The 72,089-nt window shown below is 41.2% G+C and overlaps 1 pseudogene; it reads right to left on the bottom strand.

The window, feature by feature from the left end:
- Nucleotides 1-52,518: 52,518 nt before the first annotated feature.
- LOC118675073 lies at nt 52,519-53,785 on the bottom strand (annotated as a pseudogene).
- Between the last annotated feature and the right edge of the window lie 18,304 nt (nt 53,786-72,089).

Genomic DNA, 72,089 nt, shown 5'->3' with positions numbered 1-72,089 from the left:
TTTGGTACCTGTTGCTGCTATCAAAGGAGGGGCTGATACCCCCTTCTAGCGCACTCCCTTGAAAGAGGCCTGGTTGCTGCTATGCCACAAAGGGAACTGGTAGAAAGGCAAGAAAGCAGAGCACTGTAGCTAATAAACAGGGTTACATAGAAGCCATCAGGACATTGAAGTTCTCCAAAAGAGGAGGAATCTGACTCGGAGACTGGCGGGGACTGGGTGGCTCTCCTATCATGTTTGGCAGGCCACCCCCTATAAAACCCTTTTCTTTAACTATCTCTTTCCTTGAGAGGGCTCACGAGGACATTTGGCCGTGCCTCCACGCTATCTATGAGACCAGCCCAACCCCAACTCCTCATCAGCACAAACCAGGAGATTGGGTCTACGTCAGAAGGCACCACCGAGAAACCCTTGAGCCATATTGGAAGGGTCCCTACACTGTGGTGCTGACGACCTCAACCACTCTCAAGGTAGACGGTGTCGCGACCTGGATCCATCACACTCACGTCTGGTCAGCGGACCCATCCATGACCCGGAAAGACTTAATCACCAAATGGAGCATTGATCGAGATCAATGCAACCTGCTCAAGCTCAAGCTACGGCGTGCTCGACCTGCCTGATGCTGGTAACATTACTTGCGATCACTCCTGTCACCAGGAGCCCCCACAATACTGTGTAATACACTTAGATAATGCCTGCATCTTCATGGACATGGCTCCAAAGAGACAAGGACAATTTATAGGATCACATGTTTAGTAGCAGAAGATTTGGCTGCCTGAAGCGGCCATGATGCCAATATTATGTTTCATTGTATTGATATGTTATATTAACCTTTGATTCTTTTGCAGGTTTGAATGTATGTTGGCTGTCCTGGAAGGGAGCTGTGTGGGGTGACCCCCAAAAGTAAAGGATGTCTAGCTGCCAAGAGGGCAGGTGCCCAACTGGGCAGGGAAGGGTGCCCATCAGGTTTTGGTCTCTGTTGAGAGACAGCTAACAGTTGGCAGCCTGTAATACTGTCTTGCAGGCCTGAGTCACCAGGCCATGTCAGGGGTAGTAAAGCTGGAAAAAGCCTGTTTGTAATAGAAGGTCTGAGGCATGGTTATGCATAGAAAGAAGGTTTTATGCCAACAGTTACTGTTTGGTTTTAAATCCATGAAAAGGAATTAGCAAGGAAAGTCAGAAAATCTTAGAGTATATCAGTATGTTTTTTTCCTTATGTAATTCCTCCAAAATCTGGCAATGCTAAATAAGTCATGGCAATACATTTCTTTGCATATATTCAATAAGACTGGTTCCTAATAGTGGTTTTATTAATGGAAAACTTTGACTGGAGTATCATGTTTTAAAGAGCCCTGTCTGAGCTCTAAAGACTTGAAGCCAGTAAGAATGCCACGAAGAAAGCCTGGTATCCTGCTTGGGAGCCCTGAAGATGGCTGGCGCTGGAGTGTCAGGCCCATGCCCTACCATCACTGGTGGTTGGTAAGAGTAGAAGGGGAGCAATAAAGATGCCTCTGCATCCCTGCGGAACCCCTACACACTCTGGGCCGCAACGAGTAGGAGGGCTACTGAGATGGGCCTTAAAGCCTGGAGCGTGGGCTCAGGTGGAGTTGCTACAAGTGAGGGATTCACCTAACTCAGCAGATACTGCAGGCAGGCCTGATGGCAGCTGGATGGCTTGGCTTCCTGGCCCTACAGGGCACATTAAGATTCAACCATGAAATTCCAGCAAAAGTAGTCAGTTACCATTCTTGTTGTGTTTATGCAAACATCAGGACAGTAGATAAATCAATCTTGATTTGGCTTTTTGATAGCCATGGAGGAATTTTAAGAAGAAAAATCCTATTTCAATAGAAGTTGTTAAATCTAAAATGGTTTCTTTCCCTTCCACCGGACCATTTGTTAAGCTTATAGGGATAGTTCAGTTGATAGTTCTGTGTGCCCAGTATGGGCCTCTAGCAACAGTGGAATAGAAAGTCCATTTCATGATTGAGCCAGAAGTTCCAAGACAAAGGGGGGAATGAAAGGGTGAGGACTACGCCCTCCATCTTACCCTGAGTCCTCCATTTTTAGGCAGAGCCATGTGCTCAGAAAGGCTTCTTCCCAGAAGCCCAAGCCTCTGCTAGCCACACCCAGGATTTCTCTGGACTAACCAATGATAATCAAGGGAAGTGCACGCCATCAATATGACCACATCCTGTGTAACGAGACAACGACTTGCGCCTGGTCAATCAGCGGGGCCCACAGTCCCCTCTCCTGCCCTTACTCCACTCCCCCTATAAAACTCCTCTTCCCATCGGGCTAGGTCTCTCTCTGCCACTGGGCTCACTGTTGCATAGTTGCATCTGTGAGTGTGGTTGGGGATCTAAACTAGTTCGAATAAAGGACTCTCTGCTATTGCATTGGACACGGCTGGCTCCCTGGCGTGGTCTGTTGGGGATCTTGAAATCTGGGCATAACAATTTCTCCTTATACCTCCACTTTCTCTCCACAGGAGACATCTCTGAGATGCACCAGATCTTACTTGCCATTCATTTCTTTTTATTTTTGCCACAAGTAGATTGTCAAAAATAATTGCAAGTTGTTGCCAACTTTTATAGACATCTAAACGTATTATTTGTGGTTTTCTATTTTTTTTTTAATTTTTATTGCTTAAAGTATTACAAAGGGTATTACATATGTGTCCATTTTATCCCCCCGCCCTAGACAGTCCCCTAGCCTCCCCTATCCCCCAATGTCTTATGTCCACTGGTTATGCTTATATGCATGCATACAAGTCCTTTAGTTGATCTCTTACCCCCCTACCTCCTGCCCCGCAACCCTCCCCGGCCCTCCTGCTGCAGTTTGACAATCTGTTTGAGGCAGCTCTGCCTCTGTATCTATTATTGTTCAAAAGTTTATAATGGTCTCTATTATCCATGAATGAGTGAGATCATGTGGTATTTTTCCTTCATTGACTGGCTTATTTCACTTAGCATAATGCTCTCCAGTTCCATCCATGACGTTGCAAATGGTAAGAGTTCCTTCCTTTTTAGAGCAGCATAGTATTCCATCGTGTAGATGTACCACAGTTTTCTAATCCATTCATCTACTGATGGGCACTTAGGCTGTTTCCAGATCTTAGCTATGGTGAATTGTGCTGCTATGAACATAGGGGTGCATATATCCTTTCTGATTGGTGTTTCTGGTTTCTTGGGATATATTCCTAGAAGTGGGATCATAGGGTCAAATGGGAGTTCCATTTTCAGTTTTTTAAGGAAACTCCATACTGTCTTCCATAGTGGCTGCACCAGTCTGCATTCCCACCAGCAGTGCACAAGTGTTCCTTTTTCTCCACATCCTCTCCAGCACTTGTCGTTTGTTGATTTGTTAATGATAGCCAGTCTGACAGGTGTGAGATGGTACCTCATTGTTGTTTTGATTTGCATCTCTCGGATGATTAGTGACTTTGAGCATGTTTTCATATGTCTCTTGGCTTTCTGAATGTCCTCTTTTGAAAGGTGTCTATTTAGGTCCTTTGCCCATTTTTTGATTGGATTGTTTATCTTCCTTTTGTTAAGTTGTATGAGTTCCCTATAAATTTTGGAGATTAGGCCCTTATCAGATATGACATTGGCAAATATGTTTTCCCACACAGTGGGTTTTCTCGTTGTTTTGTTGATGGTTTCTTTTGCTGTGCAGAAGCTTTTTACTTTGATGTAGTCCCATTTGTTCATTTTCTCTTTCGTTTCAAGTGCCCTAGGAGCTGTATCAGTGAAGAAATTGCTTCGGCATATGTCTGAGATTTTGTTGCCTTTGGATTCTTCTAGAATTTTTATGGTTTCCTGTCGTACATTTAAGTCCTTTATCCATTTTGAGTTTATTTTTGTGTATGGTGTAAGTTGGTGGTCTAGTTTCATTTTCTTGCATATATCTGTCCAATTTTCCCAGCACCATTTATTGAAGAGACTATCTTGGCTCCATTGTATGTTCTTGCCTCCTTTGTCAAATATTAATTGAGCATATTGGTTCGGGCCGATTTCTGGGCTTTCTATTCTATTCCATTGATCTATATGCCTATTCTTGTGCCAGTACCAGGCAGTTTTGAGAACAGTGGCTTTGTAATACATCTTGATATCTGGTATTGAGATCCCACCTACTTTGGTCTTTTTCAGGATTGCTGCACCTATTCGGGGTCTTTTTTTATTCGAGATGAATTTTTGGAGAGTTCGTTCTAGATCTCTGAAGTATGCCATTGGTATTTTAATGGGAAGTGCATTGAATTTATAGATTGCTTTGGGTAGTATGGACATTTTAATGATGTTGATTCTACCAATCCATGAACACGGTATGTTCTTCCATCTGTTTATGTCTTCCTCTATAACATTTTTCAACGTCCTGTAGTTTTCTGAGTAGAGGTCTTTTACTTCTTTAGTTAAGTTTATTCCTAGGTAGCTTAATTTTTTTGGTGCGATGGTAAACGGGATTGTTTTTATAATCTCTCTTTCTGAAAGTTCACTATTGGTGTATAGAAATGCTTCGGATTTCTTGGGGTTAATTTTGTATCCTGCTACATTGCCAAATTCATGTATTAAGTCCAGTAGCTTTTTGATGGAGTCTCTAGGGTTTTGTATGTATAATATCATGTCGTCTGCAAATAAGGACAGTTTTACTTCCTCTTTTCCAATTTGGATGCCTTTTATTTCTTCTTCTTGCCTAATTGCAATGGCTAACACTTCCAGTACTATGTTGAAGAGGAGTGGTGAGAGGGGGCATCCCTGTCTTGTTCCTGTTCTTAGGGGGAATGGTGTTAGTTTTTGTCCATTGAGTATGATGTTGGCTGTGGGCCTGTCATATATGGCTTTTATTATGTTGAGGTATGATCCTTCTACTCCCACCTTGCTGAGAGCTTTTATCAAAAATGGGTGTTGAATTTTGTCAAATGCTTTTTCTGCATCAATTGATATGACCATGTGGTTTTTTTCTTTCAATTTGTTTATGTGATGTATCACGTTTATTGATTTGCGGATATTGTACCATCCTTGCATCCCTGGGATAAATCCTACTTGGTCATGGTGTATGATCTTTCTGATGTACTGCTGGATCCGATTTGCTAAGATTTTGTTGAGGATTTTGGCATCTATGTTCATGAGGGATATTGGCCTGTAATTCTCTTTCATTGTGTTGTCTTTACCTGGTTTTGGTATTAGGGTGATGCTGGCTTCATAGAATGAGCTTTGAAGTGTTCCTTCCTCTTGAATTTTTTGTAGTAGTCTGAGGAGGATAGGTTTCAGTTCTTCCTTGAATGTTTGGTAAAACTCCCCTGTGAAGCCGTCTGGTCCTGGGCTTTTGTTTGCTGGAAGCTTTTTGATGACTGCTTCAATTTCTTCCATAGTTATTGGCCTGTTGAGATTTTTAGATTCTTCCTGATTGAGTTTTGGAATGTTGTATTTTTCTAGGAATTTGTCCATTTCCTCCAGGTTGTCTAGTTTGTTGGAGTAGAGCTGTCCATAGTATTTTTTAACAATCATTTGTATTTCTGTGGGGTCTGTTGTTATTTCGCCTCTATCGTTTCTGATTTTGTTTATTTGGGTCCTCTCTCTTTGCTTCTTGGTGAGTCTGGATAGAGGTTTGTCAATCTTGTTTATCCTTTCAAAGAACCAGCTCTTGGTTTCATTGATTTTCTGTATTGTTTTTTTGGTCTCTATGTCATTTATTTCTGCTCTAATCTTTATTATCTCCTTCCTTCTGCTCACTCTGGGGTTTTCTTGTTGCTCTCTTTCTAATTCTTTGAGTTGTAGAGTTAGATGATTTACTACCATTTTTTCTTGTTTGTTGAGATAGGCCTGTAGAGCTATAAACTTCCCTCTCAGGACTGCTTTCATTGTGTCCCATAGGTTTTGGATTGTTGTGTTTTCATTGTCATTAGTTTCCAGGATGTTTCGAATTTCTTCTTTGATTTCATTGGTAACCCAATCAATATTTAATAGCATGCTATTCAGCTTCCAGGTGTTTGAGTATTTTGGGTTGTTTTTATTGTAGTTTATTTCTAATATTATGCCATCGTGGTCTGCGAAGACGCTTTTTATGATTTCAATCTTCTTGAATTTGGGGATACTTTGCTTGTGACCCAATATATGGTCTATTTTTGAATATGTCCTATGAGCATTTGAGTAGAATGTATATTCCCTGGCTTTCGGGTGAAGTGTTCTGAAGATGTCTATTAAGTCCATCTGATCTAGTGAGTCATTTAGGATTGCTGTATCTTTGCTGATTATTTGTCTAGAAGACTTATCCAGTGCTGTCAGTGGTGTATTAAAGTCCCCTACAATGATTGTATTTTTGTCGATCTCTCCTTTGATATCCTCCAGGAGTTTTTTTATGAATTTGGGTGCTCCTGCATTGGGTGCATATATGTTTACCAGGGTTATATCTTCTTGTTGTATTGATCCCTTTAGTATTATGAAGTGGCCTTCCTTATCTCTTGTTATGGCCTTCACTTTGAGGTCTATTTTGTCCGATATAAGTGTTGCTACCCCAGCTTTCTTTTCCTTTCCATTTGCCTGAAAGATATTTTTCCATCCTTTCACTTTCAGTCTGTGTGAGTCCCTTCTAATGAGGTGGGTTTCTTGTAGACAGCAGATGTATGGGTCATGTTTTTTTATCCATTCAGCCACTCGATGTCTTTTGTTTGGAGCATTTAGTCCGTTTACGTTTAAAGTTATTATTGAAAGGTACTTGTTTGTAGGCATTTCTGTTTTTGTGTGGCTGTTTTCTTTCTGAGCTTTTTATTTCTTATTTTTATACCAGTCCCTTTAGCATTCCTTGCATTGCTGGCTTGGTGGTGATAAACTCCCTTAGCCTTTTTTTGTCTGTGAAGCTTCTTATTTCCCCTTCAAGTTTGAATGATAGCCTTGCTGGATAGAGTATTCTTGGATTCAGTCCTTTGCTTTGCATCACTTTGTAAATTTCCGTCCATTCTTTTCTGGCCTGATGTGTTTCTGTTGAGAAATCATTTGACAATCTAATGGGAGATCCCTTGTATGTAACTTTCCGTCTCTCTCTTGCAGCCTGTAAGATTCTCTCTTTGTCCTGAACATTTGCCATGGTAATTATGATGTGTCTTGGTGCAGGTGTTTTTGGGTTCACCTTGTTTGGGACTCTCTGGGCTTGTGTGACTTTTTTCTTCCCCACCTCAGGGAAGTTTTCTGATATTATTTCTTCGAATAGGTTTTCTAATCCTTGTTCATCCTTCTGGTGTTCTGGTACCCCTATTATTCGTATGTTGTTTTGTTTCATGTTGTCCCAAAGCTCCCTTAGGCTCTCCTCCTGTCTTTTAATTTTTTTCTCCAATTGCATTACATTTTGGGTGTGTTTTGCTTCCTTGTCTTCTAATTCACTAATTCGGTCCTCCGCTTCTCCTAGTCTACTGTTGATACTTTCAATGGAGTTTTTCACTGCAGCTATATCACTCTTCATTTCTTCTTGGGTCTTACTTAAGTTGTTGATTTTTTCATCTGTTTCTTCTAGCTTCTTGGAGAGGTTGTCGATTTTTTCCTCCTTCCGGTTTATGCACTCTAGGACCCTTATTCTGAATTCTTTTTCTGTCATGTTGCATGCCTCTGTATTACTTAGCTGCTTTTCTGGAGAGTCCTCCTTCTCTTTCCTTTGGGGGTTTCTTTGTCTACCCATGTTTGATCTCGCTGACATATCTAGACGTTGAGTCGTTCAGTGGCTGCTCCCTTGGTGGCAGTGACTCCTTGGTCTGTGGTTGCTCTTCGGGCGGTTGCGGTAGCAGCTGCTCTTCAGTTGGCAGCAGCTCCTCTGGTGGGTGCTGTTCACAGCTGTGGTGGCTCTTCTGGCTGGTGGAGCAAGGTTTCACGTACAGCTGCTGTTCCTCAGCAGAGGGTGTGGTGCTCAGGAGGTTGCTGTTGCTTGGATCTGCTGCGTTGATTTAAAGGCACAAAATACAACACAACAAGGCACCACGTACCAGGCACTATACACAAATATATTCACGATATGAATAACCCCAAATAAAGGTGACCACCTGAATTAAGAGAATTAGGGGATAAGGAAGAAGGAAGAGAAAAAGAGAAAACAGAAAATAGAAAAGAAAATTAGGGACCAAAAAAAGGAGTGCAAAAATGAAATTGGGAAAAAGGAGGGGGGAAAATAAAAGCGAGAAAAGAAAAGAAAAGAAAAAAAAAGAGCGAAAAGAGAGAATGAAGTGGAAGAGGGGAAGAGACTTTTTTATATGAGGAGAATACTCCTATAGAACAGCCATTAATCCCAACAAATTCCAGCAACAGCTCCCTGGAGATGAATGCAAACTAGAAACAACCAATAATATAACGATGAAAATAGAATGGAGAACACTAATCCCAAAATAAAATAAAGAGAAAATAAAATGGCACTTTAAAAAAAAAATGGTAAAATGGTAGCAGTAATAATACTGGTTAAAAATAAGAAGGTAGTAATTAAAAGGGTAAAATCAGGTGATGGAAAAAAGAAGAAAAAAAAAGAAAAAAAGAAGAAGAAAAGAAAAAAAAGAAAAAAAAGAGAGAAAAAAAATTGGTTTCTTAGTTAAAAGGTGAAAAAAGAAAAAAAAAATATTGCAGTAGTGAAGGTCCTTCGGTTCTTCTATTCTTCAGTGTGGCTCGCTTTAGACCTGCCAGGTATTCAGGAGAGTGTTGAGTTTCCCTGCGATACACTGTTCCTCTGTGTTGTAAACCACAGTCCTTATTTTAAAGCAAGCCGCATTTGTTTTCCAGACTGCCTTATTTTGTGTTTAGCAAAGAGTCAGTTTGTGGGTCAGCCTCTGGGTGGCAGGGTTCTGGGGTTGGCCTCTGAGGCTACAGGGCCTCTCTGTCCAGTGGAAGTTCACTGCCCAGAGCTGGCTGCATAAGAGTTACCAGTGCTGTGTTGTTGCTGGGATTGCTCTATTTTTAAAAAAGTTAAAGAATAAAAAGCCTAGAAGCTCTGAAATAGTCTTCACAGCACTCAGTTCTTTTCAGATACTCTTGAATGAAATGCTATTGCAAATGCAAGTTCCAATTGATACGGGATTTTTGGACTGGAACACACGGTGTTCCCCTGGGCAGGATGGTTCCCCAGATTCTTTGTCCATTGGAGTCAAACAATGAATCCAAGGATGGAGAGTATAGCAAAGGTGGAAATTTATTGAAGAACAAGTAGAGACTCCCACGTGGGGAAGAGGAAAGATTCTCACAGCACAGACTGCCACGTGGGGAGGGGAAAGAGTCCCACTGGGTTCCTTTTTTCAGTGGTTTCTAAAGGCTGCAGTTCCTGTGTCTGCTATCCCCTCTGATTGATCAATATTCCCTCTGATTTGGTTACTATAGTAACTCCTGAGCTCAAAGGTCAAACATCACATGGAACATATGAGGCCCTCCTCCCTCATTGTTCTTCTAGTCCCTCTGGGCTTTCTTCCTCCTTCTTTATTTTGTAAATATAGACCTTTTGTTACTCCTAGTTTCCTTGTAATATGTAAATGTAACTGTTGCCTCTCCCTTGTCTAATGGAAATGTATCTGCATCTGGCTCCCTTGTGTTATGAAAATGTAACCTCTGCTCTGTAACCCTGTGTTGTTTTCTCCTTCCCCCTGCCCCCCATCCTTAATTTTTAAAATTTCCTAAACCTGCCTATTTCACCCCTAAAAATTCCTATTTCACAATGACCCATTACCTTAAATCACTGTTCTAAAAGATCAGTCCAAACAATATTAGAAGCCTGCCTAACTCATTACACTAAAGACACACAATAAAAGGGGGTGGGAGTTCCAGTATTTTTCTTTTTAAGAAATCATATCTATGGGACATGGAAGAAGTTATTTGGATGCATGTTGCAAATCTTCCAAGTTTATGATGAATGTCAATGAAGTTTGTGGTGATTATGTTACAGAAGACCAAAGAAATACCAACCATGCTTCCTAGAGAAAGGGAGGGACCCCGTTTATTAACACTAGTGGACTCTGGGAATAATTTCCAAATCAGAGTGAAGAAACATGCAGAGAGCCTGTCTATATATATCCTGCTGGGGTCTTTGTCTTGCAGATATGCCCCCTTCCCCCTTCATGGCCCTGCAGGAAGGCCCCCAGGTGTCAGGCCACATCTGATGGTCCCTCCTGGCACTAGCATAACAACCCCCCCCCCCCCAAGGGCAGTGCATTGTTCATAGTTCCATGGCCTCTGCATTTAGATAACAAGTTCTGCAAGACCAGTTTCCTCCTCATTCCCCACCACCACCACCACCACTTGTCCCACAAGCTTATTTTAGCCTTGTGGAGCAATGAATCTGCAGAGGGTGTTTCTGGTATCCAGGTGTTCGGTCTTGCAACCTTGAGAGCAATGGGGGTGGTCAGGATGACGGTATGTGGTCCCCTCCAGGTAGGAGTCAGTCCTTGGGTGGCCTTTACCCAAACAGAGTCACCAGGTTGGAAGGCAGAACATCTTGGACATGCTTCTGGATTGCTTTCTGGGTAGACTGTAAAGCCTGTAAAAAGTTGAGTAAAAATTAGTTATGGATTTCAGCCTTTACCCACCAGAATCTGTAGAGGCCCCACCGGTTTCCAGGACAGCCTTCCAGGCTGCTTCATCTGTGGCCTGGTTCCCTCTTGCCTCTGTAGAATCCCCATACCCTGCAATAGCACTCCACACGTGAGCTGTTTCAATTGCATACCCGCCATCAGCACAAATTGTCACTGATTCTTCTCTTGCCCACCAGAGAGCCTGAATAAGGGCAATCAACTCAGCCTTCTGTGCCAAAGTCCTATGGGCGAGCACCTGAGATCAGATGGTTTGGTCCAAAGCAACCACCACCGTCCCCACATACCTGATTCCTCCCTGGACAGAACTGCTCCCGTCCATGAATAGTACCTCATCCAGCAATGCTAGTGGGGTGTCAGTGAGGCCCAGGTGGGCTGTCTTTACAAAGTCATCGACCTCTAAACAGTTATGTAGAGGTTCCTCAGGGTCATCATCAAGAAGGAGGCTGGTAGCAGAAGAGCCTGAAACTGGATGACTCGAGCATTTGACATCCAAAGCTCTGGTGTGCTCCCGAGAAAAGCCTCAACTGCATACCTGTGGCCGCTACCACCCGGAGGCAAGCAGGCTAACTGGAGCAACAGGGTCGAGTTTCTTGGACAAGTAGGCTACTGGTCCTTTCCAAGGCCCAAGACTTTGGGCGAGGACCCCTTTGGCTATGCCCCTTGTCTCACATACACATGCCAGTTGGCCGATCATCTTGCTCCGCTCATGTCTGTCTTACTGCCTAATATATTACCTCAAGGATCCTGGCTCTGAATTCTTTCAGGGAAAATGGGTATTGAAATTCTCTTCTGTAATTACTTCCATGCTGAGATGGGTCAGAAGTTTCTCTCAGAGCCAAGAGATCCTTGCTGTTTGTCAGAGGGACGATGAGACCTAGACACAGAAAAAGGTGGGCTTGTGACCTGGCAGAGACAAACTGTAGCAATTAGAATAGTAAGAGCCACAACAGCCATGTCCATGAAGACACAGGCATCTTCTAAATCTATTATACAGTTTTTTGCAGACCACTGTCAGGGCAGTGTGTGGCGGCTGGTTCCTCTTTCCAGCCACAAACACACTCTGTCCAATTTCCCAAAATGTATTCTAGCACGGGAGAAAGTTGCTTTACTGTACACAGGTAGCTTAACCCCTATACAACTGGGCTTGGACCTCTACCTAGCAAACTGAAGTCTACAAGTTCAATATGCAGCCTCTGGTCCTCCCAACCCAATGGGGTCTCGGCCAGTCCCTCAGTCAGACTTCTCTCTTGAAGAACCTCAAAGTCCTGAAGGCTCCCTCCCGGGTCCAGGGAGAGCAGCTTTCCTTTGCCCTTTTGTTAACCTTGTTTACTAGCTACAGGGTCCTGCCATAAGCTGCCAGTCCAAAACAGCCAGAGGTGCAGTTATAAACAGCCCTGCATATTACAGAGCGCTCCTGTGGCAGTGGGTTGGGTACCAGGCCCCTGCCTTTGTACCAGTCCCCTGTGGCAGAGCAGCAATCAGGCCTCTCCCAAAGGAGTTCACTGGAAGGGGATATCAGCCACTCCTCTGCTAGCAGCAACAGGTACCGAACCCTTTCAGTACATTTGACCAGCTTCATTCCTGGCCACTTTTACAGATTCTGGGGCCCATTGTCTTCTTTTAACCAGCAAGCCAAATGACATTGGCCTGTATTATTTCCTATTGTGAGTTATAGGAAGACAATTCCTACAGAGGGGAGAAATAGAAACAGCGGGCGTTTCAGAGAAAATTACAGGCCATCACTGTAGTAGCCCAACCTCCTGGAGGCTGGGGTCCGACCTGTGGAGGAAAATGACTCAATCAGCCAGGAAAAGAAGGCAGAGGATGACAAGGGTGCAGAGAAATTTTACCTAAAGTCTGGAGGTTCTCCTGAAAGAAAAGATCCTCAATTCAGCACAGGCAGGGAGCAGGGCCCGTAAAATCTCTCCGCCCTGAGGAACAGTGAGCCCTGCCCATGAAAGTCCCAGTCAGTCAAGAAAAGCCACAAATACCTTTAAATCTACCCCAGAATTCCAAAATGTCAACCTAACACAGAAAAATTACAGAGCAAACAAAAGCCCCTAGTACACAAACATAGAAATTTTTATCAGCTATCCCTCCGTAATAGAGAGCAAACGTCTCCGAGAAAACTAACTCAACAGTGCTGCTTGAGACTTTTGCAGACCATCACAGGTTCAGCCTTCAGTAAATCAAACGTTTTAACCAGATGAGCAAACAGAAAATCAAAGTAGCTTTCACTTTCACACAGACCAGTTAATCAGCAGATAATTATGCCAAGACAGACAAACATCCGTACTCACACTCTCTCAGTAGACTGGCCCAGACTGGAGCTGAGCAGATAATGCCCAACTCCCCAGATGGGCATGGGGACACTCCTGGCACCCACGCCCCAGAATAGAAATCTCGACCGATGTCTCGGTGAGAACCTACCAGAGGAGTTAAGACTGCGCCCAGCCCCCCTTCTCGGTAGCAAATTGGCTAGTCCCACACACAAACAAACAGAAGAGTGAACCCATAATTCCTTAGCCGTATCTGAATTCACTCACCTCCAGAATCCTGATTCCTGATTTACCTAATGAAGTCCTATGACTTCCGGGGAGGTGATCAAGCTCCCCCTTCCACTCTCTTGGAGTGGGCCTTACTGACTGGGACCCCTACCTTACCAATTCTGTTGACAGGTCCAGAGGTGCCTTCCACTTTCTCCAGATGCTGGCTGGGTCCCGGGTTGAAGTCCTGGAGCACCTGAAGTACCCCCCGTCCTCCGGGTACAATTCTGCTAAAATCAGCAGCTTGCGCCTTCTGGAGGCCTGTTCCGTGCCCCCGGGCCCCAACTCCCGTCCACTCACCAGAGGAAAGAGCCAAATGTGGTTAGCTTCCTGATTCAGGCAACCAAATGTTACAGAAGACCAAAGAAATACCAAGCACGCTTCCTAGAGAAAGGGAGGGACCCCATTTATTAACACTAGTGGACTCTGGGAATAATTTCCAAATCAGAGTGAAGAAACATGCAGAGAGCCTGTCTATATATAACCTGCTGGGGTCTTTGTTTTGCAGATATGTCCCCTGCCCCCTTTGTGGACCTGCAGGAAGGCCCCCAGGTGTCAGGCCACATCTGATGGTCTGTTCTGGAACCATCTTAACAATCCCCACCTCCCAGGGTAGTGAATTGTTCATAGTTCCATGGCCTCTGCATTTAGATAACAAGTTCTGCAATATCAGTTTCTTCCTCATTTAAAGAGAATTGAATTTATTTAAGGAAAAAGGGATGGGAGATGGGATATCCAAAAGGAAGGGCTACACAGGGAAAAGGGGGCCTTGGAGATAGGTTTGGGTGGTTAGCCTGGGATGTACCGCCATTGCCCATTGCTTCCATGGTAGCAAGTCTCATGGGGTCCCTTAGAGGTTAGGGGCTATGTGCCTGTGGGGGAATAGCACAGGCATTGTCCTGAGTGTATTTATCTCTTTCTTGCAGATGGAAATCTTAGGAGAGTTCTAAGGGGAAGGTCTTAATAGAATATTCATCAGCTTTCCAGGTGTGCTCTTTCAGGGTCATGGTCTCCAATGATTGATTGGTGCCAGGGCAGGGGGTCATTATTCAATGCAGCTGGTCCTGAGGCAGCCACTTGTCTGGTTTTGCTGCTTTTCTGGGCCTGGAGCTGAAATACAACTCAGGTCTAGAATCTATCTTTATGGAGGAAAAGATCTGGGGTTCAAACCACATGACCAGTGATATGCTATGGGAGTATAGATTACCCTGGGGGCATGTTCTTTTTTTCCTAGTTTTGCCCCTTGCTAGGCACCTGTGGCTTTCTACCCTGGTGAGTTTCTGTACCTGGCCCCATTGGCCTTGCTCTGAGGGTCTAACAGTGGCAATGATTTACTTTATCTTACCTAATTCTTAAAAATGATTCCAGAAGTATGTTTAAGTATTTAATTCATTTTATGGCCACTTTGTATGAGATCTTGAATTGAAGAGCCTAAGTCTACAGACTTCAGTTTACAAAATGGACCAACTGTGTGGTTTACAGACTTATTTTATATCTGGTGCTCTTTATGCAGAGTCCTGAATGTTGGGTAAAACGCTTCACTCTCAAGCCCATCCTTCCCTCCAATTTCAGTCATGGAGCTCTAGTCAAACCGTCAGAGGTAGGGCCTTGGGTTTCCTGTCCACTATGGTGTCTAATATGACTCCAATGTGGAAGTAACTAGCAGAATCATCTGGGTTAAGTCCGTTATTTATTAGATGTAGACATGGACAAATTAACTGCAAAAATCACACTATGTGGGAGGTGACAGAAAACTTTTTTATAAGTTTGTTAATCTGTCTCTAATCAACTACCAGAAATGATTTAAATGCCCTCTGACAAAGTCAGAAAAGCTACTAAACTGATTTTCTAGAGAAAAATCATGTTAAAGAAGACATGTCAACTTTTATCTGCTTGAAATTTAAGCCATGGCAATATTACAGAAATTTAAATATGGTGTGGCTGTTGGAAAAAAGATGAAGCTACCATCAACAACTTATTCACCAGATACTAAAAAATACACCACTTTTAATAATTTAACACACACACACACACACACACACACACACAACATGTTAAGATAATTTGCAGGTTAACACATAAAAATGGGCAGAGAGAGGAGGGATAAAGAAGGTTTTCTCAAAAATTCTATTAATCCTCACTAATGTTCTGTTTTGCCACCCCTAGGCTCTAATTCTCCAGGAGAATGCCAAATATTAGATGACATATTACCTTGGGTTTCCTGAGTGGGGAGCTCCTTTTTATAGTGTGATACAGCACTGCTTATGTCATAAAGGCAAATGAGTAAACAGGACTAATGATTGCAGAGAGTTAATCTGGAGTCTATGAAAGGTATTTTGTTTATACCTCAAATAAGCCAGTAGCTGGTCAAATAATGATCAAGGTCTTCCTTAATTGTTAGCATCACTTGACATTAATACATGAAGTTAGGAATTTTGCTGCATTCTGCATTTTAAAACAAAAGACAAGCTCTAGAAGCATATTCATTTATTAACTCCTGTGGCCAGTGGCTACAGCCCTAGCTTGTGCAGTGAAATGGTGCATTTCTTCAGTTTAATTGCTGGCATTTAGCTCCCCACCCCCACATTTTTAACAACCCATTAATTCAAATCTTCAAACTAATAACCTATATTGGCAAAGCAAGAGTACTTAAAAGTAAAGGTGCTGACAGTTTGCAGATAAAGGGGGCAAATTTCTATTTAAAATCCCTGTAGTGGCTTACCTAATTTTGTCAAGGCAGTGAGTATAACACACCAACAACACAGGGTTCCCTAGTAAAGGTGATGTGAGTGATTGTCGACAGAGAATTGACAAAAAGAATATCTTCACCTGAAATTGTGTCTATATTCAACTTTAAACACACCCATATAGTCACTTCCTTGGCAGAATTAGAGGTCATTTCCAAAGGTAGAAACTTGATTGGCCTTCTCTCTGGACAAAATGTTAGCTCTTTCTTCACAAGAAACAAGTGATTTAGCTTCCAAATTTAAAGTTTATAATTTTAAAGTAAACTTATTTTTACTTATATAAATATCACATAGACTCAGTTCCAAGATCTCAAAAACACTGTAGGTTTTCATATGGAAATTTATATAGAAACATACTAGGACACAGGATATTGATGATGTGAAGTTCCCTTGTCCCTCTCCTCTCTTCAGAAGGCCCACTGACTTCAGAAGCTGCCCCAGCTTTAGGTTCTTCAGGCTCAGGCAACAGACAGGACACTGAGTGAAAGCCATGGAGAAACAGATGCAGAGAAAAGAGTGGAGTGATTATTCTGTCAACCTGTGAGAATCAAATGCCATCAATGACAACACTTCTGACCACATCTATATATTCACTTCTGTTCTTTCCTTCATCTGATATTTATTTAAGAGCAGTGACTACTGGACACTAGACAAGGTTATTAAGAGTATTAAAATAAAAGGAAAAAGAACACCTAACCCTGCCTTATATGAGAAACACTTGCATGCAAATGGCTCTATATAATAATATATTGGTTTCACACTTGACATAAATTGCCAACTTAACATGCTCATCAAGCCAATAATGCAGATATCATGATCTCCACTTCACATATAAAGAAACAGAACATAGAGAGGTTAAATAATTTGTCTGAGCTCACACAGCTGATAAATGAGACAGCCAAGTGTCAGACCCCGACCGTGGCTCCAATGTTCTGGTTCTTGCCTCTCATACTACACTGCCACATACTTAACCTACAGTAGAAGGACATGAGAGAAAAAGATACAGGTGAGGGATAGGGGAGGCAGGGAAAATGGTGGGGGAGGGATTGCATGGCAGAGAAGGAAGAAAAAGCATTTAATGTGATCAAAAAAACATTTCAGAGGAAAAGGAGGACATGAGTTAAAACTTTAAAATTTAATTTCACTAATGGCTGCTGTGAATAAGCAAAGAGTTCTTCTCAACAATTTTGAAAACTTTATTTTTTGCTATTTGTTTTCCTCTACTTGTATATATGTATTGTGTTTGCCCCGACCCGCGGGGCATGCAACGTGGGTACCGTGACGATTCCTGTAAGGGAATGAGAGGATAGGAGACGCAAAGAAATGGAGGCAAGACAGGATTCTGATCAAGCCTCAAATTTTATTTTTACAGCGGCAGGATATATACTGTTTTGGGGACGGGGGGGGGGGGGGGGGGGGGGGGGTGGAGAAGCCTATGGATATTAGCCTATCAGCAGGGTGGTAGCAGGTTCCGGAATGTGGCGGTTGTTGCTTCAGGGTATGAGATAATTATCTTTAGCTGCTGACCAAACCTCAGGACATACGTGGTTTCTGGTAACTAGGAGTTTCCAGAACTTAATGGCCTTGACGTGGTTACTACCAGAAACTTATTGTTCTTAAGATGGCTTTGTCTAGGCCGGTTTCTCCGATGGCTCCCAACAGTCTTAACCCTTTCCTTTATATCAGTTTCTCAGCAACCTGAAAATTTGCATTATATCTCTCAGAAACAAGGTTATTCCGTATTCATAATTCAGTTTATTTAGAAAATGTTGTCATACTCCTCAAAATACATAAATTACTTCTTCATGACAATGGTTATTTTAGAGGATATACAATTTGATAAAACAGAAGGAAACTGTCTTGCTCTTAGTTATCTAAATTTAAATTTCATTAATTTAATTAAAGGAGGTGTTTTTACTCTTTTTTCCCCCCTCATTTCTCTTTAGTTGGTCAGAATTGCCTCACAATCTCATAGTCACACTTCAGTGTTCTGAGAGCCTGAACTCTTTTTGTTTTGGAAAGCTGGTAATCACAGAAAATGGAAGGAAGAGATGCATTTGATAAAGTATATTTCTATAAAATTCCCGTAGACAGAGTTACAGGAAGGTATTTAATAGAATGTGCTATTTAAAATTACAAATTTGGGCTGGAGGCATTTTACATTCATTGTCATGGACAGATATAGCCTTTCCTTCTTCCCTTCCTTCTTCCACAGCAAATCTGTGATAACTAGAATCCAGCCATTTGGAGAGATGCTATACTGAATTGCAGGGTAGTAAGAAAAGTCTTGTGGTTAATATACTGTGAGGGGAGCAGCTTAATAGCAACTTTAACTGATAACTCCTAAATTTCTGTAGGTTCATTAGTGAAAACAGTGCAGAATTAGTGAAATGCTATCCTAAATCAGTACAGTTGTAAGTTAGGCATCAGGCGTTAGGATTTCCAGAAATTGGACCCCTGATGGCTCTTAGAGCTATAGCCTATGTCTTATTTCACTATCCTAAACCACTGGAAAAAATAATGGCCACAGCATGTTTAATTTCAATGTTATTTAAGTATTTGGGAAAAATTCTTTTTAAATCACTTTTTTTGATTTTTATTAATATGTTTGATAATTTCTTGAGAAATTTCTAGAAGGCAGCCAATGAGAATGTGATACTTATAAGGTCTAAAATATAATTAAGTATTTTGTGTGCTTTTTATTCAGGTATATAGAGTTGCACAAGGAAAATATTAATAATTTATGTTCTAACTTGTCAGATTTGAATTAAAATTGTCTTATACATCTAAATTGTACTTGCTAGAACATGATGATAACTTTCCAGTATTTGTGGACTAAGTGAAATTTCAGGATTCAAACTAGCAGTCACCCAATCCCACTTCGAAATAATGAAAATAACATAAAAATCAACCAATTACATGAAGTATGAAAGTTTAAGTATTCTGGTGACAGCCTGTAATAAGAATAGAAAGTGGAATACCATTAATCAAGTTATTTGATATGTGTAGAATGTGGAATTGGTGGAAAACAGATTTTCTCGAGACAGTAGTGTCTACAGGTATTCTTCTGACGACTTCACTCTGAGGACCCTTTTGTCTAAGCATTCTAGGAGGTCTCCTGTGAGCCCTTTCATTAATCATCAGCATAGTCTACAGGGTCATTTCTCAAGAGGGATGGAAGAGAGTCTTGTGTTGAGAGACCTTCAGAAATAGATGACAAGAGCACCTCTGGCCCAGAGACAGGGTCATGTAGAGTAGAAATATGAGCTCCTAACCCTTGACCCCTCTGCCTCTTTATTTTAATTCCTTGAACAATAAGCAGTTGGCAGGCACAAGCAGTGGCAAGCCTTTCCCTCTTTTGTTAGGCTTGGGAAAAACTCAGGGCAGCTCACTGTGACTCCTACCTAAGGGCTTGCTTGTTTTTTAATTAAAAAGAATTACAACTCACACCATATTTTTTCACATCATGGTTTTTAAAGTGTCCCAAGCAATAACATATTTTTCAAATTTCCACAGTTAAATAAACTTGTTCCAAAGCACCATTATTTTGTGAATGGAATTTTTGTTTGGATGGATCTGCTTGGATATTTAAAACTAGCTGTTTTTTTCTCCTATAGTTTATGCCTTTTTGAAGTGATTTTACAAATCTAGTAGCCCCAGATCCTTCTGGAAAAGCAAAAATAACACTATCCATATATATTTTTACAATTGTGGAAAAATAAAAACAAAAATATTGTAACAATTTCTCATAGAACTGCCCATTCAAATATGACCCCAGAGTAAAAATTTTAAATAGAACTTGTCCTAAAAACTTACCTTACTCTAAATTAATGCTAAATATATCTGGTTCCTACCCATTTGCTAGGTTCTGAGATTCTAAAAGCTTGTGTTATTTGTTGCCTCAGTCAAGTTAGTTGCCATGGGTTTTTATCTAAAGAAAAGAAAAGAAAAGAAAAAAATAACATACAAAAAAGCTGTGGAATAAGTGTCACATGACTCTGGTTCAAACATTTCAAAGAAAAATGAGCAGAGAGTTAATAGTCAACTAACATTCTGATACAAAATACAAAAAAATTCAGATTTTTAATTTTTCCTAGAGAAATACTTGTTCTTGTACCCCTCTCTTTTTTATTACCCCTATCACTTCTTCCTGTTCCCACACAAACAGAAATATGTAACTCGGTTTTAGCATATTCATTTAGAGTTGTTTCACTGCTTAGTATTTACATTCCATAATCGATCTAGACTTTTACAAAAGTTATTTGAGGTTATTCCACACCTGGTGCTAATAAATCTATTGTCAAAGGTAATCAAAGTAGTTCCATTTGTTCAATTTCAGCTCAGGTTCAAATACAAGCACCAAAGCTGAATATTATAATTATAAATTTGATATTTTTATTACCTTGACACTTAATGATACTTTAAAATAGACTTTACAAATAGTGATTTTTGTTTTGTTTATTTTTGGCTACTCCCCAAATGCTAACCCATTACTTCCTCAATTAAATTACATAGGAAAAAAATTAAATATGATACTTTTCTTCTCTGGGATGCTAAACTCCTGCCCCAGCTTCCTGGAAGAATGAAGGATGCATTAATCAGTTACTCATTCATGGAAGACAAACCATGTCTGTCAAGATATTTTCAAGCATGCCATGTTATTTTTCAATTTAATTACATACTAAAAATAGTTAAAAATGTAAAAAAAACACAGATTTAGAGACGTTATGGAGTTTGAGGTGAAAATATCTAAATAGAACTCCTATTGACAGTTAGAAACATGGTACTAAAACTAAAAAACTGAAATTAGGAGAGAGCACATGTTCACATGGGAGACATCACAGAGAAAAAAGAAAAGATGCAAAGGCATATGATTGTGATTAATATCCTAATATTTTTAAGTATATCATAATATCAAAGATAAATTGTTGCTTTTTCCAGATTTGGAAACCTACTATAGACCCTTTAATTTTGTAACATGTTCTGGGAATATATCCTAAGAATCCAAAAACACCAATTTGAAAGAATATATGCACCCCTATTTTCATAGCAGCATTATTTACAATAGCTAAGATTTAGAAACAGCCCAACTGCCTATCAGTAGATGATGTATAGAAAAGTTGTGGTACATTTACACAATGAAATATTATTCAGCCACAAAAAAAGAAGGAAATCTTATCTTTTGTGACAGAATGGATGAACCTGGGAGATTATTATGCTAGGTGAAATAATCCAGTCAGAGAAAGACAAGTATCTCATGATCTTACTTATATGTGGAATCTAATGAACAAAATAAATTGATGAACAAAATATGAACAGAGGTATGGATACATGGAACAGACTGACAGCTCTCAGGGATGAAGGGTAGGAGGAACTGGATGAAGGAAGGTGAAGGGATGATCTAAAGAACATATATGCATAACCCATAGACACAGACAGCAGTGTGGTATTGTTTGGCCAGAGGGAAGAGTGGGGAAATGGCTGGGTGGAAGTGGGAAAGCGGGGGAGGGTGGAATGGGGACATATGTACAGTAATAGTGTAAACAATAAAAACAAAGTTTGCCCTTGCTGGTACAGCTCAGTTGGTCTGGCATCATCCTGCATCAGTAAGGCACATATCCAGGTTGCAGGCTCACAGTAAGGGGTATGCAGGAGGCAACCAACTGATGTTTCACTCTTACAAAATGTTTCTCTCTTTCTCCCTCTCTCACACCTCTCTCTCTAAATTCAATAAACTATTCTTTAAAAAAATTGTTGGAAAAAAACATGTTCTCTATATTAATACTAAACTATTTATCTTATTGTAATCTAAAAGATTTCAGAAATTGAAAGACTTTTCTTAAGAAAACCTAAAAGATGTTAATAATACTGTTTCAATTTTTAAAAAGGTCCGTTTTTCAGTCAAATAGATTGAATTCAAAATTGTCTTGGTTTTGGGAAGATGGTGGCTGGCAGGATGGAGGTGAGGGAGAGGGTGTGAGTGAGTGAGTGAGAGGGTGAAAGGAGAGTGTGTGGATGTGTGTGGTGTGTTGTGAGTGAGTGAGGGACAGTTAAATCTGACAGGAGTAGCAGGGGCTGGCAGACCAGGCTCTCCTAGACAGGGAGCACCTACCACAACTGCAAGCACTCCCCAGGCTGCAGTGCTTGGGTACGGAGCCCATCTTGAAGGGGAGAGCGGCCTCTTCTAGGAACTCATCAGCACCATCACCGACAACCCTGAAGACTGCAACCCTGCAGCCACTCAAACCAAAATAATGCTGCCCCACCCTTAGACTTATAGACCCTAGGACAGCCAACTCCATGGGTGCTTGGCCCCTGCAGCAGTAAGTGCAACTTCTCCTCCCCAACTGCTGACTTCTGGACACCTCAGTTGCGCCTTCCAGCATTCAGGCTTGCTGAGCCCACTGCCCCAAAGGCCGCTCTTGGGTGCCTCTCTGAGCCCCCGCTGGGCGCGCTTGTATCAAAACAAAGACTCATGGCCCCGGCAGTAGAAATTCGGACTTCCCCCTTCCCTGCTGCCTACCCACAGAAACCACAGTCGCGTGGTTTCAGCATGCAAGTCCCCTGAGGCTGCCGCCGCAGCAGGCAACTCCCAGATGCCCCTGTGAGCTACCATTAGGTGCACTCGAATCCAACCAAGGATGCAAGGCCCCAGCAGCAGAAACTTGGACTTCCCCCTCCTCAGCTGCAGACCTCCAGTCACTGCAGTCACACCAATGAAGCACGCAAGCCGCCTGAGCCCGCTACCCTGGCAGGCAACCCCTGGGTGCTTATCTGAGCTGCCACAAGGCACAGCCCCGGCTGGTGGCATCCAGTCCCTGTGGTAACACTGCTCTAGCACATGGGCCCCCTGAGCCCACTGCCCCAGCATACAGCTCCTGGGCACCTTTGTAATCAGCTGCTGGGTGCACGTATCCAACAAAGGGTGCACATCCCCCAAAGGAGAAACTGGGACTTCTCCCTCCACGGGGCCCGTGGCACACCACAATTGCTCTGATCCAGTGTGTGCACCCCACAAGCACACACCCCTTGCAGACAGCTCCTGGGCCCCTCTGTGAGCTGCCACACGGCCTGTGACTCTCCAAACAAGGGTGCATGGCTCCCTCAGCAGGATCCACAACAATCCCCTCCCAGGTACCTACTTCTGGACAGCTTGGTGAGTTACTGAGGACTTGCCTCCCTGGACAAGTTCACGTTGTTTCAGCCACGGTCTTTGAGAATCTCACATCCCCAGCTGCTGGATCCTAAACCCCCTTGTGATTCAGAGAAGGAAATCACATTGGTCAGTCTCACAGCCTCAACCACAGACTATGAGACACATGCTCCCCAGTGTCACAGGCTCCAGTACCCTAGTAGTGAGTTGAAGAGTGACACTATTCCAGCAAAAGTCACACTACACTGCCAAAGTCACGTTGCCAGACCCTCAGGCCCCAAGACTCATTCCTCCCAGGCAGTGGACTCTGGGAACCCACAGTGAGCATATACCAGCAAGACCTCAGACAACCTTTTCCACAAGAGCCAGAACCAAGATCACAAACAAAACAGCTTGCAAAACAAAGCTGGGGTGAGTCACATTGGAATAAGAAAGTAACATTCATGATCCAACAATATCAAGAGAACCCAAATAGCTCAAGTGGGGAGCTCTGCTAAATAACCAAGTCCAGGAGACCTGAGAGATCACACCAGTAGCATCACCCTTAAAAGACCCTGGGTAGCAAAGAAGTTGGATCTAGGACACAAAAACAATTAAAACATTACAGAAAAACATGGGAAGACAAAAAAAAAACATCTCAAAGGAAAGAAAAAGAGAAATGACAGAAAAGGAATTAAATGAAATGGAGGAAAGTAATTTGTCAGAGAAAGAATTCAGAGTAATGGTTATAAGGATGTTCAAATGGCTGGATGACAAATACACACAACTCAATGAGAATTACAAGGAGCTGAATGAGAATGTCACCAACGCGAAAAGGAGCCAAGAGGAAATGAAGAATGACATAGCTGCAATACAGAACACAATGGAAGGCATCAACAGAAGACTAGAAGTGGCTGAAGACTGCATCAGCAAATTAGAAGACAAGGTAGGAAAAAAAAAAACACAAACACAGCAGCAACTGGAAAGAAAACTTAAAAAGAAGGAGGAGAGCCTAAAGGAGCTTTGGGACAACAGGAAATGAAAATATATTCACATAATAGGGGTACCTGGAGGAGAGGAAGCAAAGTAAGAAATAGAAAACCTGTTTGAAGAAATAATGACAGAAAACTTCCTAGATGTTGGCAAGAAAAAAAGCACGCAAGTCAAAGAGGCACATAGAGTCCCAAACAACATGAACCCAAAAAGACCAACACCAAGACACATCATAATAAAATTGGCAAACATCAAAGACAAAGTTAGAATCTGAAAGGCTGCCAGAGAGAGACAGAAAGTTACCTACAAAGGATTTCCCATTAGAATATCAAATGGTTTCTCAACAGAAACACACCAGGCCAGAAGGGAATGGAATAAAATACAAAAAGTGATGCAAAGCAAGGGACTGAATCAAAAAATACTATACCCACCAAGGCTATCATTCAAAATTGAAGGTGGAATTAGGAGCTTCACAGACAAAAAAAGGGCTAAGAGAGTTTATTACCACCAAGCCAGCAATGCAAGAAATGCTAAAGAGACTGCTGTAAAAAGAAGAAACAGAAAGGCAAGAAGGAACACAAACATAAAACATAAAAATGGTGACAAACAAGTACTTATCAATAATAACATTAAACATAAATGGATTAAATACTCCAATCAAAAGACATAGAGTAGCTGAATAGATAAGAAAACATGACCCATATATTTGCTGTCTGCAACACACCCACCTCAGAACAGAGGATTCACACAAACCGATAGTGAAGGGATAGAAAAAAATTTTTCAAGCAAATGGAAATGAGAAAAATGTTGGGGTTGCAATACTTATATCTGACAAAATAAACCTCAAAATAAAGGCCATAACAAGAGATAAGGAGGGCTTCTTCAAAATACTAAAGGGAGCAATTCAAGAAGAGGATATACTAGTAGCTCTGGTAAACATATATGCACCCAATACAGGAGCACCCAATTACATAAAACAACTTCTGGAAGATATCAAGGGAGGGATGAGCAGCAATATGATCATAGTAGGGGACTTTTAATACCCCACTGACACTACTGGATAAATCCTCTAAACAAAAAATCAGAGAAGAAACAGCAAGCCTAAATGACTCATTAGATCAGATGGACTTAATTGATAGCTTCAGAACATTTCACCCAAAAGCTAGAGAATATACATTCTTCTCAAGTGCACATGGGTCATTTTTTAAAGATAGACCATATATTGGGTCACAGGCAAAGTCTGTTCAAACTCAAGAAGATAGAAATCATAAAAAGCATCTTCTCAGATTACAATGGCCTAAAATAGAAATAAGCTACAATAAAAAGAATGAAAAAAATTCAAACACTTGGAGGCTAAATGGCATACTATTAAACAATTATTGGGTTACCAAAAAGATCAAAGAAGAAATAAAAAGCATCCTGGAAACAAATGACAATGGAAACACAACAATCCAAAACCTATGGGACACAATGAAAGCCTTTCTAATTCTTATAGAATTAGAAAGACAGCAACTAGAGAAGCCCACAGACACCAGAAGGAAGGAAATAACAAAGATCAGAGCAGAAATAAATGACATAGAGACAAAAAAAACAAACACAAACAAACAAACAAAAAAACACAATACAAAAGATCAATGAAACCAAGAGTTGGTTCTTTCAAAGGATAAACAAGATTGGTGAACCTCTAAGCAGGCTCGCCAAGAGAAAAAGGGAGAGGACCCAAATAAACAAAATTAGAAATGAAAGAGATGAAGTAACAACAGACCCCATAGATATACAAAGGATTATAAAAAAGTACTATGAACAACTCTATTCCAATACATAGATATACAAAGGATTGTAAAAAAAAAAAAAAATACTATGAACTTATATTCCTAGAAAAATATAAGCTTCCAAAACTCAATCAGGACGAATAAAAAAACCTGAATAGGCTGATAAATACTGATGAAATTGAAACAGTAATCAAAAAAATTCCAACAAACAAAAGCCCTAGACTGGATGGCTTCATAGGGGAGTTTTACCAAACATTCAAAGAAGAACTAAAACCAATCCTTCCCAGACTATAACAAAAATTTCAAGAGGAAGTCACATTTCCAAGCTCTTTCTGTGAAGCCAGCATTACCCTAAAACCAAAACCAGTTAAAGACACTACAAAGAAAGAGAATTACAGGCCAATATACCTAATGAACATAGATGGTTAAATCCTCAACAAAATTCTAGCAAACTGGGCCCAGCATTAAGTTAGAAAGATCATACACCATGACCAAGTGGGATTTACTCCAGGGATGCAAGCCTGGTACATTATCTGGAAATGAATAAACCTGATACATCACGTAAACAAATTGAGAGACAAAAATCACATAATCATATCAATTGATGCAGAAAAAGCATTTGACAAAGGCTAACATCCTTTTCTGATAAAAATGCTCAGCAAAGTGGGAATAGAGGGATCATACCTCAACATAATAAAAGCCTTATATCACAAACCTACAGCCAACATCATACTCAACGGGCAAAAACTAAAGCCATTTGATTTAAGAACAGGAACAAGACAGGGATGCTCACTTTCACCACTCTTGTTCCACATAGTCCTGGAAGTGCTAACCATGGTGATGAGGCAAGAAGAAGAAATAAAATGCATTCAAATTGGAAAAGAAGAAGTAAATTGTCATTATTCACAGATGATACGATATTATACATAGAAAACTCTACAGACCCCATCAAAAAATTATTAGACTTAATAAATGAATTCAGCAATGTGGCAGGATACAAAATTAAGGCCAAGAAATCTATGGCATTTTTATAAACCAATAGTGAATTTATAGAAACAGAGATTAAAAAATAATCCCATTTACCATTGCAGCAAAAGAATTAAGATACCGAGGAATAAACTTAACTAAGGAGGTAAAGGACAGGTACTCAGAAAACTACAGGACACAGAAAAAAAGAGATAGAGGAAGACATAAACAGATGGAAGAATATACCATGTTCTTGGATTGGTAGAATCAACATCATTTAAATGTCCATACTACCTCAAGCAATCTATAGATTCAATGCAATCCCCACTAAAATACCAATGGCATATTTCACAGACCTAGAACAAACTCTCCAAAAATTAATCTGGAATAAAACAAGACCCCGAATAACCGCATCAATCCTAAGAAAGAAGAACAGAGTAGGAGGGATCTCAATACCAGATATCAAGCTATATTACAAACCACTCATCTCAAAACTGCCTGGTACTGGCACAAGAACAGACTTATAGACCAATGGAATAGAATGGAGAACCCAGAAATTGACCCAAACCACTATGCTCAATTAAATTTGCCAAAGGAGGCAAGAGCATACAATGGAGTCAAACAGTCTCTTCAATAAATGGTATTGGGAAAATTGGACAGACACAGGCAAAATAATGAAACTAGACCACTAACTTCCATGATACACAAAAATAAACTCAAAATGGATAAAGGACTTAAACCTAAGACAGGAAACCATAAAAATCTTAGAGAAATCCACAGGAAGCAAAATCTCACATATATGCTGAAGTAATATCTTCACTGATACAACTCTGAGGGCAATGGAATCTAAAGAGAAAATAAACAAATGGGACTACATCAAAATAAAAAGTTTCTGCACAGCAAAGGAAACCATCAACAAAACAAGAAAGCCAACTCCATGGGAGAACATGTTTGCCAATGTTATCTCCAATAAGGGTTTAATCTCCAACATTTACAGGGTACTTATACAACGTAACAAAAGGAAGATAACCCAATCAAAAAATTGGCAATGGACCTAAATAGATATTTTGAAAGTTGACTTAAGGAAGTCCAAGAGACATATGAAAACATGCTCACAGGCACTAATCATCTAAGAGATGCAAATCAAAACAACAATGAGGTACTATCTCACACCTGTCAGAATGGCTATCATCAACAAATCAACAAATGGCAAGTCCTGGAGAGGATGCAGAGAAAAAGGAATCCTGGTGCAATGCTGGTGGGAATGCAGACTGGTGCAGCCACTGTGGAGAACAGTATGAAGTTTCCTCAAAAAACTAAAAATGGAACTTCCATTTGACCCAGTGATTCCACTTCTAGGAATATATCCCAAGAAATCAGAAACACCAATCAGAAAGGATATATGCATCCCTATGTTCATAACAGCACAATTTACACTAGCTAAGATTTGGAAACAGCCTAAGTACCCATTAGTAGATGAGTGGATTAAAAAAAACTGTGGTACATCTTCACAATGGAATACTATGCTGCTGTCAAAAGGAAGGATCTCCTCCCATTTGCAACAGCTTGGATGGAGCTGGAGAGCATTATGCTAAGCGAAATAAGTCAGTTAGAGAAAGGTAAATATCACATGATCTCACTCATGTGTGGATTATAATTAGCAACATTAACTGATGAACATAAAGAGATCCAGAGACAGAAAAGCCTCAACCAGATGCTCAGACCTCAGAGGGATGGTAGGGGAAAGTGGGAGTCAAGGGGAGAGATCAACCAAAGGACTTCTATGCATGCATATAAGCATAAACAATGGACACAGACACCAGGGTATGAGGGCATGAGCAGGGGGAGGGCTTTGGGGGGAGAAGGACACAGATGTAATACTTTAATCTATATATATATATATATATAAAGAGCCAAGGGCCATAAAATCTGAAACAACCGAATGGACTTACAAATAGGCTGCATGGGGCAACCACACCAGCAGGGGGTTAGTGAGGGACGACCAAATGACTGAGCAGCAGGCTGTGTGGGCTGACCAGGCTGGCAGGGGGTGAGTTAAGGACAATCAAATGCCTGAGCATCAGGCTACATGGGGTGATCAGGCAGGCGGGCTGGGGGGAAGTTGGAGGCAACCAGCCATCGGGGCGGGGGGGCAGTTGGGGAAGACCAGGTCAGCAGGGGGGCAGTGAGGGGTGACCAGGTTGGCAGTGGGGCAGTTGGGCGTGACAAGGCCATCAGGGGGGGATGTTAGGGTGATCATATAAGCAGGCAGAGGCAGTTACAGGAGATCAGGCTGGCATGGGGGCCAGTTATGGGTGATCAGGCAGGCAGGCAGGTGAGCAGTTTGAAGCCAGCATGCCTGGATTGTGAGAGAGATTTCCGATTGCCGGTTTAGTCCTGATCCCCAGGATTGAGCGTAAACTGGCAGTCGGACACCCCCTGAGGGATCCCAGATTGGAGAGGATACAGGCTGAGCTGAGGTGACTGCCCCCATGCATGAATTTCGTGCACCAGGCCTCTAGTTAATAATAAAAAAAATTGTCTTTTACATTATCTGAGTTTTGTATCCTATCTCCTATTTTTTCATTAGTCCTCTTCTTTTCTCAATTACTTCCTATTCATTTATCTATAACCCTTCCACCCTCTCACTGGCCAAAGGTGAGTCCCCATCACCATTTAAAAATCCTCTCACTTTTCCAATTTAAAGTCAAACAACAAACAAAAAATACAATTTATTTTCTAACTCCAGCTTCTTCCATACTTCTCTCCTTTTCTTACAACTAAAATCCATGATTTGGTGCCTGTACCTCCACACATCAGGTCTTTGCCACTTAATGACAGGCAGTCTTCTCTCCCTACAAAGCCCTGGAAACTGGCATCACTAGCAATTCTCTGCTATTAAATGAAATCCAAATCCAAATCCAGTGAGGGGCGACTAGGCTGGCAGGGGGAACAGTTGGGGGTGACCAGGTTGGCAGGGGGAGCAGTTAGGGGCAACCAGGCTAGCAGAGGGGGGTAGTTGGGGGCAACCAGGCTGGAAGGGGGAGCAGTAAGGGTGACCAGGCAGGTGGTGGGGGGCAGTTAGGAGCAACCAGGCAGGAATGGGGGTCAGTTAGGGGTGATCAGGCAGGCAGGCAGATGAGGGATTAGGAGCCAGCAGTTCAGGATTGTGAGAGGGATGTCTGTCTGCTGGTTTAGGCCCAATCCTTGGGATCGGGCCTAAACCAGCATTCAAACATTCCCCCAAGGGTCCCGGATTAAAGAGGGTGCAGGCTGGGCTGAGGGTACCCCCACGCCCTGTGCACAAATTTTGTGCACCAGGCCTCTAGTATTGATATAAAACTGTTATGTTATACAGCCCATTTTCCTGTCTTTTATAGCTCCTTTTTTTGGTACAGAAAGTCAACTTAATGTGAACAAGTTTCTCAAGCTTTCTCTAACTTTGAAGGTATAGACATTTTGGAAGAACATAGGCCAAGTGCTTTTCTGTATGAATTTTCTGGTGTTTCCACAACATTATTCAATTTTCAAACATTTTGGGCTGGAATACTACATAGGGAACCTTATATGTTTTCTGGGATATCAAAACTTGTGAACCATGATGTCCATTTGCCTCTTACTAATTATATTAATTTGGATCATTTGGTTAAAACTTTGTCCAATAGCTCCAGTGTCATTTTGTAATTATAGTTGAGTGTCATTCACAGTAGTTATATTCTATAAAGTTTCTGCAAATTCTGAGTGTTGCTCCAAGAGGAAATGCTGAATTAGATTCCTATGAGCCTCTAAACACAAAATTTTCATCAAATAGTTAATATATAATCTGTAGTATATGTTTTTTTGTTGTTTAAATATATGTTATTCAATATATATTTTTAGCCAGAACCGGTTTGGCTCAGTGGATAGAGCGTCGGCCTGCGGACTGAGGGGTCCCAGGTTCAATTCCGGTCAAGGGCATGTACCTTGGTTGTGGGCACATCCCCAGTAGGGGGCGTGCAGGAGGCAGCTGATCAATGTTTCTCTCTCATCGATGTTTCTAACTCTCTATCCCTGTCCCTTCCTCTCTGTAAAAAATCAATAAAATATATTTTAAAAATATATATATATATTCTTTAGCATTAAACTTTAATAGCATTATAACTCATGTCTAATGAAGCATATCTAACAAATTTTCTCTGTAAAGCTTATCACAATGTTCTCACACTTAGGAACACTGGGAAAGACATCATTGCTATGTTTTGGAGACATTTTAAAAAGTAGAAAAACCAAGAAATATAAAAATAATCAACAAAAAGCACAAACATGCAAAGATCTGATGTCAAAAAGGACACCTGTTTAAAGTATAAGAGTTGAAACAAGAAGGCAGAGTGTGACCTCCTTCAACCTTAGCTGAGAACATGCACACTGTGTGACTCTGATTTTACACTCCTATGAGTGTTTCCATGAATGATCCAGAGAGTGCTGTGAGTATTGAATTCCAGTTTACAAATGAAATTTTCAAAGGTTTTTAAAAATATATACAAGTAAATTTAAGCAATGTTTAACATTCTCATCAGTGAGTTGGGTAGTTGTGCCACAAGATGTAAAGCAGATTATTGTTTGTAGAGGATATGAGGTAATAGGTGCAGGACGACCTCAAGTCAGCACCAATGCTGCGAGTCAGCACTCTCACAGGGATGGAGTTTGTTTCTCAAGTATATAAAAAGGTCTGGACAGAGCAAAAAACACTCCAAGGTAAACGGTAAAACCATGCTAATAGACAAAAGAGTGGAAAGTAAAAATAATTGGTATAATTTATATTTTCAATACATAACCCTAATCTGTAGTATTTGAATTTTTGCAGTAAATATACAAATAGGTGAGGTAGAAGTGTAATTGCTGGTGTGGATTAATGGTGTTATCCATCATTATTTCACTTATTTTTTTGTTTGTTTTTTAGTTCACTTGTTTTACTATCAGCATGGAGAAAAATAGTCAATTCAAGTGTGACTAAGATATTAATGGTCAAACTAGAATTGGAGGTTTCAGTGCTACCTCATGAAACTCTACTTTTTACTGGAATGTGTGTAAGTTGAATTAAAAAAAAAATCTCAGCTTCTAAGATGCCAATTTCAATGTCCAGTTAAAATGGGAAATATTCTAATTTTTCAATTCATTGGGCATGTAATATTTTAATTTTCTCTTGATATGTTGACTAGACCCTACAACTTTAAATAGCTATATTAGAGTAATGAGTAGAAAATTTAAGGATCATAGTATTATATGATACTCAATTCCAGTTTATAACAAAGAAGAAAGAAATAATAAAGAAAAAAGAAAAATAATTAAAAATAAAGAAACACTATGGATGTGAATCTGTCAACATATATATCATTTAAAAGTCATTATGGATAGCAGTTTGTTTAGATGAGGTTCTCTATTGACCTAATATAAATTAGTTTCTATCTTTGTAAATGTTTAACTTACTAATCATTTATTAACATCTACTACATGGATGATTAAAAGTCATATTCCTATTGTAAACACAAGGACTAATATGCAGTCCAGGTCTACTGAAGGCAAGCCATAGCCCTGTTTGGATAAGTACTTGTACTCAATAAACTCTTAAGTTCTATATAAATGTTATTTTAAAAGATATGCTTTGACTTCCTCTTTCAAATTATTCCTTGTTCTAGGACAAGCCTACAGCAAATAGAAAAGGAAAGTGGTAAGCAGAATTTGCTTTTTGGTTAAAAGACAAGAGAAAAGTTGAGCTTTTATATGTAGAAGAGACCTGCTTGACAATTTCAAAGAAGATGAATGGAAATCTGGAGTCTATAAATCACTGAAATGTTTTCCAGTTTTAGGAATTATGACACATGGAAATAATGTAGCTCTGGTAATGAGAAATCTTACACATCTTTTTCTAGGATTTGACTGTTTAGGTCACACTTTCTATAATAATATTTTAAATGTGGAATTACTAAACAATGAGCATAAAGTTTCAGTTAATCAAAATAAATATACTCTAGAGATCTGCTATTTAACATGGTATGTGGGGTCAACAGTAATGTATTGTACACTAAAAAGTTTATTAAGAGAGTTGACCTCACATTGTGTTATTACTACAATAAAATAAAATAAAATAAAGAATGAAACTGTAAGATTAACTAATCACAGCTTTTTGCTGCTTGATTACATTCAGAACATAAATACTGAAAGGGCGAGGGCTACGCCCTCCATCTTACCCCAGATCCTCCATTTTTGGGCAGCAGCCATTAGCCATGTGCTCAGCAAGGAGCTTCTTCCCGGAAGCCCAAGCCTCTGCTAGCCACACCTAGGATTTCTTTAAACTAGCCAATGACAATCAAGGGAAATGCACACCATAGACACAACCACATCCTGTGTAACAAGACACCGACTTCCACCTGGCCAAGCGGCAGGGCCCACAGTCCTCTCTCCTCCACTTACTCCAACCCCCCTATAAAACTCCTCTTCCCACAAGGCTCTCTCTCTCTCTGGCCCCGCCGCTGCGTCGGCGACTGTGTTGGACGGAGAGCTCAAGCTAGCTCAAATAAAGACTCTTTTTGCTTTTGCATCAGACTCGGCTGACTCCCTGGTGGTCTTCTGCGGATCCTGAAATCTGGGCATAACATTTGAGCGCTCACCAGGGACCCCAAGACCCTCGAGGGACCCCCAATCCAGAGAGTCTGACTGGCCGCGGTAGGTGTCTGTGTGTTGTGTATTCTGTTCTGTGTGTTATATGTTCTGTTCTGTGTGAGCTCACTTCTGAAATTCTGTAGTGCCCGAAGCAGTCTAGGTGGATGTACTGCTGAAGGACCATGGGCGGGGAGAGTCGGAAGACATTCCGCTCTTCAGGAGGGACATGTATTCCCCTCGAGGATCTGAGAGGAGGCGGGTCGCTCCCGCTGGTTGGCGTACGGCCATCGTCTACCTTTCGGGTTTGCTTCCATGGAGTTGGAAGGCTGTACTTTTGGGCCCTTTAGCTGTCTGTGTTTGTGTTTTTTTCTGTTTTATTCTGTGGACTTACTGGATGGACATTATGGGACAGACTCAAACTACTCCTTTAAGCATTATGGTCGATCATTTTAAAGAGGTAAATGTTAGGTCGGAGAGAGCCCAGGATCAGATACATGCAGACATGACAAGATAATGGACTTCCCCTGGAATTCCTCACAGATCAAGGTGCCAGACACAGATACCAGCTTCTTCTCCCTGAATTCACATACCCCCACACAGATAAGAACTTCATCCTGAATATTCTGCCCATCCCCTGCAGCAGAGAATTCCTCAGCTCATGTCCCCGCCCCTCACCCAACCGCAGTATAAAAAAAGCGCCCCCCTCCCTGTTGGCGTGAATCCACGTGCCCTGTCCTTGGGGTACGTGGGTCTCCCAGGGATGCAGAATAAACCTTTTCCTTTCCTTTCTTTTCTGATTCACTGGACTCTATTTCTTGCACCGCCTCCTGAGCCACCTAACCTAACAGTAAAGGGAAGAGCCAGCAACCTCAGTGCGTAGGTCCGGAAAGGCCGGTGGCAAACTTTTTGTTCCAGGGAATGGCCAACTTTTAATGTTGGGTGGCCGCCGGAGGGGACTTTTGACCTCCCCACCATCCACCTGGTTAGGGACGTTGTCTCCCAACCCAAGAAGGGACATTCTGATCAACTCTCTTACATTGTTACTTGGCAGGACCTCGTGGAAGACCCATCATCTTGGCTTAGGCCCTTCCTACCTCCACACCCTCCTGGGCCGAAGCCCATTTCAGCAGGGCTTATTGATCTGTTAGATTCTGTCCTTTCAGCCACCAGCCTACATGGGACGACTGCCAGCAGCTTTTACAGGTCCTGTTCACAACTGAGGAGAGGGAAAGAATCCTCAATGAGGCCTGGAAAGTGGTTACAGGTGTGGACGGGAACCCAACCACCAACCAGACCCAGATATATGTCTCCTTTCTCTCAACTAGGCCTGAATGAGATCTCAACATGGCAGAAGGTAAGGAGAGGCTTCGGGTCTACCTCTAGACTCTAATGGGGGAGTCTCCGAATGGCTGCTAGAAAGCCAACTAACTTGGCCAAGGTGGGGAATGTTCAGCAGGAAAGGGATGAGTCTCCAGCTGCCTTTTTAGAATGGATCATGGAGGCTTACCGCAACTACACCCCCATGAATCCAGAAGCTCCTGAAAACAAGGCAGCTGCAATCATAAGCTTTGTAAACCAATCGACTGCGGATATTATATAGAGTTTTGAGCTGGAATCTCTTTACAAATGTACAAAATAAAACCCCAAGACTGATTATTTCCTAAGAAAAATGGCAAAATTTTACCCAAAGGAAAAAAAGATGCTGGCTAGATTCAAGCAGCAGGATTGGCATTTCCATAATAAAGAACAGTTTTTAAATGCTAATGAAGGGTGTTAAAAAGTTAACTTCAAGGCCTAAAAGAAAATTCAGTAAAATTGTCACTGTTACAAAAATTTGCTAAAGAATATGCCTTAAAATAATAATTTGGATTTGAATCTCAAGAATTATTGAACTATATTAATTATAAAAATCTAAGTAGCCCAGGTACAAGACAGCTATGCCCTTTAATTAAGGCTGGCTTCCCAAAGCAATTTCTAATGGTGGAAGGGCTAGCCTCCCTTTCCCCAACAGAACAAGCAGGTAGGCGAAATGTTTCCCGCCAGTGGCAACTTCTAAATACAGGTTTGCTTCCCAGTTTCTCATCCTGGGGAGAAAGAATGTAACTAATTTGCATTTTAATGGTTACCTGTTTCCAGTCAATGGGAGCACAAGGTTTTGGGAGTTTGCTAAATTAAATTAGATATCCTGAAATAACAAAATGCTAAAATATTAATCTAAATTTGCCTCCTGAAAAATCTAGAGGACAGAATTAAATCTGTTGGTTGATTGTGTCTTGCATTTTTGAAGTTTATCCTTAAAAATGTTACTGATTGAGAAATGCTAAATATTTGACTTGCCAGCTAAAAGTTTAAGGTTCGGATTGAATTGGGAGAAATTGTGAAGTTGTGGTAGCTAGATGCCTAAAGTTATAGAAATTTATTTTCGAAAAAATAATTTTTGTTTTCTCTGAAATAATTAGGAATTCAAAATATGTTACTCATTGGTCTGATTTAAAAAGAGGATTAATTTTAAGATCTCAACTGTAAATTTTTAATACAAAAACCAGTTTAAATTTAATTGATATTCTTTAAAATAATTATAAAAGGTATAAACAGCTAATGAGATTTCTGTTTGTCTGCAATATAATGTTGGCCATCTATCTTTTAGGGATTTTGGTTTGCTCTTCCCTTGTTTATTGTGAGAATAAGGAAATCATCTTTTCTATCAGAGAACAGTTTGGACAGTCACAATGTTGAGCTGTGTGACTTGGCAGCCGCCATGTTGGCAGCGTGGCTTGCCGCTCCCCTGGGGGCCTCCATCTTGAAACATAAAAGGCCCCTCCCTCTGACTTAGCCAATCACAAAAGGAATGTCTGCTTACTGAGGCAGGGTGGGATTTCAGGGGTGGAGTTTTAAGGTGGAGTTTTACTACAGAAATGAGGATGGGGAAGGAAGTGTGCTTGCCTCGAGGATTTATTTAATACTATTTTTAAGCTAATTTCTTAAGTCTAGAAAACCCTGCTTTCCTTAAATTTCAGACAATTAAAGGCTATATGTTCCCTCCCTAAACAAAAGTTAAGTAGCTTATGTCAAATTCTTTAAAAGGGACTGATAGCAGTAATCCAATTTCTAAAGTGAAGTATGGTTAAATTAAGTTGTCATGATATTCTTACATGGTATTAGTCTACAAGTTTCATTAATATTTTTTTTGATGCTTTATCCCAAAAAAACTTATAAATTAATTCTTTGAATGTTTGGCAGCAACTTAAGGACATGAAAGGATTTATTCCTTTCCACTGTGTGGAAGGCCCCCTGGGAAGGCACTTAAGCATTCTGTATTGACCTCTCTTGACCTTTTTTTTTGCCAAAAGGATTCCAATTGTCTACAGCTGTTATCTGAGCTCTCCGTTCAAGCTGAGATCATGAAAAGCTGGTACCATGGATCTGTCTCTTTCCCAATGGCGTAAGCTGGGCCCTCTCTGGAGAAGAAACCTGGGTTCCCCATGATCAATGCCAGGGCCCCACCAGCAGGTGAGGGGATCCAAAGGCAGTTGCTGGGCATGGAGGCCAGAGGGACATAGGTTAACAAGGAGACAGAACTGAACCTCACATCACCCTACTTGGCCCAGAGGATGGCTGCTAGTCAATGACAGGTAAGACCCCCCCCCCCAGGGAGGGGCAACCTAAGACAGGCACAGTCTTGGGGGCCAGTAGGAGAGAACTTGGGGTTCAACAGAGGTGGGGCACAGATCCTCACCCCCCCAATGGTGCAGGGGCTTGAACACTCGCCCCTTCTGAGGAAGGTCTCCTGTCCCCATGGCTGCTTCTTGCTTCCCATGCCCAGCCCAGATCAGGAACCAAATAACAAAAGGGATTTGGTCCAGCTGAAATCAGAATCCAGATAAACGGAGGTTTGGCTAACAGACTCTATGTCTAAATCTAGCCTAACAACAGGAATGCTCAGAGCCTTCACAAGGATGTAAATTAAAATTATTATTAGAGTATTAAATTTGACAGTAAAATAGTTGTCAAGTTTTCAAATTAAATTTGGCTAACATGAAATAGGTAATTATTCAAAAGGTATTAACCAAAATTTTCATTTCACGGTAAGCTGCTGGAAGACATCTTATCCAGGTATGGTTTTCCTGCTATGATAGGATCTGACAACAGACCAACCTTTCTCTCACAGGTAATGCAGGTAGTAGCCAGGGCTATTGGGGCAAGTTGGAAATTACATTGTGCTTATAGGCCCCAGAATTCAGGGCAGGTAGAAAGGATGAACAGAACTCTAAAAGAGACCCTTACCAAATTAACCATAGATACTGGCGGGGACTGGGTGGCTCTCCTACCGTATGCCCTTTACCGGGTAAGGAACTCCCCTTACACCCTGGGCTTTACTCACTATGAAATCATGTTTGGCAGGCCACCCCATATCATTCCTAACCCTGCCTGTGACTGTGTTTTGTTTGACTTGTTTTCAATTGTTTATTGGAATCCTCATGGAGGAGGCTTGGTTGCTGCTCTGCCACAAAGGGAACTGGTGGAAAGGCAGGAGAGCGGAGCACTGTGGCTGATGGGCAGGGTTAACAAAGGGGCACTCTCCCTGGACTTGGAAGCCATCAGGACTTTGAAGTTCTCCAAGAAGAGGAGGAGTCTGACTCAGAGACTGGCCGAATCCTCGTTTGGTTAGGAGAACCGGAGGCTGCGTATTGAACTTGTAGACTGCAGTTTGATAGGCAGAGGTCCAAGCCCAGTGGTATCGGGGTTAAGCTACCTGTGTACAGCAAAACAACTTTCTCCTTTGCCAGAATACATTTTAAGGAAATTGGACAGACTGTGTTTGCCGCTAGAAAGAAGAACTGGCCACAGTGCACAGCCCTGACAGTGACCTGCAGAAAACTGTATAATAGACTCCAGTGATGCCTGCATCTTCATGGACATGGCTCCAGAGAGACGAGGACAATTTTGCCTTATATAGGAGGGTCAGGAGTGGACTTTAGTCACCTCCCTAAGATGTTTGTATAGCCCTGCCATATCTCATGTTTAGTAGCGGAGGATTTGGCTGCCTGAAGCGGCCATGGTGCCAATATTATGTTTCACTGTATTAATATATTGTATTAACCTTTGATTCTCTTACAGGTTTAAATGTAGCTGTAGCTGCCAGCAGTTGCTATAGACCGGTGATGGTCTACAATCCTTGGTAGTCTTTGGGAGTAACTGGCAAGTGTCCAGTCTCCCACACTGAGGGACATTGTTATAGCTATATATTAGCTGTCCTGGAAGGTAGTCAGTTACCATTCTTGTTGTGTTTAAGTTGTTGAAGATGAAATGATTTCTTTCCCTTCCACCGGACCATTTGTTGTAGTTTGTCTCTGCCATGTCACAAGCCCTGCTCCTTCTGTGCCCAGGTGAGCAGGGAGCCTGAATGGAAGGTGACCTCTAACCAGACACACCCACTGCAGATCACCCTAAAGCGATAGTTCTGTATACCCAGTACAGGCCTCTAGAAGTAGAAATGCAAACCGGCCCATGATTGGGCCTGTAAGTCTCAAGACAAGGGGGGAATGAAAGGGCTAGGGCTATGCCCTCAATCTTGTCCCGGATCCTCCATTTTTGGGCAGCAGCCATTAGCCATGTGCTCAGCAAGGAGCTTCTTCCCGGAAGCCCAAGCCTCTGCTAGCCACACCTAGGGTTTCTTTAAACTAGCCAATGACAATCAAGGGAAGTGCATGCCATAGACACAACCACATCCTGTGTAACAAGACCCCAACTTGCACTTGGCCAAGCGGCAGGGCCCACAGTCCTCTCTCCTCCCCTTACTCCAACCCCCTTATAAAACCCCTCTTCCCACAGGGCTCTCTCTCTCTCTGTCCCTTGCCATTTCGTCGGCGAGTGTGGTGGAAGAAGAGCTCGAGCTAGCTTGAACAAAGACTCTTTTTGCTTTTGCATTGGACTCGGTTGGCTCCCTGGTGGTCTTTTGGGGATCTTGAAATCTGGGCATAACAAATACCTAAAAGGACACCCAAATAGTCTGGCCAGCATGGCTTAGTGGTTGAGTGTCTACCTATGAACCAGGAGGTCACAGGTTTGATTCCTGGTCAGGGCATATGCCTGTGTTGTGGGCTCAATACCCAGTGTGGGGCATGCCAGAGGCAGCCAATCAATGATTATCTCTCATCATAGATATTTATATCTCTATCTCTCTCCCTTCCTCTCTGAAATCAATTTTAAAAAATCTTTTTTTTAAAAAAAAAAAGGACACCCAAATGAATATTCTGAGAAAAATTTCTTGAGATACCAGAATAGAAGTTAATTTCTTTTTTATTAACTAAGCCAAATATAGAAATGTCTAATTGCCAAGATATTCACTCCACATTGAGCCTCTAAGTTTATATTTTCTTTATTTAACCTCAGTAAAAACTGGGGGCATGCCCTACCCAGTTTGGCTCAGTGAATAGAGCATCGCCTGCAGACTGAAAGGTCCCAGGTTCTATTCCGGTCAAGGGCATGTACCTTGGTTGTGGGCACATCCCCAGTGGGAGGTGTGCAGGAGGCAGCTGATCGATGTGTCTCTCTCATCAATGTTTATAACTCTCTATCCCTCCCCCTTCCTCTCTGTAAAAAATCAATAAAATATATTAAAAAAATTATTTAAAAAAAACCCAAAAACTGGGGACATGCTATAGAATTAGAATGGGCTGTCAGCAGTTATCACACATACCATTAGATTGTCTTCTCAAATACCCTGATGTGTCTCTTAGCTGATGTAATTTTCTTCTGCACAAAAAAACCTTTTCAGGATCCAGTAAATAACAGAACTTGGCACATATCTTCTAAACATAGAGTAAAATGCAAAACATACCTGTAAGTAAAATAATTTCAGTTTTTAATTAATAAAAATTTGCCTTCTTTTTCATCTTAATTCTTAATCTTGTAGAAATTCAAAATTTCAAACTCTGGGGGTAGGGGGGTAATAACAGACTTTGAGTTAAGTAAAATCCTCAGGAAAACAAATTCAGTGTCCTGGGTTTAAAATATGCTTTAGAATTTCCAGCTAAAGGGAGACAAAGAGAGAATGTCTCCCAGTAAGTAGGGAAGTGACAGGTGTGGTGTGCAGATCTGAAACTGGATTTTGGCAGCTTTCTTTCCTAGTCATGGGAGATGAATTCTTTCCTATAGTGAAAATATACTTAATGACAGTCAGCCAAAATGTTAGAACTAGCCATTAAGTGCAAGCACATACTCTTGACTATGTAATGGTTTGTTATGGGAATTAGAGGAATAACAATTTAGTTTCTCACTGTGCAAACATAAATTTCAGTTGAAGAACTTTCTCAAAGTTTCAGAATACCAACAGTGACAGGAAACATGACCAAAGTTTTCCCTTTTATAGGCACTCTCATTATTGGAGGGGTTTTAATTGTAGCCATGTGGTTCATATTGAATTTCGCATATGTGATTCACATTGAATTTGACAAGTCATGTAGTGATTAAAGACTGGAATGCTTTGACAGCTGAATGAGTGAGCATGAATTTCAGTTTCCTTGTAACTCTCCATGATAAGGAGAGCCTGGCAAATGACTAGGCTCCAGTCTGGGGAGTTTTTAGCATCAGCGCACAATGCTGAAAGGACTGACAGTTCTCACCAAGACAGCACCTGGGGATGGTAGATACACTGATCAGTTCCACTACTTTCTAGTCTTTCCCTAGTGTTGTTTTCCTGTAACAACAAAATGGAAACTGAGTTATTGCAACCTTGGAATGTAGGTATCAGATTAGTTCAGGTCAAATGAGGGGTTTGAATACAGCCGCATATAAAAAATATATATGTATTTACATATACATATACTTTCTTGTGAAGAGATATCACATTATCAAAGCTATTATATCGGTGAGCAAAACTTAAGGATGCGAGAATTACATAGTGTTCTAATCCCTATTCATTTTTATTCAACTTCAAGCAATCTCTAAGATAATTGTTTTATCAGTTTTTTCTACTTTTAGCATAAATTAAATTTTATTTTCATTTAACTTATGTCTTTGTTAATTATATAATATTATTTTGCTGGTGCTGATTGATTTTCAGGGTTTTAGAAAGCATGGTACTAAAAACTTCAGGTTTAAAATTAACGCTATTTATAAGGGAAAGGAATGATTCTGAAAGTTGTTTCCATGTATGTGTGAATAAATTTGTTTACAGTTAACATTAAAAAATTATTTTTCAGGAGAACTAGTATGTTCTCAGTGTGGTTGAACCCATGGAATACAAATCAAAGAAACCAAAGTGGAAAGTTCAGAGAAGGAAGATAATAAACTTATGATAAAATAAGTAAATATTATTTACAATATTAAAATCCATATCATATATAAGACAAACTTTGTTGACTTGATGTGTAGTTGTATGCACTGTGAGGAACACTCAAATTTTTAACCTACACCTTTTTAATATTTTAGGCTTGATATAAAATGTCCTTAAGGTGCATCTCACTGAAAGAATTATAAGTAAATATCACATAGGCTAAATTGACCGTTTGAAAAATGTAATTTTTTATAATTTTGTTTTATCAATTTTCAAAATAGTAAGATGGTGCCTAAGCAACCTCCAATGATAACTAATTGTGTGTGTTTTTATGTGTTTTGGTATCATTATGAGCTCATATGTATCTTTTTTAAAGTAGACTTCATATCTTTTTATTGCTGAACTAGAGGCCTAGTGCACGAAATTCATGCATGGGGAGGGTGTCCCTCAGCCCAGCCTTCACCCTCTCCAATCTGGGACCCCTCAGGGGTTGTCCGACTACCGGTTTATGTCCGATCCCATGGATCCGGCCTAAACCGGCAGTCAGACATCCCTCTCACAATCCAGGACTGCTGGCTCCTAACCACTAGCCTGCCTGCCTGCATGATTGCCCCTAACTGCTTCTGCCTGCCAGCCTGATCACCCCCTAACCACTTTCCTGCCAGCCTGATAGATGCCTAACTGCTCCCCTACTGGCCTGATCATTCCCCAATTTCCCTCCCGTGCCAACCCGGTCACCCCCAACTTCTCTCCCCTGCCAGCCTGGTTGCCCCCAACTGCCCTCCCCTGCAGGCCTGGTCCTTGCCAACTGTCCTCCCCTGCCAGCCCGGTCACCCCCAACTGCCCACTCCTGCCAGCCTGGTCACTCCAAACTGCCCTCCCCTGACAGCCATCTTGTGGTGGCCATCTTGTGCCCACATGGGGGTGGCCATCTTGTGTGAGGTTGTGAAAGCCAATTTGCATATTACCTCTTTATTATATAGGATGATATTCCATTGTATGAATATTCCACACATTGTTGATAGTTGTTTGGATTGTTTTGGTTTTTCAGCTATTATGAATAATGCATCTATGAATATCCATGTACAAGTTATCATGTATACTCATAGTTTTATTTTTCTTGGGTACATAACTACTTTTGAAATTCTTAAGTTATATGATAACTCTATGTTTAACATTTTGAGGAACTGCCAGACTGTTTTCCAAAGTGGCTGTCTATTTTACATTTCTAATAGCAATGACTAAATTTCCAATTTTCCAGTTTCTCTACATCATTGCCAATGCTTATTATGTCTGCTTTTTTTTTTATTAAAGCTACTTTATTTGTAAGTGATATAACTGGTTTTGATTTGCCTCAACAAAATGATAAATGCTGATAATTGTCTTTTTGTGTGTGTTTACTACTAATTTATATATCTTCATTGCAGAAATGTCTATTCAAATATTTGGTCCACTTTTGTAATTGTATTGTATTTTATTATTGAGTTGTAAGAGTTTTTTATAATCTATATAAAAGTCCTTTATCATCTGTATGACTTCCAAATATGTTCTCCCAGTCTATGGGTTGCCTTTTCATTTTCTTAATTATGTCATTTGAAGCACAATATTTTTAAATTCATCAGTTCAGTTTACTTATTTTCCTTTTATTGCTTGTGGGTTTTTCTGGTGTTGAATCTAAAAAATTATCACTTTACCCAATATCATGAAGACTCACTCCTGCATTTTCTTCTAAGAGTTTTATAATTTTAGTTCTTACATTTAGATATGAAATCAATCATTCTTTCAAGAAACCCTAGACCCTGGTTTCTTTCAGTGGCAAATATTTAGAGACTGGGTGATAAGGTTACAGACTGCTACAGAGTTTTTATGACTGGTTTTCCAGTGGACAAAGTCAGGAAGTAAGTAAATAAATGAATAAATGTGAATTTGAATTACTACTTATATTTCAAACTTAAGATTATAGATATGTACTTAGTTTCTATTACTTTATAACTTTATCTGTTTTCTATATTTCAAAATTATGATTTCCAATATTAAAATAATTATTTATTTCATTTATTTTTAAAGATACCTATAAAATTTTCAAAATTAAAATACAAATATTACCATTAAAATTAAGAATACTGAATAAAGTTGAAGATTTTAATATCCTAATCCTGGCATGTGACCTGAATGGAAATTTAACTAGCAATGTCTTAGTGCTCAACCAACTGAGACATACTGGCCAGGGCTCAGTGGGTAGAGACAGGTAGCCAGCAGGTAGAGACAGGTGGAGGCAAATCTTAGGGTACCTTGACCTTTTGCTGACCTGCCCCCAAGCCAGTGCTTGTAAAAACCAGGCTTGGTATACAGGTGGTCCTTCTAGCATGCAACCAGGTCCAGCAGAGGTAGCCACACACTGTGGATTGTTTGTAGCTCCAAATAGGTTGCCCAGGGCCAGTCACAGACAGCTTCTGACATTGGCCTGCACCAGAGTCCTTCCCCATAGGCCCAGAACCAACACACACAGTGGCCAGATTTAGGCAACATCAGAACCAGATCCAATAACTTCAAAAGCAGTATATCCAAAGGAAGATCTAGGCAGGCACCAGATCCTGCTGAGACAAAGTTCTGCTTTATGTTGTCAGCATCTGCATAGCAGTTCACATGCTATAGTTGGTGTTGAGTCTCACAGTAAGCCAGCCTGGGGGTCAATCCAGCATGAATGGTTCAATATTAATCAAGACTCAATTACAACAGAAGGGCCCTCAAGGAACATTCTTGGAGCACCCGGGTCAGGTGACCAAGGAGAATGCATGACTGGGCCCTGTAGGACACCTACTACATAAGACTATACCACCAAGACTGGAAGTCATAACAGATTTACCTAATACATAGAAATAAACACAAAGATGGAACTAAAATGGGGAGACAAGGAAAAATACACCAAATAAAAGAACAGGAGAAATCTCCAGAAAAAGAGCTAATTGAAATAGAGGCAAGCAATTATCAGATATATAGTCCAAAGCAATAGTTATAAGAATGCTCTGCAGCATGAAAAAGAGACTTAGAAACCATAAAGAATAGTTAGAAATAAAGAATACAGTATCTGAAATTAAGAATGCACTGGAACAGATAAATAGTAGATTGGATAAAGCAGATAATCAAATCAGCAAGTTGGAAGACAGTGTAGAAAAAACACACCCAGAGCAGAAAAAAAAAATTAACTTAAATTTTAATAAATAAAGACAGTTTAAGGAACCTTCAGGACAATATGAAGTATAACAGCATCTACATTATAGGGATACCTGAAGAAGAAAAGAGAGAGTGAAGGTTCAAGAACTTTTAACAATAAAGAAAATATTTTTTAAAAAGAACATATTTGAAGAATTAATGGCAGAAAACTTCCCTAACCTGGTTAATGAAAAAGACACACAAGTCAGGAAGCATAGAGTCCTAACAAGATGAACCCACAGAAGCCTATATCTAGATAGTTAATTACTTTTACATGGGAGCTCCAATAAGACTGTCAGCTTCTTTCTCAACAGAAACATTTCAGACAAGAAGTAATTGGCATGACATATTAAAAGTGATGAAAAGAAAGGACCTACAACCAAGATTACTTTACCCATTTAAAATTGATTGAGAAATAAAGAGCTTTCCAGACAAGAAGAAGCTTAAAAAGTTCATTACCACCAAGCCAGTATTACAAGAATGTTAAAGGGCTTTTTGATGAAGAAGAAAAAGAAAAAGAACAACAACAAGAAGAACAACAAGAAGACGACAACATATGAACATAGTTAAAAGAATAAAATGGCAATAAATACATACCTATCAATAATTACTTTAAATGTAAATTGATTAAATGCTTTAATCAAGAGACACAGGATAGCTAAATGGATTAGAAACTATATATATGCTGTCTATAAGAGTCCCAACTCAGAACAGAGGATACACATAGACTAAAATAAAGGATTAAATAGTTATTTCAGACAAATGGAAAGGAAAAAAAAGCTATGGGAGCAATACCTATATCTGACAAAATAGACTTTAAAACAAAGGCTATAGTAAGAGACAAAGGACACTACATAATGATAAAGGGATCAATCCAAAAGGAGGATATAACCCTAGTAAACATTTATGCAGCCAACATAGAAACATCTAAATATATAAAGCAAATCCTGACAAACATAAAGGAGAGATTGATAGTAATACAGATGTACTAGGGGATTTTAATGCCCATTGACATCAATGGATATGTCAAACAACCAGAAAATTAATAAGGAAATCATGGCCTTAAACGACACACTAGATCAGATAGATTTAATTGATATTTTCAGAGCATTTTAGCCCAAAGTAGCAGAATATACATTCTTTACAAGTGCACATGGAACATTTTCTAGGATATAACACATGTTAGGACATAAAACAAGTCTGAGTAAATTTAAGAAGATTGAAATTATGTCAAGCAACTTCTCTCACCATATGGTATAAAAACAAAAATCAATCACAAGAAAAAAAAACCTGAAAAACACACAAAAACATGGAGACTAAATAGCATGTTTCTAAACAATGAATGGGTTAATAGTGAGATCAAGGAATAAATCTGAATGTACCTTAAAACAAATGAAAATGAGAGCACAAAAACCCAAAATCTATGGGATACAGCAAAAGCAGTACTAAGAAGGAAGTTGATAACATTATAGGCCTACTTAAAAAAGAAAAATTCCAAATAACAACCTAACTTTACACTTTAAAGAACTAGAAAAAGAACAACAAACAAATCCCAAAGTGAGTAGAAAAGAATTAAAGATCAGAACAGAGATAAACAAAATAGAGCCTAAAAAAATTACAAAAGATCAATGAAACAAAGGGCTTGTTCTTTGAAAAGATAAACAAGATTGACAAACCTTTAACCAAACAGAGAGAGAGAGAGAGAGAGAGAGAGAGAGAGAGAGAGAGAGAGAGAGAGAGAATCTAATTAAATAAAATAAAAAATGAGAAAGATGTAACGATTGACACCAAAGAAATACAAAGGATTCTAAGAAAATATTATGAACAAATATATGCCAACAATTTGAAAAATCTGGATGAAATGGATAAATTCCTTGAAATATACACTTTCAAAACTGAATCAGAATGACTCAAAGAATCCAGACAGACAGATTACAATATGTGAAACAGAAGAAGTAGTAAAAAAACTTTCCAACAAACAAAAGCCCTGTACCAGATGGCTTCTGTGAATTTTACCAAACCCTCAAAGCAAACAAAAAACAACAACAACAACAACAACACACACACACACACACACACACACACACACACACACACACACTAACCCGATTCTTCTCAAACTATTTCAAAACATTCAAGACGAGGGAAGACTTCTAAGCTCATTTTATGAGATGAGCATTGCCCTAATTCTAAAACCAGATAAAGAGACTACAAAGACAGAAAATGATAGGCCAATGTCTCTGATGAACATAGATGAAAAAAATCTTCAACAAAATATTAGCAAACTAGTTTCAGCAATAAAATATGAAGATCATACACCATGATCAAGTGGGATTTTTTCTAGAGATTCAAGGTTGGTACAATATTAGTAAATCAATAAATGTGGTTCACCACATAAATAAAATCAAGGCTAAAAACCATATGATCATATTAATAGATGCAGAAAGCATTTGATAAAATCTAGTGGACATGATAAAAACTCTCAGCAAACTGATAGTAGAGGGAACATACCTCAAGGCCACATATGAAAAAATCTTCCACTCAGTGGTCAAACACTACCAGAGTTTCTCTTAAGATTGTGAACAAGAATTGGGATGTCTTCTTTTACCACTCTTATTCAACATAGTCCTGGAAATTTTAGCCACAACAATTAGACAAGGAGATATAAAAGACATTCAAATTGGAAAGGCAGAAGTAAAACTGTCATTATTTTCAGATGACATGATATAGTACATAGAGAACTATAAAGATTCCACCATAAAAAACTACTAGTATTGATAAATGAATTCATCAGGATATAAAATAAATATGCAGAAACTAGTTGCCTGTTTATACACTAGTTGCCTGTTATACATTATTCTAATAATGAACTATCAGAATTGGAAACTAAGAAAACAATCCCATTCAAAATTGCATCAAAAAATAAAATACTTAGGAATAAATTTATCATGGATATAAAGGAACTGTACTAGAAAAATTATAATGTATTGATGAAAGATATTGAAAAAGATACAAGTAAGTGGAAGCAGATGCCATCTTCATGGATAGAAAGAATTAAAATGATAAAAATGTCCATACTTCCCAAAGCAATCTATAGATTCAATGCAATTCCTATCAAGATACCAATGGTGTGTTTCACAGAACTAGAGCAAATATTCAAAAAGTTTATATGGAACAACAAAAGACCCTAAATAGCCACAACAAGTTTGAGAAAGAAAAGCAAAGTTGGAGGACTCATGCTACCTGATATCAAACTACTGTACCACAAGGCCACAATAATCAAAACAACTTTGTACTGGCATGATGAGCCCAGAAATAAACCCATGCTTTTATGGTCAATTAACATTTGACAAAGGAGGCAATAACATACAATGGAATAAAGACAGTCTATTAAATATATGGCAGTAGGAAAGTTGGACAGATACATGTAAAGAAATGAACCTAGACCACCTTCTTATACCATACACAAGAATAAACTCAAAACAGATTAAAAACTTAAAAGTATCACTTGAAATAATAAAAATACCAGAAGAATACATGCATAGTAAAATCTAAGGTATTTCTCATATGAATGTTTTCTGATATAGCTCCTTGGACAAGCTAAACAAAAGAAAAAAATAAGCAAATGGGACTATATCAATCTAAAAGATTTTTTTTTTTTGTACAGCAAAGAAAACCATCAACAAAATTAAAAGACAACTCACTGAAGGGAGAACATATTTGGCAATGATACATACAATAATGGGTTAATATCCAAAATTTATGAAGAGCTTTTGTAGCTTAACACAAAAAAACAAACAACTCAATTTTTAAAATGGGCAAATGACTTGAAGAGACACTTCGCCAAAGAGGACATAGAGTAGGTCAATAAGCATATGAAAAAATGCTCAGCATCACTAATTATCGAAGAAATGCAAATTAAAACCGCAATGAGATGTCACCTCACACCTGTCAATATGGTTATTATCAATAAATATACAAACAACAAATGTTTGCCAGGAAATAAGGAACCTTCATGCAGTGTGTGAAGGCAGCCACTGTGGAAAACAGTATGGAGTTTCCTAAAACAATTAACAATGAAACTGCTTTCTGAGCCAGCAATTTCATTTCTGAGAATGTAGCCAAAGAAAACCAAAACTCTAATACAAAAGACTATATGCACTCCTATCCTATGGTCATTGCAGCATAGTTTTCAAGAGCCAAGATTTGGAAGCAGCCCAAGTGTCTATCAGTACAGTAGATGAGTGGACTAAAAACTATGGTACAGTGCAGATAGTGTGGCTCAGTGGTTGAGCGTCAACCTATGAACCAAGAGGTCACAGTTCAATTCCAGGTCAGGGCACATGCCTCGGACCCAGGCTTGATCCTCAGTGTGAGGTGTGCAGGAGGCAGCCAATTGATAATTCTCTCTCATCACCGATGTCTCTCTCTCTCTCTCTTTCTCTCTCTCTCTCTCTCTCTCTCTCTCTCTCTCTCTCTCTCTCTCTCTTCATCTCTGAAATCAATAAAATATATTAAAAAACAATAACTGTGGTACATTTACATGATGGAATACTACTCAACCATAAAAAGGAAATCTTACACTTTGCAACAACATGGATGAACCTGGAGAGCATTATGCTCAGGGAAATAAGCCAGTCAGAGAAAGACAAGTACCACATGCTTTCACTCATATGTGGAATATAATGAACAAAATAAACTAACAAACAAAATAGAAACAGACTCATTTATAGAGTACAGACTGACAGCTATCAGAGGGGAGGGGGGCTGTGGGGCTGTGTGTAAAAGGTAAAGAGATTAAGCAAAAAAAAAACTGAACAAAACAAAAACCCAAAACTGATAGATATAGACAGTGGTATAGTGATTACCAGAAGGAAATGGAGGTGGGGGAGGTAGAAGAGGGTAAGAGTATATATGAGGGAAAAATGTTGATGGAAGGAGACTTGCCTTGGGGTGATACCAGTAAACACACAGCACAATATACAGATGATGTATTATAGATTTGTGCACCTGAAAGCTATATAATTTTATTAATCAATATCATCACAATAAATTTAAAAAACATGTAAAATGAATTAATTAGCACCAAAAGAAAAAAAATTAAATTGAAACAATTAATCCACATCATTTATGGAACACCTATAAAATATCTAATCTTAAAGAATAGTAACCATCAAGAAAATTTAAAAGGTAGAGTATAGTTGTTAATTATACTTTGGGATAAAGAGGTTAAAAATTTAAAAATACTTGAGCCTTTTTATCATATATCTTTAACAAATAGGAAATTTGGATTTGTAAATAAGAGATCCAAAATAGGTTTTACTTCAGGACTATTTGCAAATGAGACATAATAGCAACAGCTGTTATTAAACAAACAAACCAAAAGATTTAAAGTTCATAGCTCACTGAGTTTGTGCCACAAATCAAGAGATCAACACACTAATAAATATATTAGCACTTGGTTCATTCTATAGTCAATTGTGGTTAGTAGTCAATACAGACATCAGCAGAATAATATCAGTTTTAGAAGAAAAACCATATTATATCTTTAGAAACAAAAGGGGGAAATAAGTACTAAGAATACAATGCAACATAACAACATAATACAAAGTAGTTATACTCTTAAGAACTACATATAATTTACACTCAAACCACAATATATTATAAATATTAAGTCTTATTTAACAAATGTTGAATATTGCCATGTACCAGACATTAATTTAAGTGCTCAGAATATCAGGAGCACACAAAACAGATTCTAGGGAGACAGGCAAAAAACAATAGCCATAATAAATCACCAACTATAAAGTATGTTAGAAATTAATAAGTGCTAAAAATGTAATAAAGAGGGTCAAGGGGATTTGGATTGCATGGTTGAGGCTTGTGATTTTAAATATAGTTGTCATGGCAAGTCTCACTGAGAATGAGACATTTGAGCATCCTTGAAGGAGAGACAAATGTTCACTATGTGGCTGTCTTTGTGAGGAGCTTCACAGGCAAAGGTAACAGCTGGTGCACAAGGCCTAAGGCAACAGCATAAGTGGTGAGCTTAAGGAATAGGTAGAAGGCCAATGTGACTATAATAGAATGAGAAGGAAAGGAGGAGATGAAGTCATAGAAACACTAGAAGGCAGGTTCTTTAAGGGCCTATAAGTCGTTGTAAGTACTTAGCCATGTGTGATGGAAGAAATAGACATTAGAAGGTTTTGAACAGAGGGATAATAGGACCTGAGTTAAGTTTTAATAAAATCACTCAGAAATGTGTTAATACAATGTGGAATGAGGTTAGGCAAAGACAGAAGCAAGAGAGGGATTGTGGAAACTGAAATAATGGGGGAGCTATGAAGGAGGTAAAATTCTTTGATTCTAGATAAAGTTTAATATAGAGTAAATTAGAAGCCTGGTGCACAAAATTCATGCACTGGGGGGGGGGATCCCTCAGCCTGGCCTGCACCCTCTCGCAGTCCAGGACCCCTCAAGGGATGTCCCCCTGCCTGCTTAGGCCCGTTCAGGAAACAGGCCTAAGCTGACAGTTGGAAATCCCTCTCGCAGTCCGGGACCTCTCGCTCCTTACAGCCCGCCTGCTCACTGCTCCTTACCACTCAGCTCGCTGCTCCTTAGAGCTGCCATGGAGGCAGGAGAGGGTCCCACCACTGCCACTGTGTTCACCAGCCGTGAGCCCTATCTTTCTGTGTAGTTGTCTGTGGGCCAACTGCTCTCTTCCTTCTCACTTAGGGCAAGCAGCATGTGAGGGCAGAGTACACTGTTGTGGAATGCAAAGGGCTGCCTGGAGCTGAGGGGAGGGCCCACGGAGTGAGAGGTGGACACAGAGGATGCTATCTCACCCAGTTGTGGGGTGGGCTGGCTGGCCTTCATCTGCCTGACCCCACGCAAGGTGGGACCAAGCAGGGTGTCTGCTTCTCCATTCTCCATCCTTCCATCTGTGACACCTGTCACCCTTGCCAAGCCTCCCCCAAAGTGAGTTCAGCTTAATCACTGAGTGTAAAAGGGCATGGGGGCGGCAGGGTGCCTCCACTCCAGTGCCCCCTGATTCTCAGCAACAGGACCTGGTCGATAGGACCTGATCTCAGGATGATGACCACAGCTGCAAAACATAGATCTGTTTCAAGAAAAGTTGGAAATGCAGACTTTAGTATGAGCCCCTATTCCAAAAGGTGGAAGTTTATTCAAATTGTGGCAAAGACACCGTCAAGAGTAATATAAGTGGGTAAAGTCAGGGCCAAACCGGGCCATTTCCTCATCTAATCTCTCTGAGGCGCGTGGACAGAACCAAGTCTCAGCTCTTCGCAGGACACTTCCGGGGTTTTTTAAGCCTAAAGGACATTAGTCTGTCTCCATTCTTGTGCTTTGGGATTTTTTCATCCCAAAGATAAAAGGATACGTACATTGGGGCAATCCTCTTGAGATACAATATTCCAGTTGCACCCATGTGATGAGGACAGCACCCCTTAGAGGAAGAGAGCCGACAGATGGGGAGCAGGGAATTCTGAAAACCAAAGTAATGACAGAGATGCTAAGCCTTTCCTTCAAGTTTCAGACACCCCTCTTCAGGTGGCCTGCAGGCTGGGCATCTGTGGGACCTTTACCACTTGATGTCCTGGCAGGCTGCCCTGGGCCCTGCTAGATGGTGTGCAGGACCACCTGGGCCCAGGGGGAGTCTAGTCTCCCTCACTCCAGCCACTCCTGGTACAACTCCTGCACATGGGCGCTGGTCTTGGGGGGTCACACCGGGATGGCAGCATAGATGCCTTCCATCTGCCACAGCAGAGCTCTGTCTGCACACCCATCATCTGCCTGGGCCTCACCCCTGTTGCTGAGGCATGCCTGGTGCAGGCCAGGACCTCCACAAAGTGACAGGGGAACTTGCCCCTCTATAGTTTCAGGATAACTTTTGGATCTTCCGAAAGCCATAAGCAACCTCAAAGCTTAGCAGAAACTCTCTGTCCCTTTCAAGGGTGACCTCCTGGTCTTTGTTCTTCAAGGTGCGGTAGGTGAGCACTCCCACATCCTCGTTGAACAGCTCTTTGGCCATGTGCCTGAAGATGTGTACCAGGTACCCCTCAGAGCTGGAACCCTCGTGGAGCCTCACCTCCTTCTCCTTCATGTCTCCAAACAGAATGTCCACAGCGGTGTCATTCGAGGTAAGGTCACTTTGCTCCATTATCTGAACAATTTCACCTGAGATTAACATGCAGTCAGTGCCTTGGGAACTATGTAAACTGTGGGGACATCTTCTCAAAGGGCCTCCAGTTTCTTGTCATAACAGGGCCACAATGACATGAAAAATCTTGTCTGGGGACAGGTTCTGCCATCTGGTGAAGTAATCCTTCACCAGAGAGCCCATGATCTGCTGGGGAGACTGGGCCATTCAGAGGTGGGGGTGATGGGGTGACCCAGCACATGCTCTGCATATCGGTCCCAATTGGAGCTGGCAGAGGCCAGCATGGGTAACCAGGGCTTTTCCTCACGGTGCTGGCAGTACTGACACACAAATTCCTTCTGACTCTCCAGGATGCTGAAGCCCGCAGCTATCTTCATGTCAAAGACAGTGCACCCCAAGGCTTTTGAGGAAGCCGCAGAGCCTCTGGATGCATCAGTGACACTGAGGCTGAATTTAGCAGCAAAATAAGGCAGAGACTAAGGACACATGGACACTGCTAGTGCTTTGTGCTGTGAGGTAACACATTTCTTAATAAGGTTCAGAACATGGAAAAAGTCCTTGGTGTTCTGTTGAGAAACTTGGACTCCTTCCTCTGTGGTCACACAACTGTCACACGCCAGGCAGTCACTCACTTGGCATTGGCCAACTTATGGAATTCTTTCTTCTCTCCGTTCTCCTGAGCCGGACTCCAGAAACATTGACTGCGGCATTCTCTTGGTCATTGATTTTTGTTTTTTTACTACATTCCTTCTGTTTGCAGTAATCACACTTCATCTGGAGTGGGACGGGCGGGGGCTGGTTCAAGTGACCTGGAGGAAGCACAGGGAGAGAAGTCAGTCACTGCTAGTCGCCCCTGGCACTGCTGGCGGTATCCTTTCTTCCTTGTGGAGCATCTAGGCAGGGGAAGTGGCCACAGTGCCCGAGGCTGAGTTCCAGGTGGCCGGCAGTACTATGGGATTGTGCCAGCAGCACTGGTCCATTGCTGCCTGGCCTGTCCTCTTCAGATTCAACCTGGAGGACTACTAAGGGAGCCAGTCCAAGGTAGGTGAAGCGGCCTCAGTGCCTGAGGCCGAGTTCCAGATGGCCAGCAGCACTGGCGGGATCATGCTGGAGACACTGGTCCATTGGTGCCTGGCCTGTCTTCTGGAGATCGAAACTACAGGACTACTAAGAAGCCAGTCCCCAGTTCCACCCCACCTCCACCACTGATTGACTGGAGTCTGAGGGCCAGGAGGAGGGACCAAGAGGCCTACCTTCCAGCTGCTCGCCAGTGCCACCACTCACTCTGGTTCTCTGCTAACCATCCACTGATCAATGGGAACCTTTGGGCGGGGGAGGGACCAAGTGGCCTGCCTTTTGCCTGCTCACCAGTTGCTGCTGCCATGAATTCATTGGAGCCTGAGGGACCCTGTTTCCCCCATTAGCCATCTCCTGATCAATGGAGCCTGAGGGCCATGGGATGGACCGGTCATCCATTCAGTCGTTGTGGACCTTGGGTTTTTATATATTAGGATAGTATATTCTACCAAATTGGGGATGGAATGAGAAGGAATAACAGAAATTAAAGATAATCCTGCACAGCAAAAGAAAACATAAACAAAATGAAAAGGGAGTCCACTGAATGGGAAAACATTTTCACCAATGCTACATTTTATAAGGGGTTAATTTTTAAAATATATAAAGAACTTATACTGCCCAGCCAGTTTTGCTCAGTGATTGACCAATAACCATGAACCAGGAGGTTGAGGTTCAATCTGGTCAGGGAATATTCTAGAGTTACAAGTTACTAGCTTGATCCTCAGTATGAGGTGTGTAAGAGGCAACCCATCAGTGATTCTCATCATTGGTGTTTCTATCCCTCTGTCCCCCTCCCTTCCTCTCTCTGAAATCAATAAAAACATATTTAAAAAAAAAAAAAACTTATACTAGTCAACACCAAGAGGACAAACAACCCAATTTAAAAATTGAAATAAAGGGCCTGAATAAACACTTTTCCAAAAACAAACATACAGAGGGTCAACTTACATATGAAAAAATGCTCAACTTCACTAGTCATCAGGGAGATGCAAATTAAAACCACAATGAGATACAACCTCACACATGTCAGAATGGCTATCATCAATAAATCAACAAACAACAAATGCTGGTAAGGATGTGGAGAAAAGGGAACCATTGTGCACTGTTGGTGGGAATGCACACTGCTGAAGCCACTATAGAAAACATTATGGAGTTTCCAAAAAATTTAAAAATGGAACTGCCTCTTTTTTAATATATTTTATTGATTTTTCACAGAAAGGAAGTGAGAGGGATAAAGATTTAGAAACATCAATGAGAAAGAAACATTGACCAGCTGCCTCCTGCATGCCCCCCCAACTGGGAATATGCCCACAACCAAGGTACATGCCTTTGACCAGAATCGAACCTGGGACCCTTCAGTCCGCAGGCCGACACTCTATCCACTGAGCCAAACCAGTCAGGACTGGAACTGCCTCATGACTCAGTGATTCCACTTCTGGGGATATATCCAAAGAAAACCAAAACACGAATTTGATAGAATATATGACACCTATGTTAATTTTAGCATTATTTACACTAGCCAACTTTTGGAAGCAACCCAAGGGTCCATCATATATAAGTATATATAAAAGCTGCGGTACATTTACACAATGGAATACTACTGGACCATAAAAAGAAAGAAATCTTACCATTTGCAACAGCATGGATGCACCTGTAGAGTATTATGCTAAGTGAAATAAGATGGTCAGAGAAAACAAGTACCATATGATCTCACTTATATGTGGAATTTAATGAAAAAAATAAACTGAAGAACAAAATAGAGCCAGAGGCACGGCTACATGGAACAGACTGACAGCTGTCAGAGGGAAGGGGAATTAGGAGATAAATGAAAGAATGTGAAAGGATTAAGCAATCCTATATAATAAAAGAGAAACATGCAAATTAGTGTCCCTTTGCTACACTCAAGCCACACCCATAAGCCATATCCACCAGCCAATCAGGAGCAAGTATGCAAATTAACCCAACCAAGATGGTGGCAGCCACAGAGCTGGAGCAAGCAGGAGGCTTGGGTTGCGCCCGACGATGGAGGAAGCCAAGCTTCCGGCCTGCCCTGGGCTCCACTCAAGGCTACAAAGTTTCAATTATAGAAGATAAATAAATCCCAGGAAAAAAAAAGAGACTGGGAGCTTGGGTCTCTGGGGGGCATGGCCAGCCTGAAAACGGCCTTCAGCCCCTCACCCAGGCTGGCCAGGCACCCCAGCAGGATGCCCCTACCCTGAAGGGGCTGTGGACAGCCTGAAAATGGCCCTCAGCCCCTCACCCAGGCTGGCCACACCCCCAGGGGGTGAGGGTCCCCACTGGGGGGCTTGGCCAGCCTTCAAACAGCCATCAGCCCCTCACCTAAGCTGGCCAGGCACCCCAGCAGGACCCCCACCCTGATCCGGGACACTCTTCAGGGAAAACCAGCTGGCCCCCACCTGTGCACCAGGCCTCTATCCTATATAATAAAAAGGTAATATGCAAATTGACCATAATAGCAGAATGAATGGGAATGACTTGTCACTATGACACACATTGACTACCAGAGGGCAGGCACTTAATGCAGGAGCTGCGCCCTGGTAGTCAGTGTGCTCCCACAGGGGGACCTCTGCTCAGCAACAAGCCAGGCTGACAGCTACCAGCACAGCGGTGGTGGCGGGAGCCTCTCCCGCCTCCTCAGCAGTGCTAAGGATGTCAGAATGCAGCTTAGACCTGCTCCCTGCTGGCAAGTGGACATCCCCCAAGGGTTCCTGGGCTGCCAGAGGGATGTCTGACTGCCAGTTTGGGCCCCATCCCCCAGGGAGTGGGCCTAAGCCAGCAGGTGGACATTCCCCGAGGGGTACCAGACTGTGAAAGGACACAGGCCAGACTGAGGGAAGCCCCCGAATGCACAAATTTTTGTGCACCGAGCCTCTAGTCTATTTATATAAAAACCCTGGGTGTAACGACTGAGGCTTGACCAATGAAAAGGAAGTCAGTCCTGCAGGGGTCATCTTGGCAAGAGCTGTGCCCTCCCCAAGCTATTTCCAGCAAGGATGAGGTTGGAGGCAGGAACCCGCCCTCGGAGCATGGACGCACTGAGTCTTGGGTTGCCTTGGCAAGGGCTGCACTCTCCCCAAGTTGTTTCTGGCCAGGGCAAGGTTTGAGGTGGGAAACGGCCATCGGAGCATGGAGGTATATATTTATAAAGTTTTAATACATTATATTAAAGGTCATAGTGGTACTGTTTTACCCACAGCATCTACAGGAATTGATGCAAATTTACTTCTCGGTGGAAGAACCTTTCATTGCCAATATAAATTACCCATTCCACTAAATAAAACTTCAATTTCTAGACTCAATATAAACAGTGAAGTTGCTAAAACTATTAAAAAGGCCCAACTTCTCATTATTGATGAATGCACCATGACATCCAGTCATGCTATAAACACCATAGACAGATTACTAAGAGAAATTTGAATGTTGTATTTGGTGGGAAAGTTCTCCTTCTTGGAGGATATTTTTGACAATGTCTCAGTATTGTACCACATGCTATGCGATCAGCCATAGTACAAACGAGTTTAAAGTACTGTACTGCTTGGGGATGTTTCAGAAAGTTTTCTCTTACAACAAATATTAGGTCAGAGGATTCTGCTTATAGTGAATGGTTAGTAAAACTTGGAGATGGAAAACTTGATAGCAGCTTTCATTTAGGAATGGATATTATTGAAATCCCCAGTGAAATAATTTGTAATGGATCTATTATTTATCCATTTTTGAAACAGTATATCTATAGATAATATTAATCCACTTTGGAAATAGTATATCTATAGATAATATTAAAAATATATCTAAACGTGCAATTCTTTGTCCAAAAAATGAGCATGTTCAAAAATTAAATGTAGAAATTTTGGATATACTCAATGGAGATTTTCACACATATTTGAGTGATGATTCCATTGATTCCACAGATGATGCTGAAAAGGAAAATTTTCTCATCAGATTTCTTAATAGTATTACTCCTTCAGGAATGCTGTGTCATAAATTAAAATTGAAAGTGGATGCAATCATCATGATATTGAGAAATCTTAATAGTAAGTGGGGTCTTTGTAATGGTACCATATTTATTATCAAAAGAGTACAACATAACATTATTAAAGCTGAAGTATTAACAGGATCTTCAGAGGGAGAGGTTGTTCTGATTCCAAGAATTGATTTGTCCCCATCTGACAGTGGCCTTCCATTTAAATTAATATGACAACAGTTTCCCATGATGCCAGCATTTGCAATGACTATTAACAAATAACAAGGACAAACTCTAGACAGAATAGGAATATCCCTACCTGAACCGTTTTCGCACATGGTCAGTTATGTGTTGCTTACTCTCGAGTTCGAAGAGCATGTGATGTTAAAGTTAAAGTTAAAGTTCTAAATACTTCATCACAAAGGTAATTAGTCAAGCACTCTGAAAGTGTTTTTACTCTTAATGTGGTATACAGGGAGATATTAGAATAAGTTTAATCACTTTATCAGTCATTGTTTGCATCACTGTTGTTTTTATATCATGTTTTTGTTTTTTTTATGTCATATTTTTGTTGTTTTCATATCATGTTTTTGTTGTTTTTATATCATAACTCTGTTGTTATATCCTTTTGTTACTGTTTATTTATTAATAAAATTATATATAATTTTCATATACATTTTACTAATTTCCTTTCATCTCTCGTACTTCTATTATAGAGAAAGGGCAAATAACAATATTAATTAATTCTCTTTTAATGTGCATGAATTCAGTGTGCTGGGCCACTAGTACATATGTAAAACACATAGACACAGAAACAGTATGGTATTAATGAGTGTTAAGACAAGGGTGGGTGGAGTTGGGAAAAGAAGGGGAAAATTAGGATAGAAAGAGACTTTGCTTGGGGTGATGGGCTCATGATGCAGTGTGCAGATGATGTTTTCTTGAATTATACACTTGAAACCTTTATGGTTTTGAGAACCAATGTCATCCCAATAAATTCAATAAAAAACAAACAAAACATAATCCCAAAAGTTTTTGTTTGATCAACACAAATGGAGTTGCCACAGAATTTGAGATGGGGATGGCTATAGGTACAGCAGTTTTAAGGAAGGGGATAAGGATATTGGTTTAGGGCCAAATGTAAACTGGATCTTAATGTTAAAATAATGCATAGCCTCTAGGATCAAATTTTCAATTAAAATGTCCTTTAAATCAGAGACTATGTCTCTCAGCTTTTAAAATCTCACAAAATACCTTGCACAGGTCATTGCAAACAGAATATGTAATAAGAATACTTGATGAATGAATTAAATGCACTCAGTTCTTGCAAATTACTCATCCTCCCAATACTCTGTGTAAAATATATAAATATAGCTTCTCTCAAATCATTGTTTAACATTTTGTTTATCCACTATTATAACCAAAGAAACATTTTTAATGGGTAAAAAAGCCAAACTGATATTTCTAATATAATATAAAGGTAATATGCAAATTAACCCTCACAAGATAGTTACCTATGACCACGCCTGCAGGTGGTTAGTGAAGGACAATTGTTGGGGTCCAACCCCAGCAGGTCCAGGGGTTCCCAAAGGTGTGGACAGAGTCAGCGAAGAAGAAATGACATGGAGACAGTGTTCAGTTGATCAGCAGCCTAGCCAGGTTCTCTAGTCAGGTTCTCCAGCCAGGTTCTATTGCTAGGTTCTGTCTGTATTCTCCTGTTACATCTGTATTTATACCAGTTGATTTTAATCCTATCCATTCTATTCCAAAGGTTAGGGCGTTTGTTATCTCCATTCCAAGATCACTACTCTATTGTTCTGTTAAGCTATAAGGAAGTAACTGAAGGAGATTATCCTAACTAAATATTATGTAGTTTAAGCGTGATTGTTTGTAGTTAAAGTGATCCACCTGGCACTTAGTTAAGGGGTTTTACTGATTTATTCCACCTGGCACTTAGTTAAGGGGTTTTACTGATTTATTCCCTTCCTTAGTCCTGTTAATACCTAACTCCAGGGGAAAATCTCCAAATGGGGAAACAACCTTTCTCGGATAGATGACCTTCGTTAAAACACATAGCGTTAAGAAGGGGAGCAAACATATTAAGAACAGTATGCCATATACGCCAGGTCCCTTGAAACATATGCTATGCAGATGTTTCTTCCCTGTGTCAAGCAGCAAAGATGGATCGGCTTCTGGCAGACGACCAAACGACTAAACAGCATGCTGCTTGGGTCAACCACACTGGCGGGGGGTGGGGGGAATGAGGGGTGACCAGGCCGGCAGAAGGGGCAGTGGGGGTGACCAGGCCAGCAGGGGGGCAGTGGGGGGTGACCAGGCTGGCGGAGGGGTAGTTAGGGGCAACCAGGATGGCAGGGGTGGACAGTAAGAGGCGACCAAGCTGGGGGGGGGGACAGTTAGGGGCGACCATGACAGCAGGCAGGCAGGTGAGCTATTAGCAGCCAGCGGTCCAGAATGGTGAGAGGAATGTTCAACTAACGGTTTAGGCCCAATCCCTGGGATGGGGCATAAACAGGCAGTCGGATATCCCCCAATGGGTTCCAGATTGGAGAAGGTGCAGGCTGGGCTGAGGGGACACCCCTTCCTGCCATGCACGAATTTTGTGCACCAGGCCTCTAGTATAACAAATAATATTTATTTATTTATTTATTTATTTATTTATTTATTTATTTACTTTAATATAAATTCTTTATTGTCTAAAGTATTACGAGTGTCATTTTTTCCGCATTGACCTCTCCCCAGAGACCCACACACCCCAGCACATGCCCTCATCCCCCTACTGTCTGTGTCCATTGGTTATGCTCATATGCAAGCATACAAGTCCTTTAGTTGATCTCTTACCCCCTCACCCTCCCCTAACCACATAGATTGGACAGTCTGTTCAATGCTTCCATGTCTCTGGTTCTATTTTTGTTCATCAGTTTATGTTGTTTATTATATTCCCCAAATAAGTGAGATCATGTGATATTTATCTTTCTCTGATTGGTTATTTTAATTAGCATAATGTTCTCCAGTTCCATCCATACTATTGCAAATGGTAAAAATTCCTTCTTTTTTTTACGGCAGCAAAGTATTCAATTGTTTAGATGTACCACAGCTTTATAATCCACTCGTCTGCTAATGGGCACATAGGCTGTTTCCAAATCTTAGCTATTGTAAATTGTGCTGCTATGAACATAAGGGTGCCTGTATCCTTTCTGATTGGTGTTTCTGGTTTCTTGGGATACATTTCTAGAAATAGGATTATGTGTTCAAATAGGAATTCCATTTTTAACTTTTTGAGGAAACTCCATATTGTTTTCCACAGTGGCTGCACCAGTCTGCATTCCCACCAGCAGTGCAGGAGTGTTCCTTTTTCTCTGCATTCTCTCCAGCACTTGTCATTTGTTGATTTGTTGATGATAGCCGTTCTGACAGGTGTGAGATGGTACCTCATGGTTGTTTTGAATTGCATCTCTAGGATGATTAGTTATTTTGAGCATGTTTTCATATGTCTCTTGGCTTTCTGAATGTCCTCTTTTGAAAAGTGTCTGTTTAGTTCCTTTGCCCATTTTTTTTATTGGATTGTTTATCTTCCTTTTGTTAAGTTGTATAAATTTCCTGTAAATGTTGGAGATTAAACCCTTATCGGTGATAACATTGGCAATTATGTTCGCCCATGCAGTGGGCTTTCTTGTTGTTTTGTTGATGGTTTCTTTTGCTGTGCAGAAGCTTTTTATTTTGATGTAGTCCCATTTGTTTATTTCCTCTTTAGTTTCCAATGCCATAGGAGCTGTATCGGTGAAGAAATTGCTTCGGCATATATCTGAGATTTTGTTGCATTTGGATTCCTCTAGTATTTTTATGGTTTCATGTCTTACATTTACATCTTTTATCCATTTTGAGTTTATTTTTGTGTATGGTGTAACTTGGTGGTCTAGTTTCATTTTTTTGCATGTATCTGTCCAAGTTTCCCAACACCATTTATTGAAGAGACTGTCTTGACTCCATTGTATGTTCTTGCCTCCTTTGTCAAATATTAATTAAGCTTATTGGTTCGGGTCAATTTCTGGGTTCTCTATTCTATTCCATTGGTCTATATGTCTTTTCTTGTGCCAGTACCAGGCAGTTTTGAGAAGAGTGGCTTTGTAATATACCTTGATATCTGGTATTGAGATCCCACCTACTTTGTCCTTCTTTCACAGGATCACTGCAGCTATTCAGGGTCTTTTTTATTCCAGATGAATTTTTGGAGAGTTCATTCTAGGTCTGTGAATTTGATGTTGGTATTTTAATGGGGAGTGCATTGAATTCATAGGTTGCTTTGGGAAGTATGTACATTTTAATGATGTTGATTCTACTAATCGATGAACATGGTATGTTCTTCCATCTGTTTATGTCTTCCTCTACCTCTTTTTTTAACTTCCTGTAGTTTTCTGAGTAGAGGTCCTTTACCACTTTAGTAAAGTTTATTCCTAGGTATCTTAATTGTTTTGGTGTGATGGTAAATGCGATTGCTTTTTTAGTCTCTCTTTCTGTAAGTTAACCATTGTTGTTTAGAAATGCTGTAGATTTCTTGGCATTAATTTTGTATCCTGCTACATTGCTGAATACATTTATTAAGTCTATTAATTTTTTATGGAGAATTTAGGGTTTTCTATGTACAGTAACATGTCATCTGCAAATAAGGATAGTTTTACTTCTTCTTTTCCAATTTGGATGCCTTTTATTTCTTCTTCTTGTCTAATCACAATGGCTAATACTTCCAGTACTATGTCAAACAGGAGTGGTGAGAATGGGCATCCCTGCCTTGTTCCTGTTCTTAAGGGAAATGGTTTTAGTTCTTGCCCATTGAGTATGATGTTGGCTGTGGATTTGTCATATGGCTTCTATTATCTTGAGATATGATCCTTCTATTCCCACCTCGCAGAGAGTTTTTATCAAAAATGGGTGTTGGATTTTGTCAAATGCTTTTTCTGCACCATTTGATATGACTATCTTTTTTTTTCTCTCAAGTTGTTTATGTTATGTATCACGTATATTGACTTGCTGATATTGTACCATCCTTGCATCCCTGGGATAAATCCTTCTTGGTCATGGTGTATGATCTTTCTGATGTACTGAAGGATCTGATTTGCTAAGATTTTGTTGAGGATTTTGGCATCTATGTTCATGAGGTATATTGGCCTGTAATTCTCTTTTATTGTGTTGTCTGTACCTGGTTTTGGTATTAGGGTGATGCTGGCTTCATAGAATGAAGTGTTCATTCCTCTTGAATTTTTTGGAATAGTTTGAGAAGGATAGGTTTTAGTTCTTCCTTGAATGTTTGGTAAAACTCCCCTGTGATGCCATCTGGCCCCGAGCTTTTGTTTAGTGGAAGCTTTTTGATTACTGTTTCAATTTCTTCTCTAGTTATCAGCCTATTGAGATTTTTAAAATCTTCTTGATTGAGTTTTGGAAGGTTGTATTTTCCTAGGAATATGTCCATTTTCTCTAGGTTGTCTAGTTTGTTGGAGTAGAGTTGTTCATAGTATTTTTTAACAATCCTTTGTATTTTTGTGTGGTTTGTTGTTATTTCGCCTTTATCACTTCTAATTTTGTTTATTTGGGTCCTCTCTCTTTGCTTCTTTGTGAGCCTGGCTAGAGGTTAATCAATCTTGATTATCCTTTCGAAGAACCAGCTCTTTGTTTCATTGATCTTTTGAATTATTTTTTTGGTCTCTATTTCATTTATTTCTGCTCTAATCTTTATTATCTCCTTCCTTCTGCTCACTCTGGGCTTTTCTTGTTGCTTTCTTTCTAATTATTTGAGTTGTAGAGTTAGATGATTTACTACCATTTTTTCTTGTTTTTTGGAGGTAGGCCTGTAGAGCTATAAACTTCCTTCTCAGGACTGCTTTCATTGTGTCCCAAAGGTTTTGGATTATTGTGTTTTCATTGTCATTAATTTCCAGGATCTTTTTAATTTCTTCTTTGATCTCATAGGTAACCCAATCAATAAATAATTAATTACATGCTATTCAGCTTTCTAGTGTTTGAGTGTTTTGGGTTGTTTTTATTGTAGTTTATTTATAATATTATGCCATTGTGGTCTGAGAAGATGCTTGATATGATTTCAATCTTCTTGAATTTGGGGAGCCTTTGCTTGTGACCCAATATGTGGTCTATTTTTGAAAATGTCCCATGTGCACTTGAGAAGAATGTATAATCCGTGGCTTTGGGGTGAAATGTTCTGAAGATGTCAGTTAAGTCCATCTGATCATTTGAGTCATTTAGGATTGCTGTTTCTTTGCTGATTTTTTATCTAGAGGATTTATCCAGTGATTTCAGTGGTGTATGAAAGTCCCCTACTATGATTGTATTGTTGTCGATCTCTCTCTTGATATTTTCCAGGAGTTTTTTTTTTATGTATTTGGGTGCTTCTGCATTGGGTGCATATATGTTTATCAGGGTTATATCTTCTTGTTGTATCGATCCCTTTAGATTATGAAGTGGCCTTCCTTATCTCTTGTTATTGCCTTCACTTTGATGTCTATTTTGTCAGATATAAGTATTGCCACCCCAGCTTTATTTTCATTTCCATTTGCCTGAAAGATATTTTTCCAACCCTTCACTTTCAGTATGTGTGAGTCCCTTATTCTGAGGTGAGTCTCTTGTAGACAGCATATATATTGGTCATTTTTTTTTATCCATTCAGCCACTCAATGTCTTTTGATTGGAGCATTTAATCAATTTATGTTTAAAGTTATTATTGAAAGGTCCTTGTTTGTAGACATTTTTATTTTTTTGAGCCTGTGTTCCTTCTTACCTTTTTATTTCTTCTTTTTACAGCATTCTCTTTAGCATTTCTTGCATTTCTGGCTTGGTAGTGATAAATTCCCTTAGCCTTTTTTTTTCTGCAAAGCTCCTGATTTCCCCTTCAATTTTGATTGATAGTCTTGCTGGATAGAGTATTCTTGGATTCAGTTCCTTGCTTTGCATCACTTTGTATACCTCCTTCCATTCCCTCCTAGCTTTATGTGTTTCTGTTGAGAAATCATTTGATAATCTGATGGGGCATCCTTTGTAGTTAACTCTCTGTCTCTCTCTTGCAGCCTTTAATATTCTCTTTGTTGTTAACATTTTACATTGTAATTATGGCATGTCTTGGTGTGTGTCTTTTGGGATTCACCTTGCCTGGGATCTCTGTACTTGTGTAACTTTTTTCTTCCCCATATCAGGGAAGGTTTCTGTCATTATTTCTTCAAATAGATTTTCTAATCCTTGCTGCTCTTCTTGTTCTTCTGGCAGCCCTATTATACGTATGTTATTTTATTTTGCATTCTCTCAAATCTACCTTAGGCTCTCCTCTTGCTTTTTAATTTTTTTCTCTAGTTGCTGTTCAGATTGGGCTTGTTTCTGTACTTTATCTTCTAACTCACTAATTCGGTCCTCTGCTTCTTCTAGTCTACTGTTGAAGCCTCCCATGGTGTTTTTGACTGTAGCCATATCATTTTTCATTTCTTCTTGATTTTTGCATAGGTTGTTGATTTTCTTATCCATCTGGTATATGAACTGTATGACCATTACTCTGAATTCTTTTTCTGTCATGTTTCATCCTTCCGTTTCACTTATTTCCTTTCTTGGTGATTCCTTCTTTTCATTCCTCTGGGGATTGTTTCATTGTCTCCCAATTCTGACTATTACCAGAAGGTTCAAATATCAAGTTGCAGTAGCCTGGGCCATATGCAATGGGAGTTTTGTACCCCCCAAGTGTCACTGTAGAGCTCTGACACCAAGACGTGTGGCTGCTGTGGGTTAGTGGGAGCCACGCTCGCCCCCGGTCAGATTCTCAGGCGCTTAGTGTGGCCTCGTGTGCACACCTAGTATCCGGGACCCTGCCTGCACCACGTTGAAACAGAGAATCTTCTGGGGTGTGCCAAAAATCAAAGTCTCCTAGTGCGTGTCAGGAGTCAGAGGCTCCCTGCGTCCATGCCGAGATTTGAGTATCAGAGTCTCTGTTGCTTGATGGTATATCACTCTAAGAATCAGGGTCCCTATGTACGCATGCACCAAGAATTGGAGTCGCTGGCTCTTAGTGAGAATGTACTGGAATCAGAAATCCCAGGTGCATGCACTGAGAAACAGAGTCTAGTCACTGTTGCTCATTGCTGCCTCTTGCGTGGAGGTTCGGGGTCCCCGATCTACTTTGGAGACCAGGTTGCACAGTTGCATTGTGTTGGCAGGAGGTCCACTCCTGTCCTGCGGAAAACAGCCTTCTGTGTTTGCTTGCCCTGACTCAAAGTCAGGTGGCACTGCCGCTCAGTGTGGGTGTGGGGTCTGGTCACGCGGGAGTGCACTGCAGGAAGCAGACTCCCCGTGTCCATGCAGCCAGGTTCAAATTCAGTGCTGTCCCCCTGCACGGGCACGGGGTCTGGTCGCAGGGAACAAACTCCCTGAGTTCACTCGTTCAGGTTCAAATTCAGTGCAGTCTCCCTGTTTGGGTGCCAGGTCTGGTCATGGGAGGCAAACTCACCAGGTTAGTGCCCTCATGCCAAATTCAGCACTGTCTCCCCACGTGGGCATGGGACCCAGTTGCGGAAAACAATCTCCCCAAGGTTGCGCACCTAAGCTCAAATTCAGCACACTCTCCCCACTTTGGCACAGAGCCTGGGTGAGGGCAACAAGCTCCCCAGGTTCACATGTCTAGGTTCAAATTCAGTGCAGCCTCTCTGCTAGGGTGCAGGGTCTGGTCATGGGAAACAAACTCCCTGGGTCTGCACACCTAGGCCCAAATTTAGGGCTGTCTCCCTGCATGGGCATAGGACCCGGTCACAGAAAACAGTCTCCCCAACAATGCACACCCAGGCCCAAACTTAGCACAGTCTCGCCGCCTGGGCATGGAGCCCAGTCACGGGAAACAAATTCCCAGAGTTTGCATAACCAGACTCAAACTCAGCGCTGTCTCCCTACCCTGCATGGGCATGGGATCTGGTCCTAGGAAACAGTATCCCCAAGGATGCGCACCCTGGGTCAAATTCAGCACAGTTTCCCTGCCTGGGTGCAGATCCTAATCATGGGAAACAAATTCCCTGAGTTCGAGCATGTCCAGACTCAAATTCAGCACTGTCTCCCTGCCCTGCGTGGGCGTGGGATCTGGTTACAGAAAACAGTGTCCCCAAGGATGTGCACCTAGGCTCAAATTTAGCACAGTCTCCCTGCCCACAGAGCCTGGTCGCGGGAAACAAACTTCCGTGTCAGACACCAATGCTCAAAGTCAGGCAGAGCTGCTGCTGCTAAGTGTGTGCAGAAAGCCCTATTGTGCAGCTGGGGTCTGGCAGTTCCTATGCTGCTGCCATGGGGGCAGCGGGGGAGGGGGATTGGCTTTGTGACTCACAGAAATCTGCCCTTGGGGTGCCTGGAGTCTTGGTGTCCCTGGGTCTGCAGCTGGGGTCACAGGTCTTCTACCAGAGTGGCTATAGGGTTCCGGTTTGCTACTGAGACCAGACTGGGTAGTGGTGAGGCTAGGATCCTAGTCTCAAGCAGTTCTGTTCTTCAAGATGGCGTGGTATCTGCGCCACTGGTGTCCTCCCTGGAGTGTTTGCGGCAGCAGCAGGATTTTGCCGTCTAAGACTGCCAGGATTGGCAGCTTCTTGAAAGACCTGCGGGATCTAACTGTCCCTATTTCACACACACACACACACACACACACACACACACACACACACACACATCCACACACTCCTCTATAGCTCCCTCACTCTCTCACACACTCTCCCTCCCTACCTTCCTGCCAGTTGTTGTAATGTACCCCGCGAATCACAGAAGGATGCCTCAAGAAGTCGAATTAAAGAGTCACGTTTATTGCAATCCAGGACTATGAGGGGCCATTCCCAAATCTCATAGCAGCCATTTGGTCACAGTTCCAGGATTATATAGGCACAAAATCACAAAGGTATTGATTACATCTCAGGGTTTGGAATGAGGCACCTGGCTCGCAAAAAAGCAGATTACAGAAGCAGAATTAAGCATGTTAATTACAGTTTCGGGTCTCGGGGTCACTTAATTGACAGAAATACATTATCTAGAGCCCTCTGGCCTCCTGACCACTTAGTTGTCAGGAAAATTTAGAGTAATTGTGTTGTTCTGGTCTCAGGACCACTAAGTCAGCTGGAACGCACCACCTGTGGCCACTAAAACAATTTAGGGTAATTGTGCTGGCCTGTTTCCCAGGTACAGAAGAATGTGCTCTCTAAGACCAGTATGATAACAGTCAATGGGATGGTTGTTGTGCCCAGATTTCAAGATTCCCAAGACCCCCAGGGAGCCAGCCAGTCCAATGCAAAAGCAAAGAGTCCTTTTAATTCAAGCCGGCTTGGGCTCCCCGTTCACCAGTCTCACCAACCCAACGGCAAGCCCAGTGGCCTAGAGAGTGAGGCCTGATGGGACAGGGGGTTTTATAGGGGGGTGGAGTAAGGGCAGGAGAGCGGACTGTGGGCCCCGCCGATTGGCCAGGCGCGAGTCGGTGTCTCATTACACAGGATGTGGTCATAGTGATGGCGTGCACTTCCCTTGATTATTATTGGTTAGTCCAGAGAAATCCTGGGTGTGGCTAGCAGAGGCTTCTTCTGGGAAGAACCACATGGCTCTGTCCAAAAATGGAGGACCCAAGGCAGGAGGGAGGGCGCAGTCCCCACCCGGGCTCCAGGGGCTAGTCCGATCGCCGGGGGTCCAGCAGATCGACCAGTTCCAGCCCAGACAGGAAGTCTGTGTCCTCCGTCTCGTCCCCGGGGGCACCGGCGAAAGCCTCCTCCTCCATCTCCTTGGGCTAGGGCACGAGCCCCGTTCCGCTGCCGCCACTGCCGCATGGGTCTGGTCCGGGGGGCAGCGGGCAGGTGGAGGCCAGCTCTGGGCTCCCGCTGTGGGCCGGGGAGTCGATGCCTGAGGCCGCCAGCAGCACGGCCAGGCTGTGCCTCATGGGGCCCGGCGGCCGGCCCACGCAGGCCCTGGCCCCTCTGACCGGGCCCTGAGGGCCGCATGGACCCCCGGCCCCAGTACGGGCAAGCGGGGAGCAGAGCATGGGGGAAGGGAGGAAAAAGCCAGACGGTGAGGCCTTCTGCTCCCACGACCTCCCTGGTCGGTCCCCGCTTGGCCCCACTCGGACCCGCTCCAGGGAGGCCAGGCCCTACGGCGGGCGAGGATAGGTTCCAGAGGCCAGCGGCCAGACTCCTCCTCCCGCACCGCCCGGAGAGGCGGGTGGCGCGCCTTTCAATAGTCATTCAATTGAATGGGATGATTTATACAATTCAGAAAATCAAAATAACCTGTCCATTGTTAAACAAAGCAAATAGGTACATAAGCCAAACAGTAGGGTTAAAGTTAAACGATAGATGGTAGCTACCATACTTCACAGTCGCCATCTTTCCAGATCTCCTCTGTTAGTGATTCTCCATTTCTGCTGAGTTTTAATGCCCCATGGGGGTTGGTTTAAGATCCCACTTTTCTATATTGTCTGCCACTTCTCAGTTTCCTGTTAGATTGTTGAAGTTCCAAGCATTCCACCACTCCTCTGTTTGTGTCTGTCTTCACAGCCTTGACTGCCAGTTGGCGGGACCAATCTTCCCACTTAGCCTGTCTGCCCACTTTCAATCTTAATTTTTCAAGCAGCTGTTTCTGACAGGGCTATAGTTGGGGAGTTTGCCATATGGCTTTTTGGGACTGAATGGCCTCTCTTCAGCCCAGTCCCTGAGGGCTCTCAGGGACTATTCAGATTTTTTTTTGTATCCTTTGTAACACTCAGGGTGTAGTCTGGGTGTGGCTATATTGGTTGTCTGTAGATTGCAGGTAGGGGCATCTTGTTCAGGAGAAAATGCCTGACTAGGTCCGGAATGTCAGGTATGACTCAGTGCCAAACTCCCGACCATCTCTCCCTGACCTGCTCTTCTCCCCAGCCTCTCCCCAGACTTCACAAGTCCACACCTCTACCTGGACCTCAGCCATGGGTGAGCATTTTTATTTGAAAGGTCCTATGAGCTGGGTTTAGCAAATAAAGCAAAGACCAAAAAGAGGGGAGAGAGCTGTGCCACTGTGAGTTTCTGTCTCCCCAGCACAGTGGGCTTGGGCAGTTGTTCAGAATGCCCCCTCTGGGCCCAACTTTTTCTGGCTGTGGGCTCAGATCTAGAATCCCCTGCCACCAGAAGCCCTGTGGACTTCCTTTCCACAGTCAGATGTTACACCTGTCCCAAAGGATGCTGCCTTGATGCTGTGCAGCTTCCTTCTGACCCTCTGGGCTTAGAGGTTTCAGAATTCTCTCCAGCCCAGATCCCTGATTTTACCATTCTCCAGGCATCCTCTGCCCTTCTTTGCTGTGAATTGTCTCACCAGCTGTGCCTACTTCATCAATTCGGGGTGGATTTTATTTGATTTAGTTGTTCCTTCTATCTGCTCCAGGAGAAGGCTTGGGACACATTTACCTGTTCTGCCACCATTTTGTCTCTCTCGACCTTTGCTTTTTGATTTGTTAACAAAAAGGTAAAATGTGTGTGGGTTTGGTGTATCTAATGACAGTAATTAAATACCTGTAAATATTTATTTATTTATTAAAACTTTGAGTAACATTATGTTAGCCACTGTGCAAGTAATACAGATACAAAGCTGAAGAGAGTCATTGCTCCAAGTGGTAGAGGGATTACAGAAAACCACTGATGAGTAAACAATCCTTATTGTTTGGTGCATTTATTAACCAAGTAAGCTTAGGTGGAGGGAAAGGTGAGGAGGGGATTCAGGCAAAGCTTCACAGAGAAATGGCTGCTTGGCAGAATGATGGGACTCAAGAAATGCTACCCCAAAATATGGCATCTTGACACAGTGAACATTTTAAGTTGAAGGAGTTTGAGGAAATGGCCAAAGCAGGAAGGCCACTCTGACCTTTTCCCATCCTTCTCCCCAAAACACTTCATGACAGAGGTGCCCTCTCTGTAGCACATGAAAAAGAGCATCCTTATCTCTACAAAGGGGTGCTGAGAATCCTGACAAACAAACCCGCTAAGTTTCTTCAGTTTACAACATTGACTCATAATCCTTAACCTATCATATTTCTACCATAGTTGACTTACCCTCAAACCTAGCATAAAAATAATTAGTCCCATTACTTCAGGTCTTTATTTTCTTATGAAGGTTCCCATGTCATGTCAAATTTATTTTTATTTTTTTGTTAACCCTCACCTGAGGATATTTTTCCATTGATTTTTCTTTTTTAGAGAGAGTGAAAGAGAGAGGGAAAGACAGAGAGAAATATTGATGTGAGAAAACACATTGATTTGTTGTCTCCTGCATGATCTTTGATCAGGGCCTGGGCCAGGTAGGAGTCTGCAACCAAGGTATGTGCCTTTGACCAGAATCAAACCCGGGACCTTTAGGTCCGCAGGTCAACACTCTATCCACTGAGCCAAACCGGCTAGGGCTAAAATTGATATTAAATAAATTTGTATGCTTTTTCTTGTTAATCTATCTCTCTTTGTCAGTCCAATTTTCAGACCAAGCCAGGAACCTTAAAATATCAAGGAAAAAATATTTCTCCCCTAAGCAATATAGCAGGTTTAGCAAATAGTATGTTCATCAAATAGAGTTATAAAGCAGCATAGTAGAATTGGGGAATTACAAATGATCCATCACAAATGAAATAGAAAGGAAGGAGGCAAGAGTTAAAATTTACTATGTCATTGTAAAGACTTTTTTGTGGGTAATGTGATAATATTAAATAGGGGAGAGGAATGATCAATGCATGTTAGAGAGCAATCTCTAGTCTGGAAGCTATGTGAAAGTGAATTAAGGGGGGTAAGGACTAAGAAGCCACTATATTCATTCAAATGACAAATTATGCCTTGAACTAAGTGGTCCTGGCATATTTAAGAGATTTTAAAATCAATTAGATGTGGAACTGTGAGAGTAGGGGGGATCAAGGATGGGCTTTAAAAAGTCTGTAAACCTTCCCCCTGAAAGGAAAACACATTTTTCTGGGGGAAATAATGTATTGTTTTCATC

This window comes from Myotis myotis, unplaced genomic scaffold, assembly GCF_014108235.1.
Source record: "Myotis myotis isolate mMyoMyo1 unplaced genomic scaffold, mMyoMyo1.p scaffold_m19_p_2, whole genome shotgun sequence".
Classification (NCBI taxonomy): domain Eukaryota; kingdom Metazoa; phylum Chordata; class Mammalia; order Chiroptera; family Vespertilionidae; genus Myotis; species Myotis myotis.
Note: the sequence above shows the minus strand (reverse complement) of the source record. Positions and strands in the feature narration are given on the sequence as shown.